At 39.0% G+C, this 72089-nt stretch overlaps 2 protein-coding genes across 3 annotated transcripts; one reads left to right on the forward strand and one right to left on the reverse strand.

Moving 5' to 3' along the window:
* The first annotated feature begins 26020 nt into the window (after positions 1-26020).
* Positions 26021-41949, forward strand: LOC140893307 (1,4-alpha-glucan-branching enzyme 1, chloroplastic/amyloplastic-like). The gene is made up of 22 exons (XM_073302363.1): positions 26021-26490; positions 26814-26914; positions 28248-28543; positions 28774-28872; positions 29722-29764; positions 30265-30324; positions 30681-30761; positions 31073-31189; positions 31439-31522; positions 35054-35175; positions 35350-35469; positions 36204-36333; positions 36441-36551; positions 37171-37299; positions 38245-38348; positions 38688-38832; positions 39595-39742; positions 39867-39967; positions 40815-40892; positions 40992-41147; positions 41233-41307; positions 41449-41949. The coding sequence occupies exons 1-22, from the start codon at positions 26355-26357 to the stop codon at positions 41554-41556; spliced, it is 2544 nt and encodes an 847-aa protein (XP_073158464.1). The 5' UTR covers positions 26021-26354; the 3' UTR covers positions 41557-41949.
* Positions 41950-42459: 510 nt separating this feature from the next.
* On the reverse strand, positions 42460-44741 carry LOC140893308 (growth-regulating factor 3). 2 transcript variants are annotated; one of them, XM_073302365.1, is made up of 4 exons: positions 44480-44741; positions 44034-44231; positions 43485-43833; positions 42460-42984 (listed from the first exon to the last, which is right to left on the reverse strand). In XM_073302365.1, exons 1-4 carry the CDS (start codon positions 44655-44657, stop codon positions 42591-42593), a joined length of 1119 nt encoding a protein of 372 aa, XP_073158466.1. In that variant the 5' UTR covers positions 44658-44741; the 3' UTR covers positions 42460-42590. The 2 variants fall into 2 exon arrangements, with proteins under 2 accessions (XP_073158466.1, XP_073158465.1); XM_073302364.1 differs by having other exon boundaries at positions 44477-44741.
* Between the last annotated feature and the right edge of the window lie 27348 nt (positions 44742-72089).

Here is a 72089-nt window from a genome sequence, read left to right on the forward strand (position 1 = left end):
TTTGTGGATGGTTGGATACATAAGTCTTGTGTCAGGTCACCATTATGGTTGGACACTTGTACTAGTATCAGGTCACCATTATCCACTGGGTATAGGAGCCATCTCCTGAGGCGACGGCGCAACGTGTTATATACCTGGGCCCGGTCTATGAGCTCGTTTCTTGACCTAAGTGTCTTGGTACCCAGTTCACTTGCATACATGCACGTATAATACCGTATACTCATACTCTTGTACTGAGCTTTTTTTGCTCATTTATGTTTATATTCTGTCGTCTGGTACCCCATTCAATGGGGCAGGTTGCAGGTAGTTCTCCTGAGGATGAGGAGATCAGGTTGTGACCAAGGTAGGATTGCAAGGTTGACCACTATGTGGTATTTTTCTAGTATATAGTTTATCTTAATTTCCGCATTTACTCTGATTAAGATTTTCTATTAAGTTAAATGCATGCTTAAGTTCCGATTAGTAGGTGATCACGGTGCGGGTCACTACATGGTGAGTCTACCCACCACTACCCAGATAGTGTCACAAGTCCTCGAAGACAAAGGTAAATGGGTCACAAAGTCCATCGTGATATGTTCTCATTTCCATTCAGGAATCGGCATACTGAGAAGAAAACCGCCAATTTTTCGATATTTACCTTTGACTTGATGACACACCTAACACCTGGACACAAACTAATATACATCGCTCTTTATGCCTTTCCACCAGAATCGGGTTCTCAAATCCTTGTACATTTTCATGCTTCTCGGGTGGACACTTAGCTTGCTACGGTGAGCCTGGGTTAAAATCTCATTCCTCAAATTGGTGTCTCTTAGTACAACCACTCTTCCTTACAGGCATTTTAAGGTCCAAAAATCCATTGGCTTGATCACGATAATTTTAAATGATATTTAAAAGTTATGTTTAATTGGAATATGATTTTATGCATGTTAATCTATGAGTTTAAATGCTATGTGTTAGTATGGTGTCACGTTTATGCTTGAAATTTTATGTGTTGCAAGTTATTTTAATTTTTTCAGGTTTGGAATTATTCTGGAATTGAAGGAACTACACTAGTCCTCGAATTAGTTAGTAAATGTTTAATTTAAAAGTTTAAAGTGATGCAGTGTAGTTTATTAGTTGGTTGCAAGAAATTTTAAAGTGTGATTGAGATTAACGAGCCGGAATTTTCAAGCCCATTAGTCACAATCTAAGGAGGCGTAAAAAACTTTTCAGTTCTTTATTTTTGGACGCAGCATTCTCTAGCTCTCCCTATCTCACTTTCTCTCGTTCAAACAACATCCAATGATAAGGCAAGAATTTACAAAGATTCGAGGCTAAATCTCTCCCAAGGTGCAGAGTAAATCTAAACATCAACGATCAAGCAAGTTTTTTTTATCGTTTTGAAACCATCATTCAAGGATATAATTATTTTGATATAAACCCTAAATATTGGTGTAATGTAGTATAATGCATGATTTTTGAAGTTTTCATGAGTATGATATATAATCGTGATACATGATGCATTCCGGATTTCCTTGGTTGAAGTTTATCGAGATTCAAAGGTTTCATTTTAATGTTAGTCTATTGGTTGTGCAGTTGATTCAAACCTTTGAAAGTTGGATCGTTTTGGTTGAATCTTTTGAAGTTTTTCGTGTCCTGGTTGATTGTTTTCGATTGTAACATGTTTAATGGCGTCAAGGAGTCGAGAAGGGACCAAATATTTGAATTGGTTGCGAGGGGCGGCTGCGCGTCGCTGCCAGGTTTTCCAGGAAGCGAGCCGCACTCTCGAGCGACAGCTTTTGCCCGCTCGAGCGGCCATTTTTGGCCGCTCGAGCGCAAAGAGTTCTGCCCAAGATTTTTAAGATTTTGCATTTTAAGTCTAAAATTCAAGTTTATGAATTTTTAAGCTATTTTAAGTGTTTTTAAGATAATCTATGGGAAATATTTTAAAATTTGATTGTTCGGGATGGACGGAATGACTCACGTGGTTCAATGTAGTTATGTATTTCATGTGTATGTTAATTTTTCTAATGAAACTTATGTTACATGGAAAGCCATGAAATTCAATGATGTATGAGACGACGACGCTATGATGATATGTTGCATGCATATAAAATAAATTTGATGTTGTATGTGACATTGTGGTGGCAAAACGAGACGGAAACGACGGGATTTTGACTTTCAGGACATGAAGAGGAGCAAGCGGGTGGACCAGCGTGTGATGCATGAGCACCGATTTTTTGAGAATAAACTGATTTTTGTCCTTATGATAGAAGAGACAAGTTTTAATTATTTCTAATTGGCCTTGTTGGCAAGTACTGAAATCATATTCCTTTTAGTTGTTGGTAGACTTAAAACATTTTCTAAGTAAAGATTTTCATTTTTTGCAAATTATTTTCCCTAAAATTTTATGTACGTATGTTTAGTAACGTTCCCGAGTTTTGAGACATTACAGGCATAAGGTACCATCTTCCTGAAATATAAATCCTGACGTGTTGTCTCCGTTAGCTAGCCTAGCTAACTTCTGTAACTTCGGGTCAGAAAACGGAGCTTCTCTGATCTTGGTGTTGAGAGTTGGTTCGGATAAGATGCTAGAGACCTAAACACTTTCCATCCCGTTCTTGTAAAGGAAATTAAATCCCAACGAGCATCATTCCTGGACGGTATTCGCCACTACACTGGTCTGCAGAGCATAAATCCTTAACTTGCGACTAAAAGCATCCGTTATAAGATTTGATGATCCCAGATGGTACTTGATTTTGTAATCACAGTCTTCCAATAGATCCATCCATCTCCTTTGGCGCATGTTCAATTCTGCTTAAGTAAAGATATACTTCAAGCTCTTGTGATCAGTAAAGATCTCAAATCTCCCTTCGTAGAGATAATGTTGTTAAATCTTTAAGGCAAACATGATTACTGTCAGTTCCAGATCATGTACTAGATAATTATCTTCGTGTTTCTTCAACTTTTTGGATTCATAAGTGATGACATGGCCATTTGCATAAGAACACCGCCTAATCCTAGCTTGGATGCATCAATGTAAACAACATATCCTCCGAATCCTGACGGTAGAGCTAGCACTAGCGCAGAAGTTAGATGCCTACGAAGCTCCAAGTAACTCTTTTCACAGTCTGATGACCATTCTAATGGTACATCCTTTCGAGTAATTTGTGTCAAAGATCTAGCAAACTGAGAGAAGCTTGCGATAAATCGCCTATAATAACCCGCTAGACCAAGAAAACTTTGGATTTTGGCCATTGACGTTGGACTTAGCCAATTCAATACAACATCTATCTTGCTCGGATCAACAGAAATTCCTTTTCTGGATATCACGTGACCAAGGAATACCACTTGATGAATCCAGAACTCACACTTATTCAGTTTCACATAGAGCTAGTTCTCCCTCAGAGTCTATAGGACAATACTCAAGTGTATCACGTGATCATCCACACTGTTAGAATATATCAAGATATCATATATGAATACCACAACGAATTTATCCAAGAAATCCTGAAATACACGTTTCATCAAATCCATGAATACCACTAATGCGTTAGTCAACCCAAATGGAATTACTAGAAACTCATAATGTCCATACTTGGTGCGAAACACAATCTTAGGAATGTCTGGTTCTCGAATCCTCATTGGGTGTTAATCGGATTTCAAATCAATCTTAGAATAAACCGAAGTACCCTACAACTTGTCAAACATATCATCGATACGAGGTAAAGGGTACTTATTCTTTATGGTTACCCGATTAAGATGTTAGTAATCAATGCAGGAGCATCGTCTAGAGGCAGTGAATTTCTTTTTGGAGGGCCGTGTGCGCAAATGTTGAAAGTCTGTTTCTACTCCAATTCTACAGGAGCTAGGTATTTTTCCTTGACTGATTTCCATACTACTTTCACAAATTTGTATTTTCCTCCAGCCTTTTTCTGTTGGAAAACTGGCGTTCAGATCAATCACGATTGATACCCGGTGCAGCGGAAGTTTAAAAATTTTATTATGGAACAATTCCATAGTGTGGGTATCAACCGTTTAACGATTAAATTATAAGTGTGTGTAAAATTAAATAACAATTATTAAATTTTACCTTCAATCTCGAAGCGAGATTAATGGACACCACACAGATTTCTCTGCACTTCTTGTATCTCCCAGGAACTGATGAACTCCTTCAATCAGGTCCACGAATGAGGTTTAAATCCCTCTGACAGATTGCACTAGAAAATCTGTCAGAAGTTTTCTGCGAAGAGATTAAACGAATCTGATTCGTTATTCCTGACTGCGATTCAAAATCACAGACCGAAATTTTCTCGGGCAGAGCAGGAGGGGGACGGCCGAAAATTCTTTGAGAGAGCTAGGGTTCGATTTTTTTCTCTCAGAATAATGAGCTGTTCTGTGTAATTTCTGTACTGTAATAACTTATTTATAATGCAGACCACTAACACCTTAGGGCCCATTAGTCATAAGTTGAGGCCCGACAAGCAAAGCCCGCATGTTCAGAAATTAATATAAAATTCATCGTGACTCCGATTGATAAACCGATTTTACCAATGTGCACAGAAACCATTTCTGCACATTTTAAAGTCAAGATAAATTTTCCTGAATCCGAATTCAGTGGTTTCCAAAAATGTACATCCCTATGTCATTTTAGGAAATCCTACTCCCTTACTCTAATTTAAGAAGTCCAACTTCTTTATTCATTAAATTTAACTCTTTAAATTTAACTATCTCAACGGGGATTAAAACTCCATTACACTGTGTGACCCTCAATGGTTCAGGGATACAGCTAGCCGTGGGCTCACAACTCCTTGTGACTCGGAACAACGATTTCCGACTTGCCCAACGAATCATGGTAAAGCGCCTAGCAACATCGCCCCATGATTCCCTAGGTATCACTGATAGTGCCTACAAGAACCAGTAGATTTTGGTTAGCGTACAGTACGGTCCCTTCATCCATATATCCCGATCGAATCAACAACCATTGGTATATCGAGAGTCGCTCAAGATTCGATAACTATGCAATACATCTTGAAGATCAAATTAGTGACATCGCATGTGCTACTAAGAAACCATTTCTTAAATCACATCAAGTACTCTGGCCAGAGATTCGTCACACTAATATCTCCTCAGATCGCATAGGATATCCACACTCGCAAGTATGTGGTGAATCCTTGACAACAATGCATCGAATCCTATATGTGTTGTAACTGTACCCAATCCCGACACCTGATGACCCCCATAGAGTCGGTAAACGAGTCAAAGCATAGTACTAGCATATAGAGTCTCCATGATGTTTCAAGTAGTAAGGACTAATGGTGTACAACCAAAACCGCGGACTTTATCCACTCGATAAGTGATAACCACTTGGAAAGTCCGGATAGGGTAGTTCGATTATTCATCCTATGAATATCCATTTGCATGCTTCGAACATCTCCATGTTCCTTACCAATGAAACGTGGTACTCCGCATCGCAAATGCTAGTCTCAAACTCGAGCGATCCTTATCCTTATTCTCGGACGGCTCAATCGACTAGGAACAGTTTAGAATATACAGTGACTATAAGATGTATTTCATGATAGACATCCCCATGTTCTACCACATCTTACATACACTATAGTATATTCAAGGTCTTTATCAAAACAACAATAGTATATCACAATATAACAATATGAAGAAAGATAAAGTCATTGCCATTAATAAAAGTGTAAATTGTATTAAACAAAAGATCGTTTGTACAAAGAGTCATCAAAGCCCATAGCCACAAGTTGGCTCACTGGGCACCCACTCTTTCAATCTCCCACTTGCCCTATAGCCAACTAGTCATACTACGTAGACCCATTGCTTCGCGATGTTTGTCAAACAATGGTCCTGGCAAGGGCTTAGTAAGCGGATCAGCGATATTGTCTGCAGAGGCCACTCGTTCGACAGTGATGTCTCCTCTTTCCACAATCTCCGGATGATGTGGTATTTCCTCAGTACGTGTTTGGATCTTTGATGAGACCTTGGTTCCTTTGCTTGAGCAACGGCACCCGTGTTGTCACAGTACACCGGGACTGGACCAACAAATTCAGGAATGACGCCCAACTCTTGGACGAACTTCCTCATCCAAACGGCCTCTTTAGCAGCAGCTGATGCTGCAATGTATTCAGCCTCAGTGGTGGAATCCGCTGTGGTGTCCTGCTTGGAACTCTTCCAAGAGACAGCACCGCCATTGAGCATGAACACAAATCCAGAGGTTGACTTCGAGTCATCCACGTCACTTTGGAAGCTAGAGTCGGTATAGCCTTCCAATTTCAGATCTCGTCCTCCATATACCATGAACATATTCTTAGTCCTTCGTAAGTACTTAAGAATGTCCTTCACGGCTTTCCAATGCATTTGACCGGGATTAGCTTGATATCTGCTCGTGACACTCAGAGCAAATGCTACATCCGGTCTGGTAGATATCATCCCATACATGATACTACCTATAGCTGACGCATATGGTACATGTGTCATATTCTCTATCTCTTCATCAGTCTTGGGACACATAGACTTGGATAGAGAAACTCCATGACACATGGGTAGATGTCCTCTCTTGGACCCATCCATTGAAAACCGTTTCAATATGGTGTCGATGTAGGTTGATTGAGTGAGTCCTATCATTCTCTTAGATCTATCTCTATAGATCTGTATCCCAAGAATGTAGGATGCCTCACCCAAATCCTTCATCGAGAATCTACCTGATAACCATATCTTTGTTGACTGTAACATCCCTACATCATTCCCAATGAGTAGGATGTCATCAACATAAAGTACTAAGAATGTCACAGCATCCTTAACTACTTTCTTGTACACGCACGGTTCCTCCGGGTTCTTGATGAAACCAAAATCTTTTATTGTTTCATCAAATTTCTGGTTCCAACTTCTTGATGCTTGTTTTAGACCATAAATTGATCTCTGAAGCTTGCATACCTTATGCTCGCTTCCCATGGATGTGAACCCCTCAGGCTGCTTCATATAGATTTCTTCCTTAATGTCTCCATTAAGAAAGGCAGTCTTCACATCCATTTGCCATATCTCATAGTCATACCATGCAGCTATGGCAATAAGGATTCTTATGGACTTGAACATTGCAACTGGTGAAAAGGTTTCATCATAGTCAACTCCTTGTCTTTGAGTATAACCTTTTGCCACCAATCGTGCCTTGTAGGTCAATACCTTACCATCAGGCCCAAGCTTTCTCTTGTAGATCCATTTACACCCTATTGGAACAATTCCATCAGGAGGATCTACTAAAGACCAAACTTGGTTTGTATGCATTGAATCCAATTCAGACTGCATAGCTTCAAGCCATAAATTTGAATCCGCATCAGAAATTGCTTCCTTGAAGTTTCTTGGATCACATCCAATGTCGGGTTCATCTTGATCCCCTTCAAGAAGAAGACCATATCGAACAGGAGGTCTAGAAGTCCTCTCGGATCTTCTAGGTTCAGGCGTGTCTAGTAATGGTTCCTGAGGCGTAGGATCGTTATTTTGTATTTCGGGTTCTTCTCGAACTTCTTCGAGTTCCATCATCTCGCATTTCTTATCCAATAAGAACTCCTTCTCCAAGAAGGTGGCATTCCTAGAAACAAACACTTTTGTTTCAGCAGGATAATAGAAATAATATCCGATTGAATTCTTCGGATACCCTACAAAATAACATAAGCTGGATCGACTATCCAACTTATCTCCCACTGTCCGCTTCACGTAAGCAGGACATCCCCAAATCCTCAAGTACGAATACTTAGGAGCTTTGCCATTCCATAACTCGTATGGTGTTTTGTCCACTGCTTTAGTGTGGACGTTGTTCAACAACAATACCGCCGTTTCAAGCGCATAGCCCCAAAACGAAGGTGGAAGCTCAGTGAAGCTCATCATGGATCGAACCATGTCCAACAAAGTTCGATTACGACGCTCCGATACACCATTCAGCTGTGGTGTCATAGGAGGAGTCCACTGAGAGAGAATCCCATTCTCTTTTAGATAGTCCAAAAACTCGGTACTTAAGTATTCTCCACCTCGATCCGATCGAAGTGCTTTAATACTTTTACCTAGCTTGTTTTCTACTTCAGCCTTGAATTCTTTGAACTTTTCAAATGCTTCAGACTTATATTTCATTAAATATAAATACCCATACCTTGAATAATCGTCAGTAAAGGTAATGAAGTAGGTGTGGCCATATTGAGTCCCAACTCTAAATGGTCCACAAACATCTGTATGGATCAAATCCAACAGATTTTGACTACGCTCAGGTTTCCCCTTAAAAGGAGATTTAGTCATTTTTCCTTTTAGGCAGGATTCACAAGTAGGTAGAGAGTTAATATCAGACATATCAAACATGCCCTCTCCCACTAGCTTGTTCATCCTCCTTGAGGAAATATGACCTAGTCTAGCGTGCCAAAGGTTTGCCGGGTTTTGACTATCGATTTTCCTTTTGTTTGTTGTCTCCGGTTTATCAATATAATTTATTGGAACGTCTTTTAGTTTTAAGTTGTATAGATCGTTTTCAAGTTGTCCATTTCCAATCAAACATTCATTCTTGTAAATATTGCAAATCCCATTCACAAAATTGCAAGAATAACCATCTCTATCTAGCATAGAAACAGAAATAATGTTTTTAATTAAATCCGGAACAAATAAAACATCTCTTAAAAATAACTTAAAACCGTTCTGCAAAATTAAACAAACATCTCCAATGGCTGTAGCTTCAACTCTGGAACCATTCCCGAGCCTCAGCTGGGTCTCACCCATTCTAAGTCTGCGACTTCTTGTCATCACCTGCAAATCATTGCAAATGTGAGATCCACATCCGGTATCCAATACCCAAGAAGTTGTATTAAGTGAAATGTTTATTTCAATATAGAACATACCCTTTGCAGTTCCCAACTGCTCTAGATATTCCTTGCAGTTGCGCTTCCAATGACCGGGCTTCTTGCAGTAATGGCAAACATCCTTGGATTTTCCATTGTTTGAAGCCTTTGTCTTGTGCTTCTTCTCGGGCTCGACTTTCTTGGGTGGGGCAGAACGTTTCTTGCCCTTCGTACTTGGCCCCTTCTTAGCAGAAGATGAGGAACCCACCAAGAAAGCTGGCTTATCCTTCTTAAGTGTGGATTCATATGTCACAAGCATATTGACCATCTCTTCAAGGGTGGCCTCTATCTTGTTCATATTAAAATTTATCACAAATCCGTCAAACGAAGAAGGAAGAGACAGAAGCAGTAAATCCACGTTGAGTTCATGCTCCAACACCAAATCAAGGGTCGCTAACTTTTGTATGAGCCAAATCACTCGTACCCCATGATCACGGACCGAAGTCCCTTCACGCATGCGACACGTCATTAGCTCCTTAACAGTAGCGAACCTTTCAGCCCTCGATTGAGCCCCAAAAAGTTCCTTGAGTTGAGCGTGAATGTCAGCAGCATTCACGGTGTCCTCAAATCGCCTCTGGAGTTCATCAGACATCGAGGCTTGCATATAGCATTTGGTCTTGATGTCATGGTCCCACCATGTATCAAGTTTGGCCAATTCCTCCGGACTTACGTCAGCTGGTGCTTCCTTCGGAGGTGATTTCTCTAACACGTAGAGCATCTTCTCCGAAGTCAAGACAATCTTCAACTTCCGGAACCATTCCGTATAGTTTGCGCCAGTTAACTTGTTTTGTTCGAGGATCGAGAATAATGGATTACGCGAATTCATTGTATGAAATACTGAAAAGAAAAACAGACATATATCAATGATTGTTTAAGCAATTTACTAAGACATAAAATAGGCGAATTTAATTTTATGAATCTCACTCCCACTATTTTAACGATTTCACTACCCTCTAGTGAAAACGGGAAACTTTTTCCTTAGTGAGAACATGGAGTCCAATTGACAAACTTATGGTCCCGAATAATATCAGCCAACCATAATTCTCAAAAGGTAGAGCCCAATTGCTTCCAAAGCAACCCCCATGTATTTACCTCATGTCCAATAAGGGCCCAATAATATGACGCCGTTTAAAGTGACATGTCAAGATGACCCATCAATATTAAGTTGTGATGGACGGTCGCCATGTGGATCCCCAATAATATGAGCCGATCCCATGGGAGTTCCACCCAACTTACAACATTTGTCGATCCAATGTACAGCTTTCCGACGAACGGGCCCCCCCAATAATATGAGCCGGACCGTATCCGCGGGTAGCATCACATACATTGACCGTTGATGGAAGGTAGGAACATTTAAACAAATTTAAATTTCCTTTATTTATCTTGATATCAATTTTAAATCATATTTAAAATGAGGGATTTTTAATTATAAAAATTTGTCTCATCAATTTTTCAAATTATTGCATGCTTGCCGGATTCACGCAATTATGTCTAAAACATGCATACAATCATAATATCATATATTATATAGGATGATCGATTCCATTTCTAATTGACCCGTGGTTGCCAATCACGAGTCTTAGTCCAATCCTAGGTAATATGCAGTATGCAATGCAATCCTATTACATTAGCTTCCAATTTACATTTCTTCGTCTTTATTGTCTGCTGGGCCCACCATCTTCAAATCTTGATCTCCCACTAAATCTAATGTATTTACAATAAATAACAATGACAAGCAGGGGATACATTTTTAGGGGTGGGAACGGGCCATAAACCAAGCCCACTTTTATTACATATGACATTCATATCGGGCCATAAACCAGGCCCATTAATAAAACCAACAACAATAAAAACAAATGTAAATTCCTAACATACACCTACAAAATTGGTCATGGCAATCGATCATCCTTATCCATTAATATTTAATTCAAAATTAATTTATTGGATAACATGCAGTGGCAATTCAAATTTAAACAGGATAAAATCATATTTTATATATAAAATCTCATTTTACATATAAAATCATATTTTATCTCTTTATCAAATAAAATCATATTTTATCTACAAAATCCAATTTTATGGATAAAATCATATTTTACTCAATATATTCATAAGATCAAATCTTATCATCAATTGTACAAAAAATAATTGATTTCAAAATTCAATTTAAGGATAAAATATTAAAATTTTCCAAAAATTCAAATTTATCCAAAAATCAATTTTAAAGTTTACGGACTCGAACAATTCGATCCGAAATCTCGTGAACCAATCAAAAACAATTTTTGACCGGACCAAAAATAAAATTTTAACACATTAAAATTAATTTTAAAATAAAAAATTTAATTTTTCCCGAGGGCCGCCCGGGACACTCCCGGGCCGGCCCGCACCCGTGGGCGCGGGCCGGGGCAGCCCGGCTGCCCCTTTAGGGCAGCAACAGTTGCTGCCCTGGCGGCGCCGTGCGCAGCCCTGGGCGGCGCCGAGCGTCGCCCCTGGGCGGCGCCGTGCGCCGCCCTGGGCAGCGCCGAGCGCTGCCCTGGCGGCGCTGAGCGCCGCCCCCTGGGCGACGCCGTGCGCCGCCCGGGGCAGCAACAATTGCTGCCCCACCGGGCAGCGATCCAATCGCTGCCCGGGTTTTGCCCCGAAAAAAAAATTTTTTTTTTTAATTTAAAAATATTTATTTTGTTTCAAAAACTGAGACTCAAAAATTTTTGTACAATCGATTAATTTAATCGTTTGATCTGAGCAACCTGGCTCTGATACCACTGTTGGAAAACTGGCGTTCAGATCAATCACGATTGATACCCGGTGCAGCGGAAGTTTAAAAATTTTATTATGGAACAATTCCATAGTGTGGGTATCAACCGTTTAACGATTAAATTATAAGTGTGTGTAAAATTAAATAACAATTATTAAATTTTACCTTCAATCTCGAAGCGAGATTAATGGACACCACACAGATTTCTCTGCACTTCTTGTATCTCCCAGGAACTGATGAACTCCTTCAATCAGGTCCACGAATGAGGTTTAAATCCCTCTGAAAGATTGCACTAGAAAATCTGTCAGAAGTTTTCTGCGAAGAGATTAAACGAATCTGATTCGTTATTCCTGACTGCGATTCAAAATCACAGACCGAAATTTTCTCGGGCAGAGCAGGAGGGGGACGGCCGAAAATTCTTTGAGAGAGCTAGGGTTCGATTTTTTTTCTCTCAGAATAATGAGCTGTTCTGTGTAATTTCTGTACTGTAATAACTTATTTATAATGCAGGCCACTAACACCTTAGGGCCCATTAGTCATAAGTTGAGGCCCGACAAGCAAAGCCTGCATGTTCAGAAATTAATATAAAATTCATCGTGACTCCGATTGATAAACCGATTTTACCAATGTGCACAGAAACCATTTCTGCACATTTTAAAGTCAAGATAAATTTTCCTGAATCCGAATTCAGTGGTTTCCAAAAATGTACATCCCTATGTCATTTTAGGAAATCCTACTCCCTTACTCTAATTTAAGAAGTCCAACTTCTTTATTCATTAAATTTAACTCTTTAAATTTAACTATCTCAACGGGGATTAAAACTCCATTACACTGTGTGACCCTCAATGGTTCAGGGATACAGCTAGCCGTGGGCTCACAACTCCTTGTGACTCGGAACAACGATTTCCGACTTGCCCAACGAATCATGGTAAAGCGCCTAGCAACATCGCCCCATGATTCCCTAGGTATCACTGATAGTGCCTACAAGAACCAGTAGATTTTGGTTAGCGTACAGTACGGTCCCTTCATCCATATATCCCGATCGAATCAACAACCATTGGTATATCGAGAGTCGCTCAAGATTCGATAACTATGCAATACATCTTGAAGATCAAATTAGTGACATCGCATGTGCTACTAAGAAACCATTTCTTAAATCACATCAAGTACTCTGGCCAGAGATTCGTCACACTAATATCTCCTCAGATCGCATAGGATATCCACACTCGCAAGTATGTGGTGAATCCTTGACAACAATGCATCGACTCCTATATGTGTTGTAACTGTACCCAATCCCGACACCTGATGACCCCCATAGAGTCGGTAAACGAGTCAAAGCACAGTACTAGCATATAGAGTCTCCATGATGTTTCAAGTAGTAAGGACTAATGGTGTACAACCAAAACCGCGGACTTTATCCACTCGATAAGTGATAACCACTTGGAAAGTCCGGATAGGGTAGTTCGATTATTCATCCTATGAATATCCATTTGCATGCTTCGAACATCTCCATGTTCCTTACCAATGAAACGTGGTACTCCGCATCGCAAATGCTAGTCTCAAACTCGAGCGATCCTTATCCTTATTCTCGGACGGCTCAATCGACTAGGAACAGTTTAGAATATACAGTGACTATAAGATGTATTTCATGATAGACATCCCCATGTTCTACCACATCTTACATACACTATAGTATATTCAAGGTCTTTATCAAAACAACAATAGTATATCACAATATAACAATATGAAGAAAGATAAAGTCATTGCCATTAATAAAAGTGTAAATTGTATTAAACAAAAGATCGTTTGTACAAAGAGTCATCAAAGCCCATAGCCACAAGTTGGCTCACTGGGCACCCACTCTTTCAATTTCCAGGACAAGTCAATAGAGCTCTTTTCGCTGAAGCAAGGGAACATGTCTATGGATGAATACCAGCATGAGTTCTTTGATCTCTTACCATATTTCCCCCATATTCACTCAGACTCCGAGGAGAAGTATGAAAACTTTATGCAGGGCTTGAATCAGGAGATCTTTGATCAGGTGTCAGTCTATGACGATCTGACGTCTTATTAGGGATTAGTGAACCGTTGTCGTCAGGAAGAGATCAGTTTGAAACAAGGTAGGACTCTAAATTTTGCTCGTCCTTCTGGTAACTTAGGGTCGTGGGCCCAATATTTTAAGATGTATGCTTCTTTTACTACTTCTTCTAGATCGGGAGGAGTTCACCTATTTGGTCATAAGAAGGGACAATGCAACCATTATGGGAAGAATAACCCGAATGATATGTGTCGTAAAGATGCCTAAGCTTGTTTCTGTTGTGGTGAGATCAGGCATCTCAAGAAGGACTATCCACAAACATGAGGAGGACAACCATCAGGTGTTGGTTCTTAGGCTACGGTGCAGCAAAAGCCGCAGGCACAGTTAGTGGGAGAATCTAGTCATCAGTCCCGTGTACCGAACCATGTGTTTGCCCTCAGGTATGATCAGGACTTGTAGGGTAATGATATGATCATTGCCGGTATATTTAATTTATGTGACATACCTGCATTTGTTCTTATTGATACTAGTGCATCTCATTCCTTCATTTCCCACCATTTTTTAAAGAGTTACCTTTACCCTATGTTTTCCTAGACATAGTACTTTCTGTTTCCACACCGACATGTCAATCAGTTTTAGCTAAACAACTTGAGGTGGGTTTTCTGTTGGAATTTAAGGATAACATATTGACTTCAAATTTGATGATCTTATCCATGGAGGATTTTGATTGTATCTTTGGTATCGACGTACTGACCTTGTATCAAGCTACAATCGATTCCTATCAGAGGCTTGTTCATTTTCATTCGAAATGATGTGATAGTTGGTTCTTCTACGGAGAGGGAGCGCGACCCCTGATGTCGTTGGTGTCCGCTCCAAAAGCCTTTCGTGATTCGGAGTCAGGAGGGGAAGACTATCTTATCTATGCAGTAAATGCAACCGCTGGTAGAGTGGATATTGAAAACATACCAGTTTTCAATGAATTTACTGATGTGTTCCTTGATGAGATTCCTGGTTTTCCCCCGATCAGGGAAGTGGAATTTGGGATCGAGCTTATGCCAGGGACATCTTATTTTTCTAGACCTCCGTATCGTCTGGCTCTGTCAAAGATGCAAGAATTGAAACAACAAATACAATATCTCTTGGAAAAGGGATATATCCATCCTATTGTGTCCCCATGGGAAGCACCAGTTCTGTTTGTCAAGGAAAAGGATGGATATATGCGTTTGTGTATCGATTACAACCAGCTGAATCGGATAGCCATTAATAATAAGTACCTTTTCCTCGTATTGATGATTTGTTTAACCAGTTATAGGGTACTTGTGTTTACTCAAAGACTGATTTGAGATCCGGTTATCACCAAATAAGGATTCGTGATCCAGACATCCATAAGACAACATTTCGCACCAGGTACAAGCATTATGAGTTCTTACTAATGCCATTTGGTTTGGCTAATGTCCCAGCTGTGTTCGTGGATATGATGAACTATGTATTCTGGAACTACTTGGATAAGTTGGTGTGGTTTTCATTTATAATCTCTTGGACTACTTGAGCAGCGTGAATGAACATGCTAGACATTTGGGGATCGTTCTACAAACACTGCGAGCAAACCAATTCTACGCAAATTTGAGTAAGTTTGAGTTCTAGATTGATCATGTGGTATTTCTTGGTCATGTTATATCTAGCAAAGGGATTTCTTTGGATCCGATCAAGATTGAGGTTGTACAGAATTGGCCACGTCCAACGACAGTGGCTGAGATCCGAAGTTTTCTGGGCCTAGCAGGTCACTATCGACAATTTATCGCAAATTATCTCAGTTGTCTAGCCTACAAACAAGGGAGTGAAGACTTGCCTACGAACAAAGTTTAAGTAATTTTAAGTCAAATGAAATATGAGTGAAACTGGAAAGTAAGAACACAAGTGTTTTATTTATGGATGTTCGGAGCTAAATCTCTTACTTGTGAGTGAGTGAGTGAGTGAGTGAGTGTGCTTGAATGAAATATGAATTGACGTTGTAGCCAAGGGAGGTGACAAAGGTGAAAGTGGGCTAAGAAGTGGCTAAGGAGTTAGGGAAGAGTTTGAGAGTTTGGAAGGTAAGGATCTGTTAAGGAGATAAGGATGAGCCGAGGAGTTGAGGATGGCGATGAGAGTAGCTAGGATAAGCTTACCCAAGGTGGGCGAGCCCTTAGCTTCAGCCTCGCCTCGAGGACAAGGTAAAAGTTTGAACCACCTTAGAATGGCGAGTCTCGGATGAACAGACACGTGAGTCTCACTAACTTGATCCCCTACGGAATATGTGTGGTCCCCTATATTCTTCCTATAAATACTGGGTTTGCTCACTTCATTTGCGACTGATTCAATTTCATTTCGAGAGGAGCCCAAGCTCCCCTTTTTATTATTCATTCACGACTCACGTCTCTGACTTGAGCATCAGAGAGGCTATGTCGGGACATCCTGTCGACCCCCTCTAACACTCTTTGTTTGGTTTCAAGTTCACCTCCAGAATTGAAGCTTTGAGCTTAGGTTGTACTCAAAACTTTGATTGGACTCTCCAATTTTAGTGAATATCAATTCTGTTGGATTATGCTTTTATCAGATCGACTGGAAATAGAGAGCGGATCAGATCGAAGTGCAGTTATCTGATGAGTTCATTGATTAGATGAGTTCATGGTCAGATCCAGTACTGGGATCAGATCGAAGTAATATTGGCAGATGAGTTCTGTTGGCAGATCGATTGTCCGAAGAGTTTGGAGCTTGGCGCGAGGAAGCAGATCAAAGAATATCAAACTATGTATTGACAGATCAATTGCATTAAAAAGCAGATGACTTATCGAGTTGGACCATGTTGATTTTAAGAGTGGGCCGAAGACCTAAAAGCCCAAGAAGAAATTCTATGTATGTTCTCTATATAAGAAGATGAAAGCCAGCCATGATGGAATAACAAACATAAAATCAAATCAAATTCTTCAACCTCCAGAAAATATAGAAGAGAGAATTCAAGGAGAGAGAACTGGAGCGCAGATTGTGACGGGAAAATTCAAAGTGTTTAAGTTTGAATTGAGTCTGTATCTAGCGTAAGAGTTTTCTGGTCTGGTTCTGTAATAATCTCTGGTTTGAGCTTGGTTTCATCTCTTGTTCGTGATTAATAAAAGTATTATGTTGCTCTCCCATGGACGTAGGCAAATTCCTTGTCGAACCACGTAAATACTTGTGTTGTTTAATTGCTTTCGCGTGAGTTGGTGTTTGATCTGTGTTGTGTGCTTTTTATCAGGGATTGTGTTCTTGAATTTGCTGTGTGTGTGTGTGTGTGTGTGTGTGTGTGTGTGTGTGTGTGTGTGTGTGTGTGTTTGTCTGGTAAATATCTGACAATATCGAATTTTTTTTATTGATTCCTAACAAATGGAGCCGTCTGTGGGAAACTAAGCAAAGATGATAGGATCAATGAAATTTGATATTGAGAAGTTTACTGACAAGAACAATTTCTCGCTCTGGAGAATTAAGATGCGAGCGATCCTGATATAACAAGGTTTGGTGAAAGCCCTCAAGAAGAAGGAGGAGATATCTAACGATATCAAGAACAAGGATGAATTACTCGAGAAGGCACACAGTGTGATAATTATCTGTCTGGGTGATAGACCTCTCAGAGAGGTTGCGAGAGAGGAATCTGCAGCGGATGTGTGGCTTAAACTTGAAAATTTATACATTACGAAATCCCTGGCTAACCATCTGTACATGAAACAGAGGTTGTATTCCTTTGTGATCAAGGATGATAAGAACCTTGAAGACCAGATCGAAGAATTCACCAAGATATTGGATGACTTGGAAAATATTGAAGTAAAGCTTGAGGATGAAGACCGGGCTTTGATACTTATGAATGCACTCCCTATAACCTATGAAAACTTTAGGGATGCATTGCTCTATGGAAGAGAAAATATGGTAACTTTGGAAGAGGTTATGTCTGCTATTCAATCCAAATAACTTCAAAGAAAGTCTAACATAAACATTGAATCACATGGAGAGGGTCTTATGGTAAGGGGCAGAAGTAATAAGAGGACATCCAATGGAAAATATAGGCAAAAATCAAGATAGAAGAGTGAACAAAGATACCAGAAAAAAAATTTGGGGAATATGAAGTGCTTTGCATGTCATAAGGTTGGGCATCTTAGGAGAGATTATCCAGAAAGGAAAGGGAAGCAGTAAGAAAAACCCAAAGATGAGGGTACTCTGGCCGTAGCTTCAGATGGATATGGCACAACAGAAGTATTGGTGGTTTGTAAAGGTGATCAAAACCAAGAATTGATATTGGATTTAGGGTGCTCCTTTCACATGTGTCCTGTAAGATCCTGATTTGAAAAGTTGGAAGAATCTGATTAGGGCATGGTACTGTTGGGAAATAATCAATCATGCAGGATAAAAGGGCTATGGGAATATCAGAATAAGGATGCATGATGGGATTGACAGAGTACTCACTAATGTGAGGTATGTGCCCGAATTGAAGAGAAACTTGATATCATTGGGGACAATTGATGCTCAGGGTTACTCATTTAAATCAGGAGCAGAAAATCTCTTAGTGTCTAAAGGGTCTTTGGTCATAATGAAGACTGTCAAGAGGAACCTCCTATATGTACTACAAGGTGAGACAGTCACAGGAAGTACATCAAGTATTCAGGAACAGCAAGACAGAACCAAGCTATGACATCTAAGGCTTGGACATGTAAGTGAGAAGGGATTACATGAGCTGTCTAAACAGGGTCTGTTGGGTGGTGACAAGATCGAATCACTAGAGTTGTGTGATAGATGTGCCCTTGGGAAATTAAAAAGAGTATCATTTGGTCAAGGAAGTCACGCAACTGAGCAACCATTGGCCTATATTCATTCAGATTTATGGGTCCTTCTCGGACAGAAACTCATGGTGGAGGCAGATACTTCATGTCTCTGATAGATTATTACTCAAGGAGAGTATGGATATTCATCTTAAAGACCAAGGATGAGTATTATGACAAATTCAGAGAATGACTGCTGGCAATTGAGAACAAGAGTGATTGAAAATTTAAATACCTGAGAACATATAATGGGCTGGAATACTTATCAGATATGTTTGTTAAGCTATGTAAGGAGAAAGGTATTACCAGACATAGAACAGTGGCAGGATCACCACAACAGAATGACCTAGCAGAGATAATGAACAGAACTCTTCTGGAAATGGTCAGATGTATGTTGATCAATGTTTCTCTTCCTAATTCCTTTTGGGGAGAAGCATTATCTACTGCGTGCTATCTGGTCAATAGGTGTTCATCCAGTGCAATTGGTTTCAAGACTCCAATGGAAAAGTGGAGTGGGACACCTGCAGACTACTCAAACTTGAGAGTATTCGGATGTCTTGCATATGCTCATCTGAAACAGGACAAGTTGGAAGCAAGGGCAATGAGATGTATATTAATTGGGTATCCGGATGGTGTGAAAGGATATAAAGTTTGGAACTTGTAGTCAAGAGGTCCAAAGTGTTTCAACACCAGAGATCTAAAGTTTGATGAGAGCAAACTTGTATATAAAATGAATATGGATGAAAAGGACAGTCAGATCAGTGAGAATCTCAGATTACCGTTTGAGGTGGAGTCTTCTTTACCAGATACAGGTTCAAAAGAGATGCAAGATGAGAATATGACAGCAAGTGACCAAAATAAGACTTGAGTACATATAATCTTGCAAGAGACAGAACCAAAAGGGAGATCAGAGTTCAAAAGAGGTTTGGTGAAGCTGATCTGGCTTGGTATGCACTTACAGTAGCTGAGGAGGTGAAATATTCAAAGCCGAATACATATGATGAAGCTATGGAAAGTAAACACAAAAAAAAGTGGATAAAAGCTATGAATGAAGAGATGAACTCACTGAAGAAAAATCAAACCTGGACATTAGTAGACAGACCAAAGCATCAAAAGGCTTTGGGATGCAGATCAAACTATGTAAGGACAGATCAATTGCATTAAGAAGCAGATGACTTATCGGGTTGGACCATTGACCGCTTAATTCGGTGTCTACTAGCAAGTACACTAGGTCAAGTAATAGTAAAGTGGACAGAGAGTCCAAGTATCGATCCCACAAGAACTGTTGTCAATTCTCAAGATTTGATTATTATACTTAATCTAGACAAAATGATAAAGAGCGGTTTGATTTAAATAAAATACGAATTTAAAATTAAAACTGCTTAAGAAATAAGAATTAAAATATTTGAAAGGAAAATATAATTAAAACAAGACAACCAAGACACACGTAGGTACCGAACAAATCATGTAACATGTAGCCGATTCATGACTCAGATTTAATCTTAGGTTACGGAAATTCTCCTAACTTGTTCAAAGGTTTATTTCTAGAACAATCAAACCTATTCAAATATTGATGGATTAATCTTTCGTAATTCTAATCAAATTTGAATGCATTAAATATTTGTGAAAATTCAGTTTTCACCTAAACCGCGCACTGAAACCGAATTCTATTTCTAATCGGTTTTACCATGTGTTGACTATTAGAGTGATCGAAATCAATACCTCCTCTGTCTACTTGAAATCGATTAACATGCAAACAAACATATAATCAGGCTATTCACAAGACAAATATAAATTTGATAATCAATAAAACAAAATCAAGCATGAAAAATCCCAAATAAACATCCAAGTTTTCTACATAAATCTGTTCGGCACAATCACGCCGTCTTGGTTGAATAAAAACTACTCAATAATTAAAAAAAAATAAATCAAAAATAAAAATAAGAAGAAAAGAAAAGAGAAATTTTCTCTCCCAAGCCTTGAAGTCGTCTGCCTTGTGTTTTCTGTGTTATGGAACTCTTCATCTGATGATAAAAAGCCTATTTATACGCCCCAAATCATCAAAAAATTGCATCCTTCGCGAATAAGAGTTTCCAAAAATAAAAAGTATGCACGCCGTCTCGCTCGAGCGGGCTCAAGGTGCGCTCGAGCGAGAGATATTCTGTATATTTTTTTCTGTCCGTAATTATCGAGCGAGTAGTTTTCTGCCTCAAAACTCAAAAATTTCGTGACATGCACGGACCCCGTTCCAGGTACGTGCCTTGGTCCATGCCTTTGTTTTTTTCAGCGAGCAATTTTTTTGAAAAAATCATATCTCAAATTATAGCCGTCCGATCGAGCGGAAATTTGGACAGCAGCTTCAAAACATCTTGAACTTTATTTTGAACAGTGGAGATTGGATTTAGATCTATCTAAAATCAAAATTGAATTTTTCACCAAGGCTGCTCTGTAATTCATTCTTCAAAAATCCATTTTCCTACAAAATTAACCCGAAGAGTGAAATACATATACATGCACTAAAACACATAAAAAAACATAAAAACAATATAAATGCATACGAATGCATGCAAAATAGAGATAAAATAATGCACACAAAATGCTCTTATCAACACCCTAATACTTAAATCTTGCTCGCCCTCGCCCTCGAGCAAGACAAACAATGCAACAAAAACACAACAAAAACAAAAGTAGGAACTATTCATGGAAAATATCAGCCTAAAATAAGTTCTATGTCAACTTAAAAACACGAATGCTCTCAACCTTTCATAATACACCTTCGGTTTAGCGTGAACGTGTGTGTGTGATGTCGTTCCAGTTACATGCAACTTAGACAGAATCCGTTTCAAGACTGCTTAGCGACCTATGACATATCAGTGCAAGTTTCACTCTGAAGTATCCATTTCTTCCAATGATCTCTTAACAAAACACACCTCCCTTGAGATTATTTTTATGCACCGTCGGATTTTGCACCCGACATTCTTAAGCCCCAATAATTACCCGCATACTTAGCTATAACTTTGATAGGATTAGTATTTCAATCCCCTCGTCTATAGCCCGGATGTAACTTCAACCCCATTGAATCCGCATACTTAGCCTTGGACGTGGTAATTAGGATTTCAATTCCTCGTCCATGACCCGGATGGAGTTGAGTTTTTCAAAGAATTTTTTTTAAAATTTTTTTTAAAAAAAAAATTGGTGCATCCAAGATCATAAGTGAAAGTTTAGAGACTCATCAAAATTCACAGAACACAGGTAAGCTCCACAAAACACCTATTGTCGTGCAATGATCAAACAGACAGAAACTTAATCAAATCTTTCGCTACAATTCACTGGTCTAACATGAATGCTTAAAAAGATTCACGGTTCAACCTAAGATTTCTCATGTCAAGTCAAGAGCAGAATCAAAAAAATTTATTCAAAATTCAAAACTTCATATCATCATTGGCTCCCAATTATCATCCTACTTAACACACATGCAAACAACAACAAAACTAACATGAACTATATGCAAATAAACTAAACGATTACGAATGCAACACAAACAAAACATAAATAAAAACATAAAAACTAGACTACCCCCCGTACTTATCCAAATCATTGCCCTCAATGCTTCAGAAACAATGAACAGAATGCAAAACGAACAAATGCAAAACAAACATAAACACAATGAAAATAAAAATAACACTCCCCTGGTTATAAATTCGTCCGCTTTCTTCTCGGCAGTATCATTTGGGGCGATAGCAGCAGGCATGGAACACTAGCATGGGAAAGAAGCAAAAATCAAATAAAAAGACACATAAACAAAAAATTAAATAAAGAGCATGGGAAAGAACACTGGGTTGCCTCCCAATAAGCGCTAAAGTTATAGTTTATAGCCAGACTATCCAGAGCAACCATCAAAGAGCGACTTCTGCCCATAGTAAGAATCATACGACTCTACTTATGGATCTTGATTTCCTACGCCCTCAAGCTTGGCGTGATATTGACATGGGAAGCTCGTCGGTCCGAAAACACTCGGCATGAACTGATTATTTTAGAAAGAGACTCCTAATCTAGGCTGAAGCTCATCGAGGATATAATACTGTGGAGGTGGCGTCAATGGCAAGAATGGATCTTCTAATGATGTACATGTAAAGGCCACTGACGAGGTCAAATATTTTGCCTTGTATATTTCTTCCTCCTCCACTGTATGAAGATCTCAAGAAATATTTTCTCATGATCTGGCGCAATTACATCATTCTCTTGACAGATCTCAGAAAATGGTTCTATAATAAGTGCAATCTGTTCATTCAAAAGACTCAAAGAGTTGATGCGGCTTTCTAAGAACTTATTTATCTCTGCTTGCTGTCGCACCATGTTCTCCAACTGAGCCACATGATCTTCCTCAAAATGCCCGATACACTCTTCTTGATACTCCGGTGGTTGGTTTTTAAAATTTGTGTGGTTGAATTCTGGAGGATATTGGTGACTCCAACCCTACAGTGAAGGATCACAATGTCAATGGTAGTCGAAATCTGCCATATTATTTAACAAGTGCATCGCACTATTGTATTCTCTGCTTAGCAAGTGACTGCCAGTGGCCAAAGCTCCATAATCTACCCAACGTCTTGTTAGCTCATCCAAACCACCGTAAAAAATTTGAGTTATCGTGTAGTTTGAAAAATCATGGTACCGAAATTTGTTCGCCAAATCATTGAATCTCCCCCAAGCAGCATAGAAAGGCTCCGAGTATTGTTGGTCAAACCTTGTGAAAAACTGTCGATGATCCATCTAGTACCTCACAAATAAGAAACAATAAAATTAAAATTAAAATAAACAAATGCAAGAAAAAAATGTCTAGTCTCAAGCAAATAATCTATCCTAATATTAACTAAACAGTCCCCGGCAACGGCGCCAAAAACTTGATCGCTTAATTCGGTGTCTACTAGCAAGTGCACTAGGTCAAGTAATAGTAAAGTGGACAGAAAGTCCAAGTATCGATCCCACAGGGACTGTTGTCAATTCTCAAGATTTGATTATTATACTTAATCTGGACAAAATAATAAAGAGCGATTTGATTTAAATAAAATACGAATTTAAAATAAAAACTGCTTAAGATAAGAATTAAAATATTTGAAAGGAAAATTTAATTAAAACGAGACAACCAAGACACACGTAGGTACCGAACAAATCATGTAACATGTGGCCGATTCAGGACTCAAATTTAATCTTAGATTACAGAAATTCTCCTAACTTGTTCAAAAGTCTATTTCTAGAACAATCAAACTTATTCAAATATTGAAGGATTAATCTTTCGTAATTCTAATCAAATTTGAATGCATTAAATATTTGTGAAAATTCAATTTTCACCTAAATCGCACACTGAAATCGAATTCTATTTCTAGTCGATTTTACCATGTGTTGACTATTAGAGTGATCTAAATCAATACCTCCTCTGTCGACTTGAAATCGATTAACATGCAAGCAAACAGTTGATCAGGCTATTCACAAGACAAATATAAATCTGATAATAAATAAATCAAAATTAAGTCTGAAAAATCCCAAATAAACATCCAAGTTTTCTACATAAATCTGTTCAGTCCAATCACGTCATCTTGGTTGAATAAAGACTACTCAATAATTGAAAACAATAATTCAAAAATAAAAAAAATAAAAAAATAAAAGATAAATCTTCTCTCCCAAGCCTTGAAGCTGCCTCCCTTGTGTTGTCTGTGTTCTGGAACCCTTCATCTGATGATAAAAAGCCTATTTATACGCCACAAATCTTCAAAAGATTGCATCCTTCGCGAATAAGAGTTTTCAAAAATAAAAAGTCTGCACGCCATCTCGCTCAAGCGGGCTCAAGGTGCGCTCGAGCGAGAGATCTTCTGTATATTTTTTTCTGTCCGTAATTCTCGCTCGAGCGGGCTCAAGGCTCGCTCGAGCGAGCAGTTTTCTGCCTCAAAACTCAAAAATTTCGCGACATGAACGGACCCCGTTCCAGGTCCGTGCCTGGGTCCGTGCCTATGTTTTTTCCAGCGCGCAGGTTTTTTGAAAAAATCATATCTCAAGTTCTAGTCGTCAGATCGAGCGAAAATTTGGACAGCAACTTCAAAACATCTTTAACTTCATTTTGAATGTTGAAGATCGGATTTTAATCTTTTTAAAATAAAATTGAATTTTTGACCAAGGCTGATCCGTAATTCATTCTTCAAAAATCCATTTTTCTACAAAATTAACCCGAAGAGTGAAATACACACACATGCACTAAAACACATAAAAATACATAAAAACAATATAAATGCATACGAATGCATGCAAAATAGACATAAAATAATGCACACAAAATGCGCTTATCAACCATGTTGACTTTGAGAGTGGGTCAAAGACCTAAAAGCCTAAGAAGAAAGTCGGTGTATTTTTTCTATATAAGAAAATGAAAGTCAGACGTGATGGAATAACGAACATAACAGAAAATCAAAATTTTCAACCTCTAGAAAAAAGAAAAGAGAGAATTCAGGGAGAAAGAACTGGGGCGCAGATTGTGACTGGAAAATTCAAAGTGTTAAAGTTTGAATTGAGTTTGTATCTAGCATTAGAGTTTTCTGGTCTGGTTCTGTAATAAGCTCTGGTTTGAGCTTGGTTTCATATCTTGTTCGTGATTAATAAAAGTGTTATGTTGTTCTCCCGTGGACGTAAGCAAATTTCTTGTCGAACCACGTAAATACTTGTGTTGTTTAATCGCTTTCGTGTGAGTTGATGTTTGATCTGTGTTGTGTGGTTTTTATTTGGGATTGTGTTCTTGTGTTTGCTGTGTGTGTGTGTTTGTCTGGTAAATCTCTGGACAATATTGAATTTATTTTGATTGATTCCTAACAAATTACCATCTTTTTCGGAAACTTGAACATGAAAAATGAGGAGTTTAAAAGCAGAAGTATTGGAGCTAATGTTTTTGTATAGAGTTCATTCAACTGTTTCTTTGGAGCTTATGGATGTGTGCGGGTAACCATTGAGAGCTGACTGGTTGACAACCACCATTATCCAGGTTGGCTCAATGCTCTCCGACGCCATATCCCCTTCTGTAAGGGTTCTTCTTTGGCACGAGACCAATGGAGTTGGGGAGAATCGAGATGGGCTAATAGCGAATAGAAATTGGTTCTTTGGGAAATTTGTATCCAATTGACTTCTAGGTATTTGACTTGTATTTGACTTCGTGAGACGGTCTCATTTGTCATAATTTATTTTGTGTCTCATCTATTAAAATTGACCAAAGAAAATGAGTAAAAAATAGACAAAACTTAACTTGAGATTGTCTCACAGTTATATTTTGTAAGATGGATCTCATATCTTACTCAATTCATAAAATAAAATATATTAATGTTTAAGTCAAATATATTATTATTCGTTATAAATATAGATGGTTCCACTTTTCTTGAGGACACGGAAGAAAGAAATAAAAAAGAAAATGAAAAAAGAGAAGAATGCAAGTATATTCCATCCAATGATTCCATCATCGTATCTTTGCTCAACTCGAGAACCTCAGCCACACGTAAAAATATTTAGTTTTTGGAGAGACGAAAACAATGGAAATGTAATCACTATCAAGTTTTTTTCCATCTCCCATCAATCATCAAAATTTAAATGGACGATGCAGGGTGGTATGTGTAGACCCCACCTACCCATGAGATGATGCCAACACCTTTTGACACGTAGCATATTGGCCGCACATTTCTAGTACACCAGCAGTCACTGCTATTTCTGTGTTTTATATTATGTGAAATTTGTCAAATATCTTCGCGGATTTTTGGCCACCTTCGACTCCGTGCAGATTCTTTATGGTTACCCCGTATTAGCTTTTGGTGAAAAGACGGGAAGAAAAGAAAATGGTGTATACGGTGTACAGCGTGCGGCTGCCTACTGTGCCATTGGTGGGCAGGCTGGGAGGCCGTGGATCGAGGTTTCTTGCTCATAAGAGGAACGCCCACTTCTCCTTTTGCATCAAGAATCAATCTCATTCATGTAATTTCTTCTCCTTTTCTTCTTTATTGTCAAAATTTATATTTTTACGTTAGATGCTACTTTAGAAGCCGGGATTTGTCTCAAATGTGGCAAGTCTTGTTTTGGATGCTTTTCTTTTCCAGTTTTATTTTTCACTTGAGTGGCAAGAAAGAGATTTTCTTGTCATGGAAGTGTGTTGGTGAATGTGTGATAGGCCTGAGATGGAGTTGGTTTCTGTTTAGGACTGTAATTTATATTGAATATTATCATAATCCAGTCAGGCGTTGTGTTTGACTCAGCTGATGTTTATTCGAAAATTAAGCTAATTTGGCATTTGCTTGAAGGGAACATTTTGACCGGAAAGTCATTGGAGTCTGGATCCCAATCGTCTATAGCGACTGCATCGGAGAATGTCCTTGTTCCTGAACTTTCAGATGATTCCCAGGCATGTCTGAAACTAAATGTGTCCCCGTTCCTCATCGAAATAATGCAAACCGCCCAAAAAATGTGAATGAATGAACCAAAAATAAAAAATATTTTGAAGAACACAAGTATTGTCATTGTAAAGAGGAAAATATGCTGATCACAGTCAAAGTTCAGCCAAATTACCCTATTTTTGAAACTTTTGAGATACAAGTGCATAATTTATCGTTCCATATAACACAAACACTATCATGGTCTCAATTTTCTGTTTAATTTGAAATCTAAAGTTGGTCGCATTTATGCTCGTTTTTGTTACTTCTCTGATCTCTTCACAGCAAGCAGGTTTTATCCCATTGTCCTGATTTAAATATGGAACTTTTGTTTGAATGCATATGTAAACTATCCAATGGCATCATATGACAAACTTAAGATAGGAATCTCTACATGGTCAAACTGAGTATATTTTGTAGAATTGAATCATGCCGAGGGAACTTCTAACAGTTGTGACATAGTGAATCAGAGGAGATCTAATGCTTCACAATAATTCTTTATTTTTTAAAAAAAAAAACTATTTTGTATTAAAAAATTATTATGAATACAAGAACTTTGTGGCGGAAGCTGGTGGAGAAAGCCACATTTTATATTTAAATATCGAGTAGAAACAAGCTCAAAGCAGGCATAATCTGTGGAAGTCATCTCATATTATTTTTTTAAGAAATGGACTTGGACCTAACTCCACCCCAAAAGCTAGCTCAAGGGGGAGGGTTGTCCTTATCTATATAAAGAACTCCCAGGAACTCTATCCAACCGATGTTGGACATATTTCAACAGGTGGGACATATTTCAACACACCCCCACACGTCCAAGAATGAACATTTGGAGTGTTTAAATATTAACGGGTGGTTGGGCAGCTCAATTATGGGCAGTGCAACAATAACAGTGGGCTTGATCTCTGATATCATGTTAAGAAATTGACTGAGACCTAATTCCACCCTAAAAGCTAGCTCAAGGAGGAAGTGTTGTCCTTGTCTATATAAAGAACTTCTTGGAACTCTATCCAACCGATGTAGGATATATCTCAACATATTTTAAGTGGGGCTAGCTTGTGACCTTTGTGCCAAGTCATTTGTCTTCCCGCATTTAGACCATAGTTGTTAGAGGCATGAGGAGCATTGGTATCTTAGAACCTAATTAGGCATTAAACTTTTGCTTTATTAGGTTTTTCTTATGCGTCTATAACGTATTGATTTGTTTGCTGACTATTAATATCTTTATGGCTGTCTTAAAGCAAAATGTGAAATGGAAATATCAATCCTCTTTGTTGATTTGGTTTCCTGTATGATTCTTTTTCCTAGATATCAGATGACGTGGGAAGTTTAGTGGTGGAAAATGTAATCAAAACTGAGGAAGAAGAAATTTTGATTGGGCTAAGAAATTCTAGCGAAGCCATTGAAGGGGAAGATTCTGCTTCTGTACAGCTGCTAGATGGAGATGGTGAAACGGAAGAAGGAACATCATATGCATCATTTGAAACAATAAGCAATGAATCTGCTAACATCAGAGAGAGGGCCATCCCTCCACCTGGAATTGGTCAGAGAATATATGAAATAGATCCATTCTTAAACAATCATCGCGGCCATCTTGATTATCGGTGAGATCTTGTGAACAAATTCTTTTTGAGAGGATTTGTTGGATAGATATAGATGTGAGTGGAAGATTGACTTCCCCTACTGTGTTCTGTATGTGCATGTTAGAGCAATTCACGATTTTCAATTTTCAGTAGAATTCGATACAGTTAACCATTGATTGTGGTAGACCCTGAATCTGCATTCATAAAGTGCATCTACTGGTTTGTTCCACTAAATTCTCTGTTCATCACAGTTATGGGCAGTATAAAAGATTGCGCCAAGCAATTGACGAGTATGAGGGCGGCTTGGAAAAGTTTTCTCGTGGTTATGAGAAATTTGGCTTTACGCGTAGGTAAACTGTTAATTCTTTAAACATTACTGGTTTGTCCTCATATTGCAATATAGAGTCTGTTATTGAGATAACCTTGGTTTGACTGATGCATGCATCTGATATTTGAAATTGTGTGAATCTTTGTTATTCGCATGTTACTAGGATAGCTGCTATTGAAAAGGGCTTTCATGCAAATTGATGATTTAAATTGTTTCTGATTGTTGACACCCGTTCATACAAATGGAAGGAATATGTCTGTTTTGGTGATACGATGAACAGAATAAGTAAAAGATGTTCTTCCTACTGCAATCATACAACTGTTTAGAAGGCAAACTTGCTAGATACTAAGGCTCTTCACAAACATTGTCCTAGCAACATGACAGAACTGCAGCAATCCAAATAATATCATTCTATTTTTTCTAACGTTTCCCATTATTTTATTTATTTCTGGAGAGGAAAGTGCATGTCAAGTGCTTGGAGGGATTTTATATGCCAAAAGTACTACATCTATAGGATAAATGGTTTGGCTTAGCTTATCTCAGCTTAGGCTAATTCGTCAGTAATTTCTTATTATTGGGAAAAAGACTGTTGATTCTTTGAAGAACTAAGGCCTTCATGAAATTATGAAATGTGTTTACAGTGACATTCTCAGCTCAGGCCTTCATGAACTAAGGCCTTCATGAAATTATGAAATGTGTTTACAGTGTTTGTACCGTTATATTCGACTATGGGAATTGGTAGTTCCTCTGGAAGTTTATCAACTCTTGGCCATGTAATGATCCTGTTCATGAATAATTTATACATTTGTTTGATTTGAAATTCACGTTCTTGGATATTGAAAAGCTAATTTCGTGTATTATATTTGACCAGTGAGACCGGCATCACTTACAGGGAGTGGGCTCCTGGGGCAAAGGTTAGCATTTTTTTAAGTGCCAGCATATATTTTATTCTTGACTCTATTAGCTTCTTTCAAACGAGTGCTTTCTCTTCAGGCTTTTACCATTTGATGGTAGTTTCTCCAATTGAGATTGTATTCTTTATAAGTTTCTGCCAGGCATTTGGCATTTGAAAATTTCTGTTGAAATAATTTTGCTGCTTATTAAGCACTGTATACTTGCCAAAGGTGTGAATCTGCATTTGACATGTGGCAAATGAGTTTGTTGCTTACAAAAGCAGCAATTACTGAAAAAGTTGGCATCTTGTTGGTTCAATTAATGGCTACTTATACTAACGACCGCATTTGGCATTTGCCTCAACAACTAATTTTCTTGACCATTGAACTGTATGCGCTGTTAGAACTGATCAAGCAATGATGATATTTTTGGGTTATCGATGTTCTCGATGGAGATCTTGTTTTAATGGCAGAAAACTCAATTTTGTTGTGTGTCAACTTACTTCTCAATACACTTGCAGTGGGCAACACTTATTGGAGATTTCAACAATTGGAACCCTAATGCTGATACTATGACTCGAGTAAGCATTTTTTCATTTTTATGAATATCACAGACTTTTGCATATCTTGACTTTCTGTTTGGCTTGTTGATGAAAAGTGAGGTTTTCTCGCACCTTTTCAATGTGATTTTCCAGGTTTGAGATGTATATGTAACTACATCCTTTATTTTAATTTATTGGCTTAGCTTCCGCTAGAGTGGCAATCTATGACTTGGTTCATGTTATTTTATTTTTGTTATTTCTTGCTGATATGATACTATACTTGGGATCCCATTGTATTCTCTCCTGGCATTTACATATCTTTCCTTCATATAATATCTATGTTCATAGTGATCTCCACTATCCATTTCCTTTAAACTTATGGAAAGTTTTAACAGGATGAATTTGGCGTTTGGGAGGTCTTTTTGCCAAACAATGCAGATGGTTCTCCTGCTATCCCCCATGGTTCCAAAGTGAAGGTAATTGGCATTGGGTGCTCATGTTTAAATTTCAGCTCGTAAACACCCCTGTAAAATGATGTGAAGTGATTAGACATGACAAGATTAGAAAATAAACTTGTTCTTTTACTTATTACTCTAGAATGATCGTGCTTGAGGAACTAAGAAGAATCATAAGTAAAGAGGCTTTGTTTTACAGCTTGTTTATGAAGAATTTTGACTCTTTAATTTCAATATTTTCATGTTCGTACTTGGTTACTGACTTGGTAAGTATTTATAAAAGTCATTCTTGTTTTGCTTCCGATAATGATCTTTGTTTATCCCAAATGAAGATTCGTATGGAGACTCCGTCTGGCATCAAGGATTCTATTCCTGCTTGGATTAAATTCTCTTTTCAGGCTCCTGGGGAAATTCCATATAACGGAATATACTATGATCCACCAGAAGAGGTATCCATAGTGTACATCTGCATCGGCATTCTTGACTTTACATTAAATTGTTTTCGAACTCTGGGCGCAAGGGTCACAATTCACATAGCGATTCCAGATGTTGATTATGCATCTGTAAATTTAGGAAATGGAGAGGAAAAAATCTCCATTCTTGGAAATTTTCAATGGTTCTAGTTACTTCTTAGTTAACATGGCTGTTTACCTTCTATGGTTATCAATCAATGAATCTCTTTTGTGATAATTTTGCAGGAGAAGTATGTTTTCAAGCATCCTCGACCAAATAAACCAAAGTCCCTCAGAATATATGAGTCTCATGTTGGAATGAGTAGTCCGGTGTGCATCTTTTCTCTCAAGTAATTTTTGAAATTCATTGTTTATAATTACCTACATTGTTCTTGCTGAATGCATTTCTTTATCTGATTTTTGAAAATTAGATACATCTCCTTTGACACCTAAAAAGTAAAAGGCGTGATTGAAAAAATAGACGGTTGTATCTGATCTTGTTCAAGAGAATTAAGAATGAAAATGGATGAATTAGAATTATCCTTTTGGATCTTTATTGACTGACATTTAAAATTGGGGTTCGGATTTTAATGTTATTTATTACCGAAACCGAGAAAATTTTATAATGTTTGAGCCTGGAAGAATGTAGCTACAATGATGGTGCTTGTAGTGCACAAGAAAATGTACATCATGAAGGTCACTTATAAATCGCCGTGTAGATTCGAATGATCATGGGTTCATGGTTTTGTCTCATTCTCTCGAGTGTGTAGAAATGATATCATATGGTATTGTTAAAATATGTCTCACATCGGTTGGATAGAGTTCCTGTGAGTTCAATATATGATAGAGGTGGCAAAAATGAACCCAACCCGTCAACCCGATACGAGTCGGCTCGAAAAATATCAGGTTTTTGGGTTCGGTTGACTCGAAAGCTAACCCAAAAAATTTAATTGGGTTCAGTTTGGGTTCGGGTCAACCCGGGTTAATCCGAGATGACCCGAAATTTTTTTATTATTATTATTTTTATACAAAATTAAGAAAAATTTGCTACATTTTTATTATTGTATGTTTGGAAAAAATTTATTGTGTATTGATATAATAAATTTTCGTCATTGAAGGTTTATTTTGAACAATTTTAATTTTTTAAAATAATTTTTTATTTTTTCTAGTAACTATACTTTAAATTTTCTATAACTAGACTTTCAAATTTAAATTATATATAAGCTTAGATTATGTTATTATGTGTTTAAATTAAATATTACTATTATTATTGTGTGTTTTGAATTTTTATTTAATTATTTTGTTAAAAAATAAAAAAAAAAAAGTCGGGTTGGTTCGGGTTAGTCGGGTTTAGGTTGGCCATTTTCTATTTGATTCGGGTTTGGGTTTGGGTCGGGGCAGGTTGATGAATTTTTTTTAAAAAAAATCATCAACCCAACCCGACCTGAACCCACCCGACCCACCCGAATTGGCACCCCTAATATATGGTCTAGGACAACCCTCCTCCCTTGAGCTAGCTTTTGGGGTTGAGTTAGGTCCACATCATTTTTTTAACATGGTATCAGAGCCCAGACCCGCCATATTTATTGGATTGCCCATAATTAGGTTGCCCACAGTTGGACCACCAGTTAATATCTTCACGCGCTTCAGATGTACATTCATGGGCGTGTGAGGATGTGTTGAAATATGTCCCACATCGGTTGGATAGAGTTCCTGGGAGTTCAATATATGGTCTTGGACAACCCTTCCTGTCACTCCCCGCTTTCAGGCTGGTGACATCGGCCTTGCTTTCAAATAAAATTCGAAAACAACCAGCGTCTTAGTACACAATTTAACTAAAACCAGTATATTTCATAAATAAAATCCAGAATAAATCGTCTGTACAACTCAAAATTCCAAAAAAAAACAGAATAAACATTCGAAAGCGTCTTACAACTTAAAATTCAGAATAATAAGGGGTGAGCGATCTGAGTGTCGCTCAGCAAGTGAGGGCGGATCGATCATACGAGCAAAATACATTTATGGATATATTCATTTGAGAAAACTCATACTTGGGTTTCAAGCATGGCATAATTCAAAACATATTCATCTCATAGCATGTCTCATCATAGAATAGCATAAACATCATATCAAAATTGACATGACTTAACATAATTTGGCCAGACGCTGAAATTCATCTCCTTATTCGTGGCTAACTAATCAGTCTCCTATATATAATTGCTCTAAGGGGTTAGGCCATTGGTCCGGTTATTATCGTCCATCGCATCAGAGCCTTAACATAACATGGTTTGGAAATTTCTTTTCCACTCCTAATCCGAGTCATAACAGTATCAAAACACACTTTTAACAAAATCGTATCACGAATTGGAGTTACATAACAAGGATTTCAAAATATATATGATGAACGATCGAAAATTCAGTCAACTTGCAGAAAGGTAATAGACATATTGAACCGTCGGATCAACATGGAATTTGGTCTGGACATTCCTAAGGACGTTATCTAAATCGTGAACGGTGGAGATCTGGTTTCGACGTCGTTTGGATTCGTTTATATTTTATGGTCCACGAACAGAAGCTGCTTCTTTCCCAAGTAGAATCTGTGCAGATTTATTGCGAAAATCGTATAAAAAGTTCTAGCCGTTGGATTTGGCTGAAATTTTAACTGCATATTGATAACATCTTATGCCATAATCTAGACGGTGGAGATCAGATTCTGACCTCATTAGCATCGCCGATAACTTCTGGGTCAAGGCTGCTTTTTCGAACTTATGAAATCTCTGCAGCGTTTCGCCTACTCTTCCCTCTTGTCTCACACGAAATTTGAGAGAAATTGTGGTGTGATTTTTATGAGGGTTTGAGAGTCTATTTATAGGCACCAATAGTAGTCAAGATCAACTAGGATACCTAGGTTTCAAAATTTGAATAGGACTTTATGTCCAAGATTTGATTTCTTCAAGATCTCAGATAACTTGATATGCTTAATCTACTTATCTCGATATGCAAACTTCTAATATTCTTGATATTAATTTATCTTGGTACAATCATCTTCAAGATTTTAATATCTTCTAGCCTTAAAAATCCGGGGTTTTACGCTTCTCCCTTGAACAGTTTTGGGGTTGAGTTAGGTGCAAGTCCAATTTTTTAAATGAAATCAGAGCCCAGGTGGGTATGTGTTGGACTACCCATAGTTAGGCCACCCGTCCCATGGTTGGGCCACATGTTAATATCTCCACGAATCAGAGCCGAGGCCCACCGTATGTGTTGGACTACCCATAGTTGGGCCACCCGTCCCACAGTTGGGCCATCTGTTAATGTCTCCACGCTCTAGTCGTTTCATTCCTAGGCGTGAGAGAGGTGTATTGGTATGCTATTTGTGTGCCACATCGGTTGGGTAAATATCCTGTGAGTTCAATATATGGTCTTGGACAACCCTCGCTCTTGATCAAACTTTTGGGATTGAGTTAGGTCCAAGTCCATTTCTTAACAGATATTATGGTTTTTCAATTTTTTTTGAGAAGATGGTTACTGTTGTGCTGTTGCATTCTAAAAACGGTGATACCTCTTTACTCCTTAGCAGAAATGTGAGGAAGGATGTTTTTCTCAAATGGCATTACCCGGTAGAATTTGCAACCAACATCTGAAATGAATCCAGTTTATGGTGCCTAATAAAGATAGTCTCTTGCTTTTGAGTAACCTGCATCGCTGGAGGTTCTTTAAGGTTTTATGTTTTATGATTACATCTGATGGATGCTTTTAGTAGCAGTTCACCGTTCTTTTGTTAAGAATAATTTGAGATGCTGATAGGTCTATACAATCACTCTGAGGCTGCAATATTCATTTGTATCTTGACCTTTATTGCAGGAGCCCATTATCAATACATATGCCAGCTTCAGAGATGATGTGCTACCCCGCATCAAGAAACTTGGTTATAATGCAGTTCAGATAATGGCAATTCAAGAGCATTCATATTATGCCAGTTTTGGGTGCTTTGCTGAACCTTAATTTATATATATTTTTTTTAGGCGAAACCTTAATTTATATGTTGCTTACCTCATAATTCATAAATGCATTCCAATGCTCATAAACTTTTTGTGAACTTCACTTTTTATTCTCCTTTTGACTTCCGATAAGTTTTAATAACGACTGTTGTGCCTCAGCTACCATGTAACAAACTTCTTTGCACCAAGTAGCCGTTTTGGGACTCCTGAGGAACTCAAGTCTTTGATAGATAAAGCTCATGAGTTGGGATTGCTTGTCCTCATGGATATTGTGCACAGGTACAAAATGAAATCTACCTGGCAACATATTTGTGTAAGCTAAGCATGAACCTTCTCATAGCTAGGCAAAGTTTATTCGGTTTGATTCAATTTCTGGTCACCCCTATTTATGATTGCAAACTCCCATGCCAGAGTTTATTAGTTTACGTGTGATCAAGATGTTTGTTCTATTTTAGTTATGTAAAATTATTCTCCGAAGCTGTGACTGTTGGATGGTGAGCATTTTTCGTTTTGTTTTCTTTTCAAATCCTGCTCCCACCCCTCTACTTTTGTAGACTGAATATTGTTCTTTGAAAGGATTGGATACTTCATACTTGTAACTACAACAACAGCTTTTCCTGATGTTCAAGTTTTTGGAGTTGTTAAATGCCCCAGGTACTGTGAGCAGCACTGGTGTCATGGGCCTTTCATGCAAGCTAAGCATGAACCTTCTCATAGCTAGGCACCTTGTTTTTAACCATGCGTTGCAATTATCTTCTAGACAAAATAATTTTCAACGAATCTCAGTTTATGATTTTTGTATCAATTAATTACTGTTTGATTTGTACCTTTTTTTTTGGTTAAAATACTTATGTGAGAATTTAGATCATCTCTGTTTCTTCTTTTTTTGGTTTTTCTTCTTTATTTTACTGGTATTTATGATTCTTTTACTTTAATTTATCTGTATTGGCCTCAATTTCAAAATTATTTCTTCTTCCCATCCTGTTTTCACTGAAAATTTTCAATCCATGCAGTCATGCATCCAATAACACTTTGGATGGACTGAACATGTTTGACGGCACTGATGCTTGTTACTTTCACTCTGGAGCACGTGGATATCACTGGGTTTGGGACTCTCGACTTTTTAATTATGGACACTGGGAAGTATGTATGGTCTTGAAATTCGGAAGTTATCGAATATGTTTTTTTCTTCTTTAGCCTTTTCTGCAATATTGTGACAGTGAAGGTGTCAATTATGAGTTTAATTGTAGGTTTTAAGGTTTCTTCTATCGAACGCAAGATGGTGGCTAGATGAGTACAAGTTTGATGGTTTCAGATTTGATGGTGTGACATCAATGATGTATACTCACCATGGTTTGCAGGTAAAATATCTAATGTTTCCAGTAAGACCCTGGCACGTTGCTAGTCCTAGTTAATTGGACGAATGGACCTGATGACATGATTGATAGTTTATGATAATAAATATGATATTGTTCTTATATTTGAACACAAAACATTGAAATATATTGTTGCTCTACTCTGTTTCATCAGTTTGACTATATTACAGTATGTAAAAGAATAGCACAAATTCAAGCTTTTTCTTGGTAAAATGTTGCTTTCCTTTTTTCAAAAAAATTACTAGTTGATGTACTTGTTTTTGGTTTGTTTAGTGTCCTTCCATATTCCTTTGAACCATGATTAACTATCTGTTATATTTTTTAATTTTCAAATTTGCATTGCTATCTTAGTCTGGTAGCTGTTTTTCATAGATAAATTTATAATGTTTTTTTCTCTTGAAAGGTAGGAAACCATTAGTGACTTCTACATAAACCAAGCCTAAAAAGGCGATTAAGATGGAACTTAATTAGAGAAAGACATCTTTAAATTTTTGGGCTGATTTTGACATCATGGTGATGTAACATTTAATCAGACATTTATGCATAATGCATTTGTTCAAGTCTTGCATCAGATATCTTGACAAATAAATTTGGCTTCTAATAGGTGGCATTTACTGGCAATTATAATGAGTACTTCGGAGTTGCTACAGATGTTGATGCAGTGGCTTATTTGATGCTTGCTAATGATCTCATTCATGGACTTTTTCCTAATGCCATAACCATTGGTGAAGACGTATGCCTCTATTATCATCTAAAACATCAAATTCTGGATCCCATATGTTCTGATCTTAATTTTTCTCTTTTCCTCATATCCACCAACAGTGAGTGGAAATAAACCAGTGAAGAAAAGTTACTTTACCCATAGGCCCACTAATTCTCTTAAATTTTTTTATATTATCAGAGTATTTCTAACTTTACACATAAGCTAATTAATGAAATTTTGTTGCATGTGTAAGTTTCGACCTTTAGATTTTTTAACTCATTACTCTAGACCACCCAGGATTATCCAGAAGTTTTGCCATATGGAAAATAAGAACTTTGGAGGGTACCTTATGCCCCAAGTTGGTACATATACTTGTGCATCAACCTACCAATGGTTAGTACTTTTGGTTATTTTAAGTTAATAGTAAAAAAAAAATACTTTTCTTCATTCAATAAAATTTTATAAGAAAAATATTTGAAGTAAATTTATGTAATATGTATAACCACGTGTCCCTTATGTGTCACATTCCCAAATTCTCAATTGTCTTATTTTATTTCTTTGTCCTTCTAAATTTATAAAAATAACAATATAAGATAATTATTTGAAATTTTATTGTTAGTAGTAATTACAGAAATAATTAATCATATTGAAAAAACTGTAAGGTCGAGTGTTTGCCACTTTACCAAAAATTATAGCTGGTGGTAACGGTGTAGCTCAAATTTTTTTAAATTATACAGCAGCTCAAACACAACGTTTCGATTGTACTACGTAGGGACAATTATTGCCCCCAACAAAATCCATGTGCGCAGATGACCAGATGCAAGGATTGCCAGTTCAAAATATGTAGCGAATCTATCATATCTATCATGTAGATTTTGATTGTGTTAATCTAAATTGGCTGTAACTGTTGATGCTTCTGATCCATGCATGAAACAACTACTTCCCATCTCATGACAGTATTTCATGTAATGGCAGGTCAGTGGCATGCCAACTTTCTGTATTCCCATACAAGATGGTGGTGTTGGTTTTGATTATCGTCTTCATATGGCAGTCGCTGATAAGTGGGTTGAGATTCTCAAGTATGTTTCCTTTAATTCTTGTTCTTTATTTTTTTCCCTTTTCCATTTTTATGCTTTTCTGTTTTCTGCCAGTGCTGGTGATATGTTCATGGATGTTGTAAAATGATGAGATTTGAGTAGCATTAAAAATAATAAAACTATTAAACAGCTAAACTTTTTCTGTTGATTACCAAGTTTCAATCTCTGAGGTTCATCTGTCGCAGTACATATTTTTTCCATTTCCTAAGAAAGTTCTTTTTCTAAAAATATTTGTTTTTCCTGGACGAAGATTTCCACAAGTTTGAACTTTTTCTATATTCTAGTCGTGTATTTCTCTTTTCCTCATGCAATTTTATGCAGGAAAAGAGACGAGCATTGGAAAATGGGGGATATTGTGAACTCTCTTACTAACCGAAGGTGGTTGGAAAAGTGTGTCGTGTATGCAGAAAGTCATGACCAAGCACTGGTTGGCGATAAAACTATTGCTTTCTGGTTGATGGATAAGGTTGTAGATTATCATTTTCTTGTGCTTGCCTCTAATCTTTCTATACTTAGTTATTCAGGAAATGAAGAGCTTGATGCTGAAAGTATATAAGATTTAAAAATAAAAATAAAAAAAATTTAGAAAAAAGGTATATAAGATTTATGAATCATTCCCAATTAAATCTCGTTCCTTCTAAAAAAAACTAGGTATATTGTTGCCACAGCCTCAAAATACATGCAGGGAACAGACAGTTTCTTTGTTTGTCTATGACCATCTTTTTGTTGTGGTCAATTCTTTTTGCCAAAATTCAAGGAAGAACAGTGTTATTGGGCCTACTCTTATGTAGGATAACACGGTCTTCTCTATTTCTTTAAAAGAATCTCGAGAAATTATATATGTCATTTTTTAGTCGCAACCATAAAGTTTTTTGAAATAAAATTTTCTTCGTCATTTTTTTCTTTTAGGCTCATTATCTGCATAAAAGTCTCTAATTTCAATGTATTATGTAATTGATAAGATATATTTCTAGGGATCAATTGATGATATTCATTTTCTAGAATAAAGAGACCATGATTTTATCTTATCCAATATCTATGTTGATTGGTTTTTTTATCTTCCTGTTTTCCTACATTACTGATGTTATATATATTTTCGCATCTTGTTTCGAGGAATTGATTAGTCGATTTCTTCGGTTTTTAAACATGAACTTTCAGAAAAACATGAGATAATAATAAACTTCATTCTGAATTTTATGTACCATCATATTTTAAACCTACGTCTCAGGATATGTATGACTGCATGGCTTTGGATAAACCATCTACTCCAACAGTTGATCGTGGAATAGCATTGCATAAGATGATTAGGCTTGTTACAATGGGATTGGGAGGAGAAGGATACCTAAATTTCATGGGAAATGAATTTGGACATTCAGGTAAGTAAGTGTATATGGTTATGTCCATCTGTGGAATTGAGTAATAACACTATGATTTCTAATTTTATTTTGTTTTTCATTGGCATGCACATCCATATCATTGACAGTTTTACTTTTTGATCAGAGTGGATAGATTTTCCCAGAGATGATCAACTTCTTCCAGATGGCCGATTCATTCGTGGAAATGGCAACAGTTATGACAAGTGCCGGCGTAGATTTGATCTGGTAACTTTTGGTCCAACTTGTACTAGTGACTTTGACGCCTGCCTCCTTTTCATGAATATTCTGCCAGACATTATTCCAATGATTGATATCTATTAGATATTGAGATGAACTCATATCTGGAAGACTTTATCATGGTAATTTAAATGCGTGAAATTCTGGGAAGGCTTAGATTGTCTCATGTGACGAGGTGGGGAAAGGCCGATGCCCCTGTTAGAAGACTTAACGTAGGCGGATTCAATTCATGCACATACATAGGAATGATTTCTAGTGGGAAGAAATGCTGAAAAGTTACAAAACAATTCTGTGTCACTTAGAACTAACACGAAACAAATTGATTTTTTTACCCATGGTTATCCTTTTGAATTGTAATAGTCTTTTAAACAATTTGCCTTGATAAGCATTGTGATGAAGAAGGAATAACTTATTGGTGACAGCAGTATTGGGAATAGTGACTTAATAAACAACTCAAGAAGCATTTCACCGTAAAAAGTTTCTAGGATGCCTGAAAGTTACACAGATCGTCAACACTTTGATGTACAGAAGTGACATACAAAATCATAATTTCTTCCTTGGGAGAGTAAAAATATGATGTTTCTATCCTGTTAATTTTCCAGCTGACTTCTGCTTTTCTCAATCCAGTGAATTAAAGATTCCATCCCATAAATTTAGGCCCTAGTGTATCTTGGTGCTCTAAATAATGTATAGGAATAACTATTTGACCAAAGAAATTTTTTTTGAATGCTACTGTATATTATTTTTTTCGAAAAAACCTTTTCACTGATATAAAATGGTATTTTGATTTTCTGAACTTAATGGTGGATATTCTGACTTGATTTCGATTGAGCAGGGAGATGCAAATTATTTGAGATATAGTGGAATGCAGGAGTTTGATCGTGCAATGCAGCATCTTGAAGAAGCACACGGTGTAAGAAGTCCTTACACTGAATATATTGAATTCCAAAAAGACACTGATCTAGTCCACTCATTTATTTACCTTTACTTGTACATATGTTTGTTCGTATAGTTCATGACTTCAGAACATCAATACATATCAAGGAAACATGAAGGAGATAAGGTGATTGTATTCGAAAAGGGGGAGTTGATATTCGTATTCAATTTTCATTGGACTAATAGTTATTCAGATTATCGGGTAGGATGCTTAAATCCAGGAAAATATAAGGTATGTTTATAAAATAGCACTTTTATGTTGGAAGGTGGTGGGACCCGTATGTTATTCTGTACTTCAATCATGCTACATTTGGCAGGTAGTTCTGGACTCAGACGGCCCACTATTTGGAGGCTTTGGTAGAATCAGTCACACCGCCGAGTATTTTACCTCTGTAAGCTTGCCGATACTTGAATCTTGATATATTAAAATAATTTGAAAGACCAACTCTTGATCAAAATTTGAGAATTAATATCATTAGTTGTTACCTGTGAATATCAATAAATTTTTCTATTCGAATTGATGATCTTAACAGGAATGGGGACATGATGACCGGCCTCGTTCTTTCTTGATCTACGCACCATCTAGAACAGCAGTGGTTTACGCCTTAGAAAGAAATGAAGTGGAAGCTGTCGATATATGAACTCTTATTCAAATTCAGTTTCGTGAGTTAAAGGGTTGAGTCATAGACGCATATAGAATTTCAGTAGTCCACAAAAAAGTGTATTGACAACATGGAGGATAGTGGCAGCAGGTATGTAAAATCCTCGAGTTGATGGAACTGAGAGATGTGATAACGACAAGTTAATTTGCATCGGCACGAATTTGAACTCTAAATCATTTAACTGTACATTAGCGCAAGTTTTGATCTTGCTTCAAGTTCTGTCATCATCTAGATCCAGAAAGGAGATTATGTATCTACTTATCCTATTATGTAATGCACGCAAAGTATATGGAATCCAATTACTATGGGTTTACTCTGTAAATTATTACCAGTTGGCTATGAAATTTCGGAGTTATTACTGACGGGTTGAAATGTGCTATTGCTTTGTCGACTGATTACTCTTTCAAGCAGAGCATCATGTTTGCGTGCATATGCTCGGAGATTAAATGTTTTCTGAGTTACCATTGTGAATCCAGTCGAATCTATACCAGGGAATGGATTATGGTTCTTCATCTCACAGCATGAATAACGAAACTTGTTTCTACAGATAAGGTTGTAAATATCGTCAATGACTCCTACCGGGCAATTCGTGCAGTAAATTCCGGGGGCATAACTGTTTTAAGTGATACTTTACAGGTCTACATCTGTTATTCTTCAAGCAATCATGTCGCACCTGACCTACCCCCGCCCTTGATATACCTGATGGGTTCTGCAGTTAACTGTGTCTATTTTTATTCATTGAAAACTTTCCCATATCTAACTTTTCCTTGTGATAGAAATTTGGACTTTCACGATGCATGCGTTGTAAAATTTGTCAAAATTCTTGGGTCTGTTTTTAGTTACTTATACTGCTAGAAAGGAACAATCAAAGTCTATGTAGAATCAAATTTCACACCCTTTACACATCAAACAATTACATGTTCTCAACATTAAAAAAAGAATCATTCAGAAAAAGAGGCCCAAGAACATAGTGGAAAACCAGAAAGCAATGCGAAAGAAAAGCCACTTAAATTTCAGGTGCTAACATAGCTAGTCTTAGGAGCTGGACCCCGTGGTGGCAATCGATGAAGCACGCTAGTTGGAGAGGAATTGGACGTAGCCGATCTCAATGCCTCGGCTAAGGGTCCACCCATTGGCGCCACTGGGTTCGTCTCCCACGTCCCACCCCAGCTCAACTGAAGCCTATCCCTGTCGAGACTTGCAACATGACCACCTGATTCATCTCCAGTGCTGGTTCCGAGCTTTAATGAGAAATCAGATGATGGGTTTCCGGGCATTGAAATGGACAAGTTGGTGGCAGTGTTGGTCGTCTCATCGAGTGACCTAGGCCAGCCATCGAAGAAATGTCGTAGCGTCGGGCCGCCTTGTTGGCCATCATTTTGGTTTTCAAACGTCGACTCGGAAGTCCTACGAACCCATCTCATGGTCAAATTCAGTACTTGTGTAGTAATTACAAGAAAAACACAAGGTTGGTGAAAAATTAATTAATGGAGAAGGCTTTAATTAAATATGGGGGCACAGAACAAGTGGTTGGGGGTGAGTCTGAGTGATCATCAAATGCAATGCCCTTTACTTTGGCATCACTCCGAAAATATCAAAACAAAAGGACCCACGAAGAAAACACAAGTGGGTCAATACACATATATACGCTCCATAATGATCCAAAGTGAATTCAATTCAAAGGGCCCCTCAACAAGCAAAAGTTGTTTGAGAATATCAAACCAGATGATGGCTTGGATCATCGTTTATCAAGTTTTACGCACTTTCTTCCTTTTAGGGAACAAGTCTCCAATAGATGAATAATAAGAATATATACAAGATAACGTTTACGATATTTATTCTTCGGAAATTAATATAAAATGAGACCTTAATAAAAGAATTAAATCATATATTATTAGTTGGTTTACCTTTGGTTAAGATGAAGAAGGTCCAAGGAAGGAGAAGGCCCCGAAAGAGTAAAGCGAGGAGTGCCGCCGCCAGCGACCATTCCATCATGAGAAATAATGGTGGTGTTAGTTTTCTGGACTTGATCAGCAACACCGTTGCTACCTGCTTTGCCGCCGCCGTAAGGGGTGGTGGATGTGGGGGCTTCCACAGGCTTTCTTGAACGGTTTCGGCCACGATGGACATGGCGCTCGCAGTATTTCTGCCCCGCCACCACATCCCTCGAGCAACGCCATTTCTTCCCGTCTGTCCTCCGGCATCTCCCTGGCTCCGGATCCATAGACGCTCGTCCCCAATACCCTGATTGCAGCACTGATCCAACGTACACATATATACACTCGTTAAAGGAAGTACTCTTGCAAGAACCCCTAATATTCTATGAAAAAATCCCCTCATTCTTGAACTAATTAAATGACACTTTTACAGTAAATAAAAAAATTGACCAAACAGCAGAATGTATCCAATATCATTCCGAAGCTATATATAATCCAGAACTGAAAAAAAAAACTTACGAGATGGCTGGTAATGTGGATAGTACTGGTTCAGCGAGTGGGAGAGGTAATATGAAGGAGGAGGAGCAGCGATGAGGCTTTTCTTAACAAGATGGAGTAGCTCTTGCGGAACAGCAGCGCCAGCAATCATATGCCGGAAAATCAAAGCCTGTAGTTCAAGCTCCTGCCATTGAGCCAAGCTGAAATAGCTACCCATTCCTGCAACAAACCGTGCCCAGATATAAAAGATCCAGTCCACAAAGCCAAGCAAACACACTGACAAAAGCTACAACTTGTGAAACTTGTACGCTAAAAAAAAAAAAAAAAACCCAGAAAACTTTCGAACACAGCAAGCAAGAAAAGCAAAAGAAACTTGAAGAAAACATATATGGTGTCAGCACCAGCAACGCGGCGTGTAAAAATTAAAATGAGTGCGTGATAGAGAAAAGAGAGGAGGAAAATACTACTGTTAAATTTGGTGGGTGAGTATGGTGACTGCAGGTTGCTGGTGGGTTCAGGTACAAACAAAGTGAGTGGAGAGGGATTGGACTGATGAGCGTGGTGTTGAAGGAGAAGTTTGGGTAGCTTTGCAGAAGGGTCGTGTGTGTTAGTTTCATCTTGTTCTTGCTTCAGATCCAAGTCCATTGAAGAGGGGGGAGAAGAAGAAGAAATGGTCAGAGAGATGGGATTTTTGTAGTTTTGGTTGGTGAGTGAGTGAGTGCTGTGAAAGTTTACTTGTGTGTATGGACAGTGCTTTTACTATAATTTCAGACTTCATAATTTTTGTGTTTTTGTTTGTTTTTTCGCTTCCTCTATTTTTTATGCTCACGTGACTTCATTCAATTCAGATCACACCAAATCATTCTTTACAAATATATATATTATATATATATATATAAAGTTTCTTTCAAGTGTCCATCTATCATGTCCATCAATGATGTAACATTATTCTATTGGATGTGATAAAGATGTGATAAATTGTAAGTCCAATAGAATAGTGTCACATCATTGATGGACATGATAGATGGGCACTTGAAAGAAACTCTATATATATATAATATATATATTTGTAAAGAATGATTTGGTGTGATCTGAATTGAATGAAGTCACGTGAGCATAAAAAATAGAGGAAGCGAAAAAACAAACAAAAACACATGATAAATTGTAGGTCCAATAGAATAGTGTCATATCATTGGTGGGCATGGTAGGTGGGCACTTCAAAAAAACTCTATATATATATATATATTTAGTTGGGTAAGGGGATTTTTGTTATAATTGAGTCTCGAACTAAAGACTACATCTCACACTTGAGATATTGGTGTCAAAAGAGCTACACGTAATCAACATATATATATATATATATATATATATGTTTCGTATTTTAAATTTAAACATAATCTCATCAATTTGAAAAAAAAAAAAAAAGAAAGTCAATCTTAAAATGGAATTGATCCGTATCAAATGTTTTACACATGATTTTTTTATTGTAAATAAAATATAAGCATTGTTAGATCGATAAGATCATCTCACAAGATGTTTACTAGTTTTATAACCAGTTTTCACATGCTTTTTTTATAACAAAAATAGCAAAATATACTCTCAATTGTCTTTCAAAAATAAAATTATATGTCTTTGCACGACCACTCACCATATATATAATGCACAAAATTTTCGTGAGATCGTTTCATATATAATTTTTGTAAGTCGTATTTCTGATATGACCGTATTATTTTTTATTTCATAAATCTTATTTTTATTACATATATGAATGAGATCAATTCGTCTTCTTGAAATCATCTCACAAAAAAACTTATAAATATAATGATGTATAAATAATATTTAGGGTATTCGTGAAAACCCCAACAAAAATGCTTAACTTCTTACATAAAATTAACGATATTTTAGAATTTCGAATTTATATATAACATGCGTAAAAGTTAAAACCTCTTGATAATGTGAGGATAAATATATCTATGTTTTAAAAACACAGGGTTTTGACAAGAAGTACTATATGTAGTGTATGCCGTATGGTGAAGAAGATTTATGGATTATCATTATACAAAAATTCATACGAGACATCGTCTAACGAATAAATTTTCTAATACTCATTTTCGACCCTACTTACTAAAATAAATATTTTTTATATAAAATGTTTCGACCACACTTACTAAAATAAATATTTTTTATATTAAATGTATTTATTTTTATTATAAATATAAATCAAATGCACTCATTTTACATATAAATTTAGTAAAATCGTCTGATTTCTCATGAAATACTTGCTCTTCTCGTCGTCGGTAGAAAATCTTATTTACACAAATTAAATATGTATCGTCGGTTCAAACGAGACGTAAAATGAAGCGTCATGTCATCTAATGTGTTTTTACCCTGCAGTGACTAGGCCTGTCCAGGCACTTTAGAAAAGACAATTGATACAATAAAATATTTATCAATAATTAACTTTATATTATTTTATATCATTAAATTAACTACTTGCAGGAAAAAAGACAGTTGCTATAAAAAAATATTTAAAGAAACAAAATACTATTAAATATATGTTTATTTTATATTATTAAATTAAATGCAAGAGAAGGTTGGAGGTGAAGGATTACCATTAAATGCAGGAGAACCCAGGCGTGAGAGATGTCATTTCAGTTTAATTTTTTTCAATATTATAAGCTATATAACCGTATATTTTATTTTAATATCATATGAAATATAATTAAATCATTTATACAAAAAAAATTTCGAGATAGCGCCTTTTAAAAGTTGTTATATATGGTTTATGTTGTGAAAAATGAAATAAATTTACTGATTTATTCAAATTACATTTAAAAATTGGTCAAATTGATAGTTTGTTTTTGACATTCTATTGAGAACTAATACACTGAACAATGCATGACATATATGTGAGTCCTAATTTTTTCTATATAATAAATATTTATAAAAAATAAAGATTTTTAAATCTTTTTTTTGTTTTATTTAATCTTATGACTTGATTAAAATCTGAAATCTATACTAACTAATTTTCAATTATTTTTCTAAAGCCTAAATGAAAAATTCAATTTTATCATCATCTATAAAATATTGGTAATGTTAAAGTTTGTAATTTATCTATAATTATCATAACTTATATTTTTTAAAATTGTTGATTAATAAATAATTTTTATGTTAATTTAAAATTTTGAATATTTAATTCATCATGTCACTCCGAAAAGTAACATTTTAAAATTACTAAATGTTTTTTTATATTAATCTAAACTTTTGAATATTTAATTCACCATGTCAATTATGAAATTAATTTAAATTAATTAGCATAAAAAAATTTATGTATTGAAAAAAATTATGTATATGTAACATGATGCATCGAGTACAAAAGACACTAGTTTAATTAGTAGTTTTTATTCTTTTAACATAAAATATATATAATTTTTATTTCGTAAATTTTATTATTATTATATATTTTTTTATGTTTAAAGGGTCGTGGAGTTTTTTAGTAGTTCGATTTATAATTAAGTTAATCAATTATCTAAACAAGTTTAATTGACCAAAACATTTTTAAAGGATCATCATTTGAGTTTATAGAGTGAAAATCAAATTCAGAACGATCAAAAATGGTCCAGAGAGCCCCAAGTGAATAGGCAGTTCGGAAGGCAGTGTTCAAGATCAGAGACATCGAGTAGTTCGGAACTAGTTCAAAAGTTCCGAACTGTAGATTGGAAGATTCGATCACCTTTGGACAAGAAAATATGGACTTTCTGATGGGTGATTTCATTGGAGTAAGTTCAGAAGCTCCGAACCCAAGTTCATAAGGTCCAAACACTGCAAGCATAATGGGTTGTCCAATCACAAGACACGCGTTCGGTGGTCAGAAATATTCGAAGGCTCCGATTGAGCTATCGAAAGCTCCGAAGTGCGATCGAAAGCACTGAACCAGATATCGAAAGTTCCGATCGATGCATATAAATAGAGGGTTCGAGGCAACCATTTCTTTGCCAATCCCAAAGTTCCTCTCCTGTTCTAGTCGATTTTGGAGGGTTTCTAGTCTTTGGTTTGAGGGTCGTACAATAGCGAGATACTATCGGGATCTTAGCCGAGTTGTGCCTAGATTTTAGGGTCATCGCAATCAAAGGGCTGACGACGGACGCATGTAATTTTAGGCTCGAGCCTGCTACGATAAGGACATTTTTGGGCATATTTGACGAGCCAAAACAACAAGGATCGATGGGATTTTGTATTTATATAAAAGATTAAAAACCTGGAAAAGAAAGGCAGCCAACGAGGAAGAGATAAAAAAGGACTGGAAGGGGATAAGAGGGAGACGAGACATGAAGAACACAAGAAGGAACAAGAACAACAGAGAAGCGATTTTCTCATTTTCTTCTTAGATTACTTTTGTTTGTTTCAAATAAATATAACAATTTAACTAGTGATCAGTTAATTGAACGCAATCAATTCAGGAAAACACAAATAAACAGGATGAATAATTTTAATATATCAATCAAAATATAAAAAACATGGTTTAAAGTCAAGCTACGTCGTCCCTCTAGACAAAAGAATTAGTTCATAACAAAAATAAAAATAAAAAAATCATGTTCTTGAACATCATTCAAAAATTAGAAAAAGAACGAAATAAAAACGAAGGTACATGATGCTTCTCCGTCTCCGAAAGTCGCTTCGTCCGTCTTCGTGCCAAGAATGATTCTCTCCCTTCTCCTTGGTCTCTAGTCGTCTCTAGCGTTGGATCGGGCTGAAATTTGGACATCAGCTTTAAAACATCTTAAATTCATTCTGAACGATGAAGATCAGATTTGGATCTTTCTAGAATATCCAATAATTTCTGGACACTTGCTGCTTCGTAATTCCTTATTGCGTCTCTTCTCGGTGCTCCGACTTTGATATTTGCACTTTTTCTGTAGTAGCCCGTAACCAAAATCAATAATTAAGGAATTAATCATAATTACTTGGAAAGAGTTTGGAAGCTCCGAAGGTAATTCGGAAGCTCCGAACAGGATCGGAAGCTCCGATGGTATTACGTCAGGCATGACGTGTGGCTAGATCGGAAGCTCCGATCACCCCTATCCGAATTCAACAAGTGATATTTTGACACGTGGCAGATCAGGATCTTCGAAAGCTCCGATGGCAGGATCGGACGTTCCGATCGAGGTTCAGACGTTCCGATCGAGGTTCGGAGGCTCCGATCGTTGTCTATAAATAGAAGGCCGAGAATTCATTTTCAATTGCCAATTACGGATTTCCTCTCTACTCTAGTCGTATACGAGTTGTTCTAGCCTTCCTAGGCTTGACCCGGGAGTCGTCGAGGCGTTCGATAGTCGTAGCGGAGTTGTGCCCAAGTTCTGGAGGCATCGACATCAAAGGGCTAACGACGAACGAAGGTATATCTTTTGCTTCCTATAAATATTTAGGAGTATGCAATTGCTTAGTTAAGGCTTTTAGAGCACTTTAATGATAGTAGTATCATTTGGCAGTGTAGAGCATACTATAGGCGTGGACCTAGAGTTGGTAGAGCTTGCACTGATTTGAGGTACGAAAGTACTGTTCGAGATATCCTGACTGAGTATGCATGTATTATGTGACTGCATGGTTTATATGTCATTGATTTATGCTGCATTCATTTGCATACTGAGCTATCTCCTTCGAGATGTCTGTTAGTAGGGTTTTTCCCTATCCTGTTAGTGGTTGGACTTCCATCGATTTGGGTCCGGCATATCCACTGGTATTATGGTATGGGAGCCACCTCCTGAAGCGACGGCACAGCGTGCTACATACCAGGGCCCGGTCTATCTCTGTTATCTGATTCTTGACCTCGAGTTTATAGGGAGTTCACTTTGCATGCATGTATACTCATACTCTCGTGCTGAGCGTTTTATGCTCACGTCTCGTACTCTGTATTTCTGGACACCCTATTCCATGGGGCAGGTTTGCGATTGGATGAGGCGGGTGGATCCAAGAGGGGCTAGACAGTGGTTGGTCAGCTGGAGCTTCGCCTAGGTTTTTATTTATGTTGTTATGATACAGTTGTTCGATCTGGTTGTATAATATTTGGGTATTTACAGATTCCTTTACTTGGGATTGTATAATGTTTATGGTTTCCGTAGTTTTATTCTGATATCCATTTAATTAAGTTAATTGCATGCCTAAGTTCTGTTTAGTAGGTGATCCAGGTAAGGGTCACTACATTTATGGCATCAGAGCATGCAAAGTATTCTTGGGATTTAGATTCTACATAAAGATAACCATTAGGATAATTTTGTAGATGGCAGATCGTGACGACCAGAGTTCTCATGGCAGTATTGGTGGGCGTTGGGGTGATGCCGACCTGGAGCCTCGTCGGGAACGCCGCCATCGTCATCGAGATGAGGACCGTTTTAGTATACGTCGATTCTTGCAGACAGGGCCTAAGCCCCTTGTTGGAGGTGAGTCTCCGGAGGATGCGGAGAACTGGTTAGACCACATGGAGATGACTTTTAAGACTTTCCAATGCACCGGGGAGCAGAAGATGGAGACCCTGGGTTATCTTCTGGATGGACGTGCGCGCAGGTGGTGGAGGTTTACTTCTGCACCTTTTGTTCCGGCGAGAGGAGTGGCCACCTGGGCCGAGTTCCGCACAGCTTTTCAGAAGCTGTATTTTCCTCCTGCATTCCGTCAGTCGAAGGCAGGCGAGCTACTGAGTCTGCGACAGGGAGCCATGTCTATTGATGAGTATCAGCAGAAGTTCTTTGATCTGCTATCCTATTGCCCCGAGATTGCTGACAGCTCTGGGATGAAGTATAATCTGTTCCTTCAGGGCCTTAACCCTGAGATCCATGACCGTATGGCAGTTGGCGACGACATGTCCTACGAGGGTTTGGTGAGCCGTTGTCACCAGGCGGAGGACAGCATTCGACGGAATAGGTCTTTTTATCAGTCGAGACCTGCTAGTTCTTTGGGTCCCCGTGCCCAATCTTTCAAGAAGTCTGGATCTACTTCTTCTTCCTCTGGCTCTGCTGGTGTTGTCCGTTTCGGAAAGAAGGACAAGTGTGATCACTGTGGGAAGAACCACCCATCTGACCATTGTCGTAGAGCTTCTGGAGCTTGTTTCCATTGTGGAGAGACTGGTCATATCCGGAGGGTTTGTCCACTATCTGGGGGAGGCGGTTCTGGTTCTGGTTCAGGATCTGGTTCTCAGGCCACCGTTTAGCAGAGGTCGCAGGGAAAGCCTGCTGGGAGTTCTCACTTGAGGCCACGAGCTTCTGGCCAGGTGTTTGCCCTGAGACATGATCAGGAAGTGGAGGAGAATGAGAAAGTCATCGCAGGTACATTTCTGCTTTATGGTATACCTGCTCTTGTACTTATTGACACTGGTGCATCTCATTCCTTCATTTCTGCACGTTTTGTTAAGAGGCATAAGTTACCATGCATTGCACTAGACGTAGTAGTATCTGTTTCTACTCCGATGGGCCAATCTTCTTTGGCTAAGCGTCTAGTGATGGGTTGCCCTTTGGAGTTCGAGGGTATCATCTTGATTGCGAATCTCATGGTCCTGGCGATGGACGACTTTGATTGCATTCTGGGAATAGATATGTTGACTACCTATCGAGCTTTAGTGGACTGCTATCAGAGATTAGTACGCTTTTATCCAGAGGAGAGTGATAGCTGGTTTTTCTATGGTGAGGGAGCGCGACCCCCGATTTCCTTGGTATCAGCTTTGAGAGCCTGTCGAGCTCTAGAGTCTGGCGGGGAAGACTACCTTATCTATGCAGTTGATTTGTCCGCTGAGAGCATTGGGATAGAGAGTATTCCTGTTGTAGATGAATTTCCAGATGTTTTTCCTGATGAGATTCCGGGTTTTCCTCCTGCTAGGGAAGTCGAGTTTGGCATAGAGTTAATGCCGGGTACTTCACCTATTTCTCGAGCACCGTATCGTCTGGCTCCGTCAAAGATGTGCGAATTGAAGAATCAGCTACATGATCTTTTAGACAAGGGGTACATTCGTCCTAGTGTATCTCCTTGGGGAGCTCCTGTTCTCTTCGTGAAGAAGAAAGATGGGTCGATGCGGCTGTGCATTGACTATCGGTGTAGTGACCCTTACCCGGATCACCTACTAAACAGAACTTAGGCATGCAATTAACTTAATTAAACAGATATCAGAATAAAACTTGCGGAAACCATAAACAATTTACAACCCCAAGTAAAGGAATCTGTAATTTATCCAAATAATATACTACCAAATCGAATAGCTGTATCAACCCAAACAACAGTAATAAAACCTAAGCGAAGCTCCAGCTGTCCAACCACTGACTAGCCCCTCCTGGATCCACCCTCCTCGTCCAATCGCAAACCTGCCCCATGGAATAGGGTGTCCAGAAAATACAGAGTACGAGACGTGAGCATAAAACGCTCAGTACGAGAGTATGAGTATACATGCATGCAAAGTGAACTCCCTATAGACTCGAGGTCAAGGATCAGATAACAGAGACAGACCAGGCCCTGGTATGTAGCACGCTGTGCCGTCGCTTCTGGAGGTGGCTCCCATACCGAGATAACCGTGGATACGTCAAACCCAAATCGATGGAAGTCCATCCACTAACAAGATAGGGTACAACCCTACTAACAGACATCTCGAAAGAGATACAACAAGATGCAAATGAATGCAGCATAATATCATGACATATAAATCATGCAGTCACATAATACATGCATACTCAGTCAGGATATCTCGAACAGTACTTTCGTACCTCAAAACAGTGCAAGCTCTACCAACTCTAGGTCCACGCCTATAGTCTGCTCTACACTGCCAAATGATACTACTATCATTAAAGTGCTCTAAAAGCCTTAAATAACCTATTGCATACTCCAAAATATTTATAGGAAGCAAAAGCTATACCTTCGTCCGTCGTTAGCCCTTTGATGTCGATGCCTCCAGAACTTGGGCACAACTCCGCTACGACTACCGAACGTCTCGCCGACCTCCAGACCAAGCCTAAGAAGACTAGAACAGCTCCAAAAGGACTAGAATGGAAAGGAAAACTCGGAATTGGCAAATGAAAGTGAAGCCTCGGCCTTCTATTTATAGACAACGATCGGAACTTCCGATCCTTGATCGGAACGTCCGAACCTCGATCGGAACGTCCGATCCTGCCATCGGAGCTTCCGAAGATCCTGATCTGCCACATGTCAAAATATCACTTGATGACTTCGGATAGGGGTGATCGGAGCTTCCGATCTAGCCAATCGTCATGGATGACGTAATATCATCGGTGCCTCCGATCGCTCATCGGAGCTTCCGATCCTGATCGGAGCTTCCGATCGTGCCTTCGGAGCTTCCGATCCGTCCGATACCCAAATTTATTTAATTAGCATTAATCCTTTAATTACTCAATTAGGATACGGGTTACTACATTCTCCCCCACTTAAGATATTTCGTCCTCGAAATCAAATCTTAAGTACCGAATGCAAATACAGAAATCAGAAACATTCTTCAAATCAAACGTTTACAGAGTTTGCAACTGAATACAACTTAAAGAATGAAATCAAAACAACTCAGGATGGTCTTTACGCATCCTGTCCTCAAGCTCTCAAGTAGCTTCCTCAGTGCCTCGGCGCTGCCACTGAACTAAAACCAAAGAAATGACTTTGTTCCGTAAAACCTTATCCTTATAATCCAGGATACGAAGAGGTTTCTCAACATAAGTCAAATCCTTGTTCACCTGAACCTCAGACCGCTGCAGAATATGAGATTCATCCGCCACATACCGTCGCAACAGAGATACGTGGAACACGTCGTGAATACTAGATAGATGTGGTGGCAAAGCTAGTCGATAAGCCAAATCGCCAATGCTCTCCAAGATCTCAAACGGACCGATAAATCTGGGAGAGAACTTGCCCTTAAGGCCAAATCTGAGAATCTTGTGAAAAGGTGACACTCTCAGAAACACTTTCTCCCCGACATCGAACTGCAATGGCCTACGCTTGATATTAGCATAGCTGGCCTGACGATCCTGTGCAGTCTTAATCCGTTTCTTGATTTGATCAACAATGTCTAACGCCTGCTGGATAAACTCCGGTCCCTCAGCCTGTCTCTCCCCCACTTCTTCCCAGAAGAGTGGAGTACGACAACGTCGCCCGTACAACGCCTCAAAAGGTGCCATCCCAGTACTAGTATGATAGCTATTGTTGTAAGCGAACTCGATCAACGACAAATGATCCTGCTAGGCTGAACCAAAATCCATGACGCACGCTCTAAGCATATCCTCTAAAGTACGGATAGTGCGCTCTGACAGATCATCAGTCTCTGGATGATAGGTTGTACTCAAACTGAGAGTAGTACCCATCGCACGCTGAACACTCCCCCAGAATCTAGAAGTAAACCTAGGGTCCCGATCGCTGACAATGCTCACTGGCACTCCATGAAGTCGGACGATCTCCTGAATGTACATCCGTGCCATGCGATCCACAGAGTACTCTCGGCTATAGGCAATGAAATGCGGTGACTTGGTGAGTCGTTCCACCATAACCCAGATAGCATCACAGTTCCTCGGGGATACCGGCAAATGGGTCACAAAGTCCATTGTGATAAACTCCCATTTCCATTCAGGAATAGGCAGACTGTGAAGCAATCCTCCAGGTCGTCGGTGCTCTGCCTTGACCTATTGACACACCAAACATCTCGAAACAAACTGATAAACACTGCGTTTCATTCCCTTCTACCAAAAACGAGTACGTAGATCCTTGTACATCTTGTTGCTCCCAGGATGAATACTCAACTTAGTGCGATGTGCCTGAGACAAAATCTCCTCTCGCAACTCTTCATCCTGCGGAATCACAAGCCTACCCGACAAACACAGAAAGCCATCTGACTGATAATGAAATCCAGACGAGCTACCCTCGTTAGCTAGACGAGCTAAACGCTGGGTCTTCGAATCAGACATCTGAACATCTCGGATCCGCGAATAAAAATCTGGCTCAGATAATATCGCAAACATCTGGATACTCTGCATACCTTTCTTATGCTTGAAGGTATAACCTGAAGTAAAACAGTCTCTGATCGCACTAGACATTGAACAAGTCTAAAGTGCGGATAGTCGCAACTTGCGACTCAAAGTATCAGCGGTGAGATTAGAAGCTCCCGGATGGTACTTAATCTCGCAATCATAGTCCTTAAGTAAGTCCATCCAACGTCTCTGCCTCATGTTCAACTCCGCCTGAGTGAACAAATACTTGAGACTCTTATGGTCGGTGAAGATCTCAAATTTCTCGCGATACAGATAATGACGCCAGATCTTCAAAGCGAACACAATGGCTGCTAACTCCAAATCATGGACTGGATAGTTGTCCCCGTGAAGCTTCAGCTGTCTAGAAGCGTATGCGATCACATGCCCATTCTGAGTCAGGACACAACCTAACCCCTGAAGAGAAGCATCCGTGTAAACTACATACCCTCCAGATCCTGACGGTAATGCCAACACCGGCGCAGAAGTCAACCGCCGTCGAAGCTCACAGAAATTTTCCTCGCACTCGGAGGACCACTCGAAATCCACACCCTTGCGGGTAAGCTGCGTCAACGGTCGAGCTAACTGAGAGAAGTTCAGAATGAAGCGACGATAATACCCTGCTAGACCCAGAAAACTACGGATCTCAGCAACTGTCGTCGGACGCGACCAATTAAGTACCGCTTCAATCTTGCTTGAATCAACAGAAATCCCCTCCCTGGATATGATATGGCCAAGAAAGACCACTCTATCCATTTAGAACTCACACTTGCTCAGCTTGGCGTACAACTGCTCATCTCGAAGAGTCTGTAGTACCAACCGCAAGTGAGAAACATGCTCTTCCGTATTACGTGAATACACCAAGATGTCGTCAATGAAGACCACGACAAACTTGTCAAAATACTCCCTGAAGACACGGTTCATCAAATCCATGAATATAACCGGCGCATTAGTCAAACCAAATGGCATCACTAGGAACTCGTAATGCCCATAGCGAGTACGGAATGCAGTCTTGGCTACGTCCTGATCACGGACTCTCAACTGATGATACCCAGATCTCAAGTCAATCTTGGAGTAAACTGATGTGCCCTGTAGCTGGTCAAACAAGTCATCAATGCGAGGCAACAGATACTTGTTCTTCACAGTGACTCGATTCAGCTGCCGATAGTCAATGCACAGCCGCATCGACCCCTCCTTCTTCTTCACGAAGAGAACAGGAGCTCCCCAAGGAGATACACTAGGACGAATGTACCCCTTGTCCAAAAGATCCTGTAGCTGATTCTTCAACTCACGCATCTCTAATGGAACCAGATGATACGGTGCTCTAGAAATAGGCGAAGTACCCGACATCAATTCTATGCCAAACTCAACTTCCCTAGCAGAAGGAAAACCCGGAATCTCATCAGGAAATACATCTGGAAATTCATCCACAACAGGAATGCTCTCTATCCTAATACTCTCAGCGGACAAATCAACTGCATAGATAAGGTAGCCTTCCCCGCCAGACTCTAGAGCTCGACAGGCTCTCAAAGCTGATACCAAAGGCATCGGGGGTCGCGCTCCCTCACCATAGAAAAACCAACTCTCACTCTCCTCCGGATGAAAGCGTACTAATCTCTGATATCAGTCCACGGAAGCTCGATAGGTAGTCAACATATCTATTCCTAGAATGCAATCAAAGTTGTCCATCGCCAGGACCATGAGATTCGCTAACAGAATGTTCCCTTCGAACTCTAAAGGGCAACCCATCACTAGACGCTTAGCCAAAGCAGATTGGCCCGTCGGAGTAGAAATAGACATCACTACGTCTAGTGCAATGCATGGTAACTTATGCCTCTTAACAAAACGTGCAGAAATGAAGGAATGAGATGCACCAGTGTCAATAAGTACAAGAGCAGGTATACCAAAAAGCAGAAATGTACCTGCAATGACTTTCTCATTCTCCTCCACTGCCTGATCATGTCTTAGGGCAAACACCTGGCCAGAAGCTCGTGGACTCAAATGAGAACTCCCAGCAGACTGTCCCTGCGACCTCTGCTGTACGGTGGCCTGAGAACCCGATCCTGAACCAGAACCAGAACCGCCTCCCCCAGATAGTGGACAATCCCTCCGGATATGACCAGTCTCTCCACAATGGAAACAAGCTCCAGAAGCTCTACGGCACTTGTCGGATGGATGGTTCTTCACACAGTGATCACACTTGTCCTTCTTACCGTAACAGACAACACCTCCAGAACCAGAGGAAGAAGAAGATCCAGACTTCTTGAAAGTTTGGGCATGGGGACCCAAAGAACTAGTATGCCTCGACTGAGGGAAAGACCTGTTCTGCCGAATGCTGTCCTCCGCCTGGTGACAACGGCTCACCAAACCCTCGTAGGACATTTCGTTGCCAACCGCCACACGGTCATGGATCTCAGGGTTAAGGCCCTGAAGGAACATATTATACTTCATCTCTGAGCTATAAGCAATCTCGGGGCAATAGGATAGCAGATCAAAGAACCTCTGCTGATACTAATCGATAGACATGGCTCCCTGTCGCAGACTCAGTAGCTCGCCTGCCTTCGACTGACGGAGTGCCGGAGGAAAATACCGCTTTTGGAAAGCTGTGCGGAACTCGGCCCAGGTGGCTACTCCTCTCGATGCAAAAAAAGGTGCAGAAGTAAACCTCCACCACTTGCGCGCACGCCCATCCAGAAGATAGCCAAGGGTCTCCACCTTCTGCTCCTCGGTGCATTGGAAAGTCTGAAAAGTCATCTCTATGCGGTCTAACCAGTTCTCCGCATCCTCCGGAGACTCACCTCCAACTAAGGGCTTAGGACCCATAGCTAAGAATCGACGCACAGTGAAACGCTCGTCGTCATGATGATGATGACGTCGTTCTCGACGAGGCTCCCGGTCGGCATCACCCCAACGCCCACCAACACTGCCATGAGAACTCCGGTCGTCACGATTTGCCATCTACAAAAATACCTCATGATGAGATTAAATCCCAAAAATTCTTTTGCATGCTCTGATACCATAAATGTAGTGACCCTTACTCGGATCACCTACTAAACAGAACTTAGGCATGCAATTAACTTAATTAAACAGATATCAGAATAAAACTTGCGGAAACCATAAACAATTTACAACCCCAAGTAAAGGAATCTGTAATTTATCCAAATAATATACAACGAAATCGAATAGCTGTATCAACCCAAACAACAGTAATAAAACCTAAGCGAAGCTCCAGCTGGCCAACCACTGACTAGCCCCTCCTGGATCCACCCTCCTCGTCCAATCGCAAACCTGCCCCATGGAATAGGGTGTCCAGAAAATACAGAGTACGAGACGTGAGCATAAAATGCTCAGTACGAGAGTATGAATATACATGCATGCAAAGTGAACTCCCTATAGACTCGAGGTCAAGGATCAGATAACAGAGACAGACCGGGCCCTGGTATGTAGCACGCTGTGCCGTCACTTCAGGAGGTGGCTCTCATACCGAGATAACCATGGATACGCTGGACCCAAATCGATGGAAGTCCATCCACTAACAGGATAGGGTACAACCCTACTAACAGACATCTCGAAAGAGATACAGCAAGATGCAAATGAATGCAGCATAATATCATGACATATAAATCATGCAGTCACATAATACATGCATACTCAGTCAGGATATCTCGAACAGTACATTCGTACCTCAAAACAGTGCAAGCTCTACCAACTCTAGGTCCATGCCTATAGTCTGCTCTACACTGCCAAATGATACTACTATCATTAAAGTGCTCTAAAAGCCTTAACTAAGCAATTTCATACTCCTAAATATTTATAGAAAGCAAAAGCTATACCTTCGTCCGTCGTTAGCCCTTTGATGTCGATGCCTCTAGAACTTGGGCACAACTCCGCTACGACTACCGAACGTCTCGCCGACCTCCGGACCAAGCCTAAGAAGATAGAACAGCTCCAAAAGGACTAGAATGGAAAGGAATACTCGGAATTGGCAAATGAAAGTGAAGCCTCGGCCTTCTATTTATAGACAACGATCGAAACTTCCGATCCTTGATCGGAACGTCCGAACCTCGATCGGAACGTCCGATCCTGCCATCGGAGCTTCCGATGATCCTGATCTGCCACGTGTCAAAATATCACTTGATGACTTCGGATAGGGGTGATCGGAGCTTCCTATCCTGATCGGAGCTTCCGATCTAGCCAATTGTCATGGATGACGTAATATCATCGGTGCCTCCGATCGCTCATCGGAGCTTCCGATCCTGATCGGAGCTTCCGATCGTGCCTTCGGAGCTTCCGATCCGTCCGATACCCAAATTTATTTAATTAGCATTAATCCTTTAATTACTCAATTAGGGTATGGGTTACTACAATCGGCAGCTGAATCGAATCACTGTGAAGAACAAGTATCCATTGCCTCGTATTGATGACTTGTTTGATCAGCTGCAGGGCACTTCAGTTTACTCCAAGATTGAATTGAGATCTGGGTATCATCAGTTGAGAGTCCGTGATCAGGACGTAGCCAAGATTGCATTCCGTACTCGCTATGGGCATTACGAGTTTCTAGTGATGCCATTTGATTTGACTAATGCACCGGCTATATTCATGGACCTGATGAACCGTGTCTTTAGGGAGTATTTGGACAAGTTTGTCGTGGTCTTCATTGATGACTTCTTGGTGTATTCGCGTAATATGGAAGAGCATGTTTCTCACTTGCGGTTGGTACTGCAGACTCTTCGAGATGAGCAGTTGTACGCCAAGCTGAGCAAGTGTGAGTTCTGGATGGATCGAGTGGTCTTTCTTGGCCATATCATATCCAGGGAGGGGATTCTGTTGATCCAAGCAAGATTGAAGCTGTTCTTAATTGGTCGCATTCGACGACAGTTGCTGAGATCCGTAGCTTTCTGGGTCTAGCAGGATATTATCGTCGTTTCATTCTGAACTTCTCTCAGTTAGCTCGACCTTTGACACAACTTACCCGCAAGGGTGTGGATTTCGAGTGGTCCTCCAAGTGTGAGGAGAATTTCTGTGAGCTTTGACGGCGGTTGACTTCTGCGCCAGTGTTGGCATTACCGTCAGGATCTGGAGGGTATGTGGTGTACACTGATGCTTCTCTTCAGGGGTTAGGTTGTGTCCTGACTCAGAATGGGCATGTGATCGCATACGCTTCTAGACAGCTGAAGCTTCACGAGGACAACTACCCAATCCATGATTTGGAGTTAGCAGCCATTGTGTTCGCTTTGAAGATCTGGCGTCATTATCTGTATGGCAAGAAATTTGAGATCTTCACCGACCATAAGAGTCTCAAGTATTTGTTCACTCAGGCGGAGTTGAACATGAGGCAGAGACGTTGGATGGACTTGCTTAAGGACTATGATTGCAAGATTAAGTACCATTCGGGAGCTGCTAATCTCACCGCTGATGCATTGAGTCGCAAGATGCGACTATCCGCACTTCAGACTTGTTCGATGTCTAGTGCAATCAGTGACTGTTGTACTTCGGGTTATACCTTCAAGCATAAGAAAGGTATGCAGAGTATCCAGATGTTTGCGATACTATCTGATCCAGCATTGTATTCGCGGATTCGAGCTGCTCAGATGTCTGATTCAAAGACCCAGCGTTTAGCTCGTCTAGCTAACGAGGGTAGCTCGTCTGGATTTCATTATCAGTCAGATGGCTTTCTGTGTTTGTCTGGTAGGCTTGTGATTTCGCAGGATGAAGAGTTGCGAGAGGAGATTTTGTCTCAGGCGCATCGCACTAAGTTGAGTATTCATCCTGGGAGCAACAAGATGTACAAGGATCTACGTACTCATTTCTGATGGAAGGGAATGAAACACAATGTTTATCAGTTTGTTTCGAGATGTTTGGTGGGTCAACAGGTCAAGGCAGAGCACCGACGACCTGGAGGATTGCTTCACAGTCTGCCTATTCCTGAATGGAAATGGGAGTTTATCACAATGGACTTTGTGACCCATTTGCCAGTATCCCCGAGGAACTGTGATGCTATCTGGGTTGTGGTGGACCGACTCACCAAGTCAGCGCATTTCATTGCCTATAGCCGGGAGTACAATGTGGATCATATGGCTCGGTTGTACATTCAGGAGATCGTTCGACTTCGTGGAGTGCCTTTGAGCATTGTCAGCGATCGAGACCCCAGGTTTACTTCTAGATTCCGGGGGAGTGTTCAGCGTGCGATGGATACTACTCTTAGTTTGAGTACTGCCTATCATCCGGAGAATGATGGTCAGTCAGAGCGCACTATCCGTACTTTGGAGGATATGCTTAGAGCGTGCGTCATGGATTTTGGTTCAGCCTGGCAGGATCATTTGCCATTGATCGAGTTCGCGTACAACAATAGCTATCATGCTAGTATTCGGATGACACCTTTTGAGGCATTGTACGGGCGACGTTGTCGTACTCCACTCTTCTGGGAAGAAGTGGGGGAGAGACAGGCTGAGGGACCAGAGTTTATCCAATAGGCAATAGACATTGTTGATCAGATCAAGAAATGGATTATAACTGCACAGGATCGTTAGGCCAGCTATGCTAATACCAAGCGTAGGCCTTTGCAGTTCGATGTCGGGGAGAAAGTGTTTCTGAGAGTGTCACCTTTCCGCAAGATTCTCAGATTTGGCCTTAAGGGCAAGTTGTCTCCCAGGTTTATCGGTCTGTTTGAGATCTTGGAGAGCATTGGCGATTTGGCTTATCGACTAGCTTTGCCACCGCATCTTTCCAGTATTCATGACGTTTTCCACGTATCTCTGTTGCGACGGTATGTGGCGGATGAGTCTCATATTCTGCAGCGGTCTGAGGTTCAGGTGAGCAAGGATTTGACCTATGTTGAGAAACCTATTCTTATCCTGGATTATAAGGATAAGGTTTTGCGGAAAAAAGTCATTCCTCTGGTTTTAGTTCAGTGGAAGCGCCGAGGCACTGAGGAAGCTACTTGGGAGCTTGAGGATAGGATGCGTGAAGACCATCCTGAGTTGTTTTGATTTCATTCTTGAGTTGTATTCAGTTGCAAACTCTGTAAACGTTTGATTGAATAAAAAATGTTTCTAATTTCTGTATTACATTCAGTACTTAAGATCTGATTTCGAGGACGAAATATCTTATGTGGGGGAGAATGTAGTAGCCCGTAACCAAAATTAGTAATTAAGGAATTAATCATAATTACTTGGGAAGAGTTCGGAAGCTCCGAAGGTGAGTTCGGAAGCTTCGAACAGGATCGGAAGCTCCGATGCAGGATCGGAAGCTCCGATGGTATTACGTCAGGCATGATGTGTGGCTAGATCGGAAGCTCCGATCAGGATCGAAAGCTCCGATCACCCCTATCCGAAGTCAACAAGTGATATTTTGACACGTGGCAGATCAGGATCTTTGGAAGCTCCGATGGCAGGATCGGACGTTTCGATCGAGGTTCGGACATTCCGATCGAGGTTCGGAGGCTCCGATCGTTGTCTATAAATATAAGGCCGAGAATTCATTTTCAATTGCCAATTCCGGATTTCCTCTCTACTCTAGTCATATACGAGTTGTTCTAGCCTTCCTAGGCTTGACCTGGGAGTCGTCGAGGCGTTCGATAGTCGTAGCGGAGTTGTGCCCATGTTCTGGAGGCATCGACATCAAAGGGCTAACGACGGACGAAGGTATAGCTTTTTCTTCCTATAAATATTTAGGAGTATGCAATAGCTTAGTTAAGGCTTTTAGAGCACTTTAATGATAGTAGTATCATTTGGCAGTGTAGAGCAGACTATAGGCGTGGACCTAGATTTGGTAGAGCTTGCACTGATTTGAGGTACGAAAGTACTGTTCGAGATATCCTGACTGAGTATGCATGTATTATGTGACTGCATGGTTTATATGTCATTGATTTATGCTGCATTCATTTTCATACTGAGCTATCTCCTTCGAGATGTCTGTTAGTAGGGTTTTTCCCTATCCTGTTAGTGGTTGGACTTCCATCGATTTGAGTTCGGCATATCCACTGGTATTATGGTATGAGAGCCACCTCCTGAAGCGACGGCACAGCGTGCTACATACCAGGGCCCGGTCTATCTCTGTTATCTGATCCTTGACTTCGAGTTTATAGGGAGTTCACTTTGCATGCATGTATACTCATACTCTCGTGCTGAGCATTTTATGCTCACGTCTCATACTCTGTATTTCTGGACACCCTATTCCATGGGGCAGGTTTGCGATTGGATGAGGCGGGTGGATCCAAGAGGGGCTAGGCAGTGGTTGGTCAGCTGGAGCTTCGCCTAGGTTTTTATTTCTTTTATTTCTGTTGTTATGATACAGTTGTTCAATCTGGTTGTATAATATTTGGGTATTTACAGATTTCTTTACTTGGGATTGTATAATGTTTATGGTTTCCGCAGTTTTATTCTGATATCCATTTAATTAAGATAATTGCATGTCTAAGTTCTGTTTAGTAGGTGATCCAGGTAAGGGTCACTATATTTTCTCTTTGATCTTAACTCCTTCTCCTTATTTCATCTTAACTCCTTCTCCTTATTTCGTAATTCTAATCAAATTCAAATGCATGAAGAGAAGTGAGAATTCTGTTTTCACCTAAAATCGCACACTGAAACCGAATACTATTTCTAGTCGGTTTTACCATATGTCAATTATTAGAATGATAAAAATAAATTCCTCCTCCGTCGACTTAGAATCGATTAACATTCAAGCAAACAGTTGATCAGACTATTCACAAGACAAATATAAATCTGACAATCAATAAAATAAAATCAACTCTGAAAAATCCCAAACAAACATCCAAGTTTTCTACATGAATTTGTTCGGCACAATCACGCCGTATTGGTTGAAAACAAACTACTCAATAATTGAAACTAGAATTCAAACAAAAAGAAGAAAGAAAGAAAAACTCTGATGACGATGGAGCAAATCTCCAATCTCCAAGCCTAGCCCCCTCTCGCCTCTTGTCTGCGTTCTCTGCGTGTTGGAACCCTTTAATATGATGATTAGATTTGTATTTATATGCCCAAGGGTCTTCAAAAGATAGCATCCAATCCGAGCAAGAGTTTCCAAAAATACAAATTCTGCACACTCCGCTCGCTCGAGCGAGCACAGGTCTCGCTCGAGCGAGCAACTTTCTATCTCGGAATATTTTTGGCACGTCTCACTCGCTCGAGCGAGTAGATTTTTTTTGTTCCGCACGACGATTTTGAAAAATTCATATCTTAAGTTCTAGCCGTCGCATTGACCTGAAATTTTGACAGAAGCTTCAAAACATCTTGAATTTATTTTAAACGGTGGAGATCTGATTTGGGTCTCTATAAAATTAAATTTGAATTTTTGACCAAGGCTGCTCCGTAATTCATTATTCAGAAATCCATTTTCCTACAAAATTAACCCGAAGAGTGAAATACACAAGCATGCATTAAAACACATAAAAACAATATGAATTCATACAAAATAGATATAAACCTATCACGAACTAATGCATACAAAATGCACTCATCAGCACCCCCATACTTAACTCTTGCTCGCCCTCGAGCAAGAAATGCAAAAACACTATGCAAACAACGACATAAGTAAGAATTAATCATGAACAACATAGCCTCTGATAAATCTAACTTCAAAAATTAAAAACCACAAACTTCTGATTGTTAACAATACACTGTCAGTTTAACGTAAACATGTGTGTGTGTGTGTTTCATGTTATTCCAGTTTTGTGAAACTTCAAAATAATCCATCCTAAGAATGCTTAGCGACCTATGACAATTCAATGCAAGTATCACAATCCAGCACTCCGTCATCTCAACAATCCCAAACAAAAACATGCACTTTTATGAGATTAATTACGTACCTTCGGATTTTGCACCCGGTATTTTTTTTATAAGCCCCAATAATTACCCGCAAACTTAGCTATAACTAAGATAGGATTCGGATTTCAATCCCCCCCGTCTATATCCTGGATGGAGCATCAATCTCATTTAACCCGCAAACTTAGCTATGGAAAATTGAATAGAATTTCAATCAATTTCCAAGCCCGAATGGAATTTTTATTTTAAAATTTCAAAATTATTAACCCCATGGAATCCGCATACTTAGTCAAGAACAAGAGATTAGGATTTCAATCTCTGCTCGTAACCTGGATGGAGTTAACATAGTTTTCAACAAAAGTTTTTCAAAAATTTTATCGGTACGCCCAAGATCATACATGCAATATCTAACAATAATCGGGAATCCATAGACACTATCATGATCAACAAACATCTATTGTCGTGCAATGGTCAAGAAAACACGAACTTCATCAATTACATCGCTACACTACACTAGTCTAACATGTGTGCTTAAAAAGATTCACGATTCAATCAACAGTTTCTCATGTTCAATTAAAAGCAACATTTTCCTAAAACAATTTTAATAACTCTATCATCATAGGCCAACAATCATCATTCTACTTATTCACACAAGACAAACAACAACACAATGATATGGATGATTACGAACTATATGCAATAAACTAAACCATATGAATGCAAAACAACAAAACAAACAAAACTAATCTACCCCTCATACTTATCCAAAGCATTTCCCTCAATGCTCTAGAAATAATGAACAAAATGCAAAACGAACATAAACACAAAGAAAAACAAAAACAACACTCCCCTGGTTATATATTCGTCCTCTTTCTTTTCGACAGTATAAGTTGGAGCAATAACAGTAGACTGGGTATAGCGGCAGGCACTGCAGACTGGAATGGAAAAGAAGCAAAAATAAAAAAAATAAAACTAAAAACAAAAATAAAATAAAATAAAATAAAAAGCAAGGGAAAAAACACTGGGTTGCTTCCCAGTCAGCGCTAAGTTTATAGTCTATAGTCCGACTATGCAGAAGCAACCATCAAAGAGAGGCTGCCGCCCATAGTAAGAATCATACGACTCTACATATGGGTCTTGATTTCCTACACCCTCAAGCTTGGCGTGATATTGACATAGGAAGCTCGTCGGTCCAGCAATACTCGGCATTAATTTTTTTTTTTGGAAGGAGACTTCGAATCTAGGCTGAAGCTCATAGAGGATGCAATATTGTGGAGTTGGCGTCAATGACAAGAACGTATCTTCTATTGGTGGACATGTAAAAACCATTGACGAGGTCAAATATTTTGTCTTGTATAATTCCTCCTCCTCCACGGTCACTTCTGGCTCATCCTCACAAGAAGATTCCTCAAAAATTATTTCATCTTGCTCTGGCTCAATTACTTCATTCTCTTGAGAGATCTTAGAAAATGGTTTATAAGAAGCGCAATCTGTTCATCCAAGAGACTCAAAGACTTTATGCGGCTTTCTAAGAACTGATTTGTCGCTATCTTTCGTCGCACCATGTTCTCCAACTGAGCCACATGATCCTCAAAATGCCCTATACACTCTTCTTGATTTGTGGAGTTGAATTGTGGAGGATATTGGTGACTCCAACCCTGCAGTGAAGGATCACAATGCCAATGGTAGTCAAAATCTGCCATATCATTTAACAAGTGTATCACACTGTCGTAATCTTTGTTGAACAAGTGACTTTGTAGTAACCCGTATCCAAAAGTAATGATTAATAGGTAATTAATCAAGTGATCATGTTTAAATTTAATAAAACATGATTAAAAAAATTCCAAATGGATTAATGGAGCCCGAAAATAGATCCAGGATACTCAAAAATGGTGGGCATGGCTTGGGAGGTTCGGATGCTCCGAACTAGTGTTCGGAGGACCCGAACGTGATCGGAGTCAGGATCGGAGGCCCGAGGAGTTCGGACAATCCGAAGAGGAGTTCGGAGGATCTGAAGAGGATCAGAGGCTCCGTCGGTGGAATCGGAGGACCCGAACAGGGTTAGGGCTTAAGTCATCAATTACGTCAGCAAGGTTACGTCATGGCTGACGTCACTGATGGGAATTCGGAGGACCCGAAGTTAGGGTCGGACAATCCGATCGTGTTTGGACGATCCAAAGTCATGATCGGAGGATCCGAACCAGTTCGAAGGGCCCGAAGCCGAGTTCGGACGGCCCGAACTTCGTCTATAAATAGAGGAGCCGATGTTCATTGTGACTCGCTCATTTCCTCTCTTCTCTCTCAATTCCTAGGCCTTTTAACTCAGATATAGGGAGATCTAGGCATCCTACGGGAAATCCGGAAATGGCTTAGTGATCTAGGCATCGTCGCGGAGCCGTGACCTAGTTTTGAGATTATCTACAGTAAAGGGCTAACGACGGACGCAGGTATAGCTTTGGCATCCTAAAAATATTTAGAAGTATGCATTAGCTTAGTTAAGGCTTTTAGAGCTTTATTGTTGATGCATGGATATTTGCATTGTAGTAGCAGTAGACTGGACTAGTAGGCTTGGAGTCTAGACCAACGGAGCTAAGTTTGACCAGCAGTGTTAGAGGTACGTAAGTACTGACCGAGATAGCCGGCATGATATATTTTCATGTATGTTGCATGAGTATGTGCTATATGTCTTATCATGTTTTAGCATGTTTTACCGTCTTAGCACATACATGATTTTACGTGTGACTGCATCCGGAGAGATGTGAGTCATTTACAGTCTCCATAGGGAACAGTGATCTCATATTGGACTCGAGTCAGGTATGACAGTTTCCATATGGGACTTGTATCCTATTTTGGATTCGGGTCAGGATGGAGTTGGCTCAGCCCTGATATGGAATATACGAGTACCCCGCGGAGTAGCTCTCTAGCCGGTATTGTATATTCCCGGCGCCATGAGAAAGTGTTTTCACTTGAGTTTTAAATCATATTGTGTGCGCATATTTGTATTTATATCATTGCTTTCGTATTGAGCGTTGTCGCTCACGCCCCTGTGTTTGGGTATCTTGGTGTACCTTGTGGCGGGGCAGGTTTGAGGCTGGACGGTCCAGGCGGCTCTCAGCAGGATTGAGCTTGGGAGAGTGCGAGGTTGTAGAGGGTAGGGATTTGTTTACACTGAACCTTCGATTTGGTTGTATAATAATATATACACGATTGTTGTCGTCGGTTGTATTCTGCCGATTGGATTTGTTGTATTTTAAATATCCGCTCCTTACCCTTTAAGTTTTAATTGCATGCACTTCTATCGTAAACTCTTATTAGTTAGTGGATCCGGATTGGGTCACTACAGAATTCCAGTGGCCAAAGCTCCATAATCTACCCAATGCCTTGTTAGCTCATCCAAACCACCATAAAAAATTTGAACTAGAGTGTAGGTTGAAAAATCATGGCATCGAAATTTTTTCTCCAAATCATTGAATCTCCCCAAGCATCATAGAAAGGCTCCGAGTATTGTTGGCCAAACCTTGTGAACACTTGTCGATGATCCATCTCCAAGTACCTCACAAGTAAAAAATATAAAAATTAATAATAAATAATAAATAACAAACAATAATAAAATATCTAGTCTCAAGCAAATAATCTATCCTAATATTAACTAAACAGTCCCTGGAAACGGCGCCAAAAACTTGACCGGCCAAATCGGTGTGATATAAATCTACTGGCAAGCGTACCAGGTCAAGTAACAGTAAAGTTGACAGAGAGTCCAAGTATCGATCCCACAGGGACTGCAGTCAATTTTTAAGAATTAATTATTTAGCTTAATCTAGACAAAATCATAAAAAGCAATTTGATTTAAATAAAATAAGAATTTATAATAAAAACTTCTGAAGAAATAAGAATTAGAATAGTTGAAAAGAAAATTTAATAAGAACGAGACAACCAAGATACACGTAGGTACCGAACAAATCATGTAACATGTAGCCAATTCAGGACTCAGATTTAATCTTAAATTACGGTGAATTCTCCTAACTTGTTCAAAGGTCTATTTCTAGAACAATCAAACATATTCAAATATTGACGGATTAATTTTTCGTAATTCTAATCAAATTCAAATGCATGAAGAGCTGTGAGAATTCAGTTTTCACCTAAAACCGTACACAGAAACCGAATACTATTTCTAGTCGGTTTTACCATATGTCAATTATTAGAGTGATCAAAATCAATTCCTCCTCTTTCGACTTAGAATCGATTAACATGAAAGCAAACAGTTGATCAGACTATTCACAAGACAAATATAAATATGACAATAAATAAAATAAAATCAACTCTGAAAAATACCAAACAAACATCCAAGTTTTCTACATGAATTTGTTCGGTCCAATCACACCGTCTTGGTTGAAAACAAACTACTCAATAATTGAAACTAGAATTCAAACAAAAAGGAAAGAAAGAAAAACTCTGATGACGATGGAGCAAATCTCCAATCTCCAATCTCCAAGCCTAGCCGCTTCTCGCCTCTGTCTGCGTTCTCTGCATGTTCGAACCCTTTAATATAATGATTAGATTTGTATTTATATGCCCAAGGGTCTTCAAAAGATAGCATCCAATCCGAGCAAGAGTTTCCAAAAATGAAAATTCTGCATACTCCGCTCGCTTGAGCGAGCAACTTTCTGTCTCGGAAGATTTTTGGCACGTCGCACTCGCTCGAGCGAGCATAGACTCTCGCTCGAGCGAGTGGATTTTTCTGATCAGCGCGACAATTTTGAAAAATTCATATCTTAAGTTCTAGCCGTCGGATTGACCTGAAATTTTGACAGAAGCTTCAAAACATCTTGAATTTATTTTAAACGATGGAGATCTGATTTGGGTCTCTATAAAATTAAATTTGAATTTTTGACCAAGGCTGCTCCGTAATTCATTATTCAGAAATCCATTTTCCTACAAAATTAACCCGGAGAGTGAAATACACAAGAATGCATTAAAACAAATAAAAACACATAAAAACAATATGAATGCACACAAAATAGACATAAACCTATCACGAACTAATGTATACAAAATGCACTCATCAACACCCCCATACTTAACTCTTGCTCGCCCTCGAGCAAGAAATGCAAAAACACTATGCAAACAACGACATAAGTAAGAATGAATCATGAACAACATAGCCTCCGATAAATCTAACTTCAAAAATTAAATACCACAAACTTCTGATTCTTTACAATACACTGCCAGTTTAACGTAAACATGTGTGTGTGTGTGTGTGTTTCATGTTATTCCAGTTTCGTGCAACTTCAAAAGGATCCATCCTAACAATGCTTAGCGACCTATGACAATTTAATGCAAGAATCACAATCCACCACTCCGTCATCTCAACAATCCCAAACAAAAACATGCACTTTCATGAGATTAATTACGTACCTTCGGATTTTGCACCCGGTATTTTTTTATAAGCCCCAATAATTACCCGCAAACTTAGCTATAACTAAGATAGGATTCGAATTTCAATCCCCCCCGTCTATATCCTGGATGGAGCATCAATCCCATTTAACCCGCAAACTTAGCTATGGAAAATTGAATAGAATTTCAATCAATTTCCAAGCCCGAATGGAATTTTTATTTTAAAATTTCAAAATTATTAACCCCATGGAATCCGCATACTTAGTCAAGAACAAGAGATTAGGATTTCAATCTCTGCTCGTAACCCGGATGGAGTTAATTAACATAATTTTCAACAAAAGTTTTTCAAAAATTTTATCGGTACGCCCAAGATCATACATGCAATATCTAACAATCATCGGGAATCCAAAGACACTATCATGATCAATAAACATCTATTGTCGTGCAATGGTCAAGAAAACACGAACTTCATCAATTACATAGCTACACTACACTAGTCTAACATGTGTGCTTAAAAAGATTCACGATTCAACCAACAGTTTCTCATGTTCAATTAAAAGCAACATTTTCCTAAAACAATTTTAATAACTCTATCATCATAGGCCAACAATCATCATTCTACTTATTCACACAAAACAAACAACAACACAATGATATGGATGATTACGAACTATATGCAATAAACTAAACCATATGAATGCAAAACAACAAAACAAACAAAACTAATATACCCCCCATACTTATCCAAAGCATTGCCCTCAATGCTCTAGAAACAATGAACAAAATGCAAAACGAACATAAACACAAAGAAAAACAAAAACAACACTCCCTTGGTTATATATTCGTCCTCTTTCTTTTCGATAGTATAAGTTGGAGCAATAACAGTAGACTGGGTATAGCGGCAGGCACTGCAGACTGGAATGGAAAAGAAGCAAAAATAAAAAAATAAAACTAAAAACAAAAACAAAATAAAATAAAATAAAAATCAAGGGAAAAAACACTGGGTTGTTTCCCAGTCAGCGCTAAGTTTATAGTTTACAGCCCGACTATGCAGAAGCAACCATCAAAGAGAGGCTGCCACCCATAGTAAGAATCATACGACTCTACATATGGGTCTTGATTTCCTACGCCCTCAAGCTTGGCGTGATATTGACATGGGAAGCTCGTCGGTCCAGCAATACTCGGCATGAATTTTTTCTTTTGGAAGGAGACTTCGAATCTAGGCTGAAGCTCATAGAGGATGCAATATTGTGGAGTTGGCGTCAATGGCAAGAACGTATCTTCTAATGGTTGACATGTAAAAACCATTGACGAGGTCAAATATTTTGTCTTGTATAATTCCTCCTCCTCCACGGTCACTTCTGGCTCATTCTCACAAGAATATTCCTCAAAAATTATTTCATCTTGCTCTGGCTCAATTACTTCATTCTCTTGACAGATCTCAGAAAATGGTTCTATAAGAAGTGCAATCTGTTCATCCAAGAGACTCAAAGACTTGATGCGGCTTTCTAAGAACTGATTTGTCGCTGTCTTTCGTCGCACCATGTTCTCCAACTGAGCCACATGATCCTCAAAATGCCCTATACACTCTTCTTGATTTGTGGAGTTGAATTGTGGAGGATATTGGTGAATCCAACCCTGCAGTGAAGGATCACAATGCTAATGGTAGTCAAAATCTGCCATATCATTTAACAAGTGCATTGCACTGTCGTAATATTTGTTGAACAAGTGACTTTCAGTGGCAAAAGCTCCATAATCTACCCAATGCCTTGTTAGCTCATCCAAACCACCATAAAAAATTTGAACTAGAGTGTATGTTGAAAAATCATGGCATCGAAATTTGTTCGCCAAATCATTGAATCTCCCCAAGCATCATAGAAAGGCTCCGAGTATTGTTGGCCAAACCTTGT

This window comes from Henckelia pumila, chromosome 3, assembly GCF_033568475.1.
Source record: "Henckelia pumila isolate YLH828 chromosome 3, ASM3356847v2, whole genome shotgun sequence".
NCBI lineage: Eukaryota > Viridiplantae > Streptophyta > Magnoliopsida > Lamiales > Gesneriaceae > Henckelia > Henckelia pumila.

Bases quoted from the DNA above. Each gene is read 5' to 3' on its own strand.
- LOC140893307 (XM_073302363.1), top strand. From the start codon at position 26,355: ATGGTGTATACGGTGTACAGCGTGCGGCTGCCTACTGTGCCATTGGTG. The intron at 26,915-28,247 runs GCATGTCTGAAA...TCTTTTTCCTAG, and splicing joins AACTTTCAGATGATTCCCAG to ATATCAGATGACGTGGGAAG. The intron at 39,968-40,814 runs GTAACTTTTGGT...TCGATTGAGCAG, and splicing joins GCCGGCGTAGATTTGATCTG to GGAGATGCAAATTATTTGAG.
- LOC140893308 (XM_073302364.1), bottom strand. From the start codon at position 44,657: ATGGACTTGGATCTGAAGCAAGAACAAGATGAAACTAACACACACGAC. The intron at 43,834-44,033 runs GTAAGTTTTTTT...ACGTTGGATCAG, and splicing joins TCCACATTACCAGCCATCTC to TGCTGCAATCAGGGTATTGG. The intron at 42,985-43,484 runs GTAAACCAACTA...ATGGGTTCGTAG, and splicing joins CTTCTTCATCTTAACCAAAG to GACTTCCGAGTCGACGTTTG.